The following is a 72089-nucleotide window of genomic DNA, read 5'->3' as shown; positions in this document are numbered from 1 at the left end:
TAATTTTTAATCATATACATAACGTCGCTAAAAGAATACCCTTGATTTAGAAGATTTAAAACCTTAACACAAAGATGACCACATATAACTGAGTTAAAGTCTTGTATTCGTTCGTCATTGTAAAATAAGTTTTCAGTACCAAGATATTGTGCCAGTTATTTAGGAGGAACACCACCATAAGAATCGAACACGTACTTTATGTTGTTATCTTTCCAATAGCATATCCAATGAGTACCAATGTTTTCTGATTTATCAAGGTTAACTATACCACACTCATTTACATAAGGTTTTTGTGGAAGTTCTTCACTCATAAATACACCTCTAAATCGTTTTAACTTTAATTCTTTAGCCAACCTCTCTATATCGAAGTTGGTCAATGGTTTTAGTTTTTTGACTTCCTTGATTTACCTGCCCCCTGCTTTTCTTCCATAGCCATATTGTGTCTTTTTTGTTCTTCTAGTTCTTGTTTATTCTTCTTAGCATCCAGTACAGTTTTAGTAATCGCTGCTGCACCACCTGCTAATGAGCCAACTGCTCCTAAAGCAGCTAAAATGGCTGGAATTGTAAAGAAAAGGCACCCATATGCTCTTTCTTAATCTTTTTCATTTGTGCAGTAGTTAAATTCATTCCTTTACCTTCTATAATTTTCTTAGATTTATCACTAAGTTGTTTCTTTGTTAATACATGATCGATATTTAAATCCTTTAGTTCGTTATAAGGAAAACTAAACATACAACCTTTAATAGAACACATCTTCCTGTTTATTTAAGAGAAAATCTTAGTTTGTAAAAGTACAGTTGTTGTTGCTCCACCAAAATCAATTAAGGAATCATTCTCATCTGTTATCCTTATCTCAAAATTGTCAACCTTGTCTTTGGATATAGGGAAAATAATGGGATAGTAGGCTCGTAAATAATACTATGTTTGAACTCAGCATCTGTTTTGAATGATGCTATGATCCCTGTTTCTGTATGTGTGTATTTTGTATCTTTAACAAACATGCCATCTGCTATATTACAGTGAACATTTATAGTATCAAACGGATGAAACTTTGGCAACTTACTTCCAATATGTGTTTTGTTCTTTTCTAAAACTTCAAAAACATTAAACCCGAGGACAGGGCCTATACTCCCAATTGTAACATCATTACTATGAGTTTCAATTTTAACTCTATTTCTTAAAGGATCTTCTGATAATGTTATGTTGATGGATTGAGATTTTAAATATTCATTAAGACTGTTTAAGCTGTATTGCTCCTCTGGTATAAAAACTTGTCTATCACCATATGAGAAACTGTTTTTTTTCTCTTGTTATGTTTGGAGTTAGATATGTACTGTAAAACCCAACTAGTCCTATACTTAAATAGTTGCTCCTGCTGTCTAATTCGTATTGGAGTTTCTTCTTTAAAACAGAAGTATCACTCGTTAACTTGAATACCTTAGCCATTTATTATATAATAAATGAATGAGTTTGATTTACCTAGAGATATTCCAAGAGAGAAAGTAATCAAGTTAATTGAAGATGTCATTCAAAAGTTAGAATACAGTTTAAAGAAGAAAAAGAGAAAACTACGAATTGTTAAATATGCATACCACACTTTGATCACGTTGTCGGTTATACTTTCTGCAACAACTGGGTTTATTAATATTTTTATACCTGTAACAATTTACTCGATATTAACAACGTCTCTTGCAACTGGAAGTGCTATAATAACAGGTTTGTCTTCTAAGTTGAACATAAGCAAAAGAAAGTATGAATATAAAGCCATTGTCACTTGTATTAACTCATTTAAAGAACAGTTAGAGATGATAATAACATTAAATGGTGAAATGGATAACGAATATATAAAAGGTACGTTGCTTAAAATCAGAGAACAGCTTAAAGATATAAGATCATAAAGAGTAGATTTGAAGACCTGGAAACTACAAATGGCGTCCGTAATCCGGACACCCTTCCAAATGAACAACCTCACACAACCTTCATCAATGAACCGGGTCTGTACTAGTACTATGAGCAGAAAATTAATCATCGCATTTCCGAGGGTTTTAAACAAGCATCATATGAGGTCAAATTAGCAGGTAATCAATAACACCATATCAGGCACATACGTTTACAAGAAGGCAGTCCAGACTCATTGATGAAGATTGTATCTGGATGTGTTTTTGGTAAGGGCGGTGAATTGCCGCTCTTAACTTCTGAAAAATGTTTCTTATCTTCGTCTACATGATCTTGGATGGCGTTTCTAGGTTGTGAAATACTCTAAGGCAAATAAGATCATAAAAGGTAATGATTTTCTCTATAATAAATGAGTAAGAAAGCTATTAATTGGGATGTAAAAGAGATCGTAAAAGAAACAACAGCTAAGAAAAGAAATGGAGAGCTTATACCTTATGATATTCGATGCCTTATCGTGGGTTCATCTGGGTGTGGTTAGACGTTTTTGCTATTTAACTTCTTATTACAGCCAGGTTGGTTAAACAATAATTACTTCTACATATATTCTAAAAGCATGAATCAGCCAAAATATGAGCAGTTAAAAGATCGATTTGAGAAGGCAGAACTAAAGTTCAATATGCACATAGCAACGTTCTTAAGCGGTAATGATTCTATTGTACCTATTGATGAATGTGAAAAATACTCTGTCGTTGTGTTTGACGATTACATTTTAGAGAATGAAGATACTGTTAGAAATTACTTTACAAGAGGTAGATATAGACATTTAGACTGTTTCTATCTTGCACAAACATATTCAAAAGTACCTAAACAGCTTATAAGAGATAACGTTAACTTCCTATGCATATTCAGACAAGATGACACTAATCTTAAACATGTGTATAATGAGTTTGTTGGAGGAGATATATCTTATGATAAATTTAAAGAGATATGTTCAAAATGTTGGCAAGAAGATTGTGGTTTTATAGTAATTGATATGACAAGGAAGGTAAACAATGGTAAGTATAGGAACACGATAAAACACTTCTTAAACGTTTGATGTTTTTTCACGTTTTACGTTTTAACGTTTGACGTTTATTGACGTTTATTAACGTTTATTGACGTTTATTGACGTTTGTTCGTTTTCTATACAATAAATGAATGAGAAAGTAATTGATAAGAATATTAAGTTGAAGGAGTTCTTGATAAAGGGCTTCAAATCTTGGAAGAAAGAAAGAGCAGGTATATACGATAAATTTAAAACACAAGAGCAACTTGTAATTGATGCTATTCAAAACTTAGGAAGTGAGATCAAAGAAGTAGCAGAACAAAATAAAAATCTAGTAACTGAACTTGTTGCAGTTGCACATAAAACGGCTTCAATAGATCCCTGTCTACTAAAAACACCTAAAAAGATAACTTATGATAACCGGACAAATAAAGCAGATGAGAAAAAAATTAAAGACAAGGAGTAGAAGGAGTAGAACCTTTAACAACAGCACAATCATTTGGTAAGATTGCAACGAAATATTATAGTAAAAGAAATGATAGTGTGTTTGGAATAAGAACTGTAAAAGAAGATGGGAAAATAATAAATAATGTAGGAAATTCTGAAGTTAAAGTGAATGGCGATGATTTGATAATAATGGTAAAAGTTATAAAGGAACAGAAGGCCTATGGGAATTGTTAACGATAAATACTCATAAAACCATTGAAGAATATGACGATGATGATTTTGAACAGTACAAGGAAATAATAATAGAATCAGATGCTGCCTTCCAAAAATATAATCGAGATAAAAAAGTAGCATCGAGTAGAGGTTCTAAGTACATTAATATTATCAAGCCTATTTGGGATAATTATATTAAACCATCTTTACCTCCAACACCACCAAGACAGAAAACACCAAAGTCTGGTGAAGGAATTAAACAATATATCGAGATACCTAAAGAATATGTATGGATGGATGACGTGAGAATGCTTATAGATAGCTTAATAGTTATAGATGGAGAAGAAAAGGCTGGAAATGATAACTTTTACAATGAGAAAGTAGGTATAGTGAGTATGATTAATAACAAGCTTTCACAATTTATTCCTAATGATCCAAAAGGTATAGGTTATTTGATAAAGATATTGAATACATTACCACCACGATTCTGGAATGATGAGAAGCTTGGAAAAGGATTAGTAAATGATTTGATTAATAAACTCCCATTTGAATTACATATTCGAGGATTTAGATTTTGCGGTCCGGGAACTGAGCTACAAGAAAGATTAGAAAGAGGTGATAAAGGCATTAACCCATTAGATGAGGCTTGTAAAGAACATGATATATACTACAGAGGCAATAAAGATACAGAGTCAAGACATATTGCAGATAAGGAACTAGAAACTAAAGCATGGAAAAGAGCATTTAGTAGTGATGCGCCAATTGGTGAACGATTACCTGCTTTTGGGGTTGGTACTGCTATGAATGCTAAGGTTAAGTTGGGATGGGGGTTATGAGTTTTTAATTGTTATTATGTATGATTCTTTTATGGGTATATCCCATAAAAGCGTTGTTTCAAGATTTTCTTTATAATAAATGGATAGTGTTGTGAGTTACGTGTTACAGAGTTTTAAAGCTAACACAAGAATATTTAATAATTTGAATGAAGCTAACAAAGATATTGAGTTCGATTTCGATGTGGGGGATGGCTTTCTACATCCACACAAAGCAGATTGTCATATGACTTTTGAAGTTGTTGGTGCATCAGTTGGAGGAACATTTGGTGCAAATGATACAATAAAACTTGTAGATAGCTTTTTACCATTCTTTTCTCAAATTGAGGTTAGAAAGCATGGAGTTGTTATAGATAAGATTGAACTACCAGGAATAACATCTACAGCTATTGGAACATTAAAGATTTCCAAACCAGAAGTTGAATATCTAAAACAAGCAGGATTTGAAACATATGATAAACTTGGTCTAAGAAAGGACTTTAGTGTCTGTACCCATTAATATTAATTCCAGGCTTCTTAAGTGATTATAAAGAGGTTATGTGGAAAGGTGGATTGAGAATAACATTTACAAAAGCTAACAACAATAACGATGTCTTGTACAAATGGGCTGGATCAGGAGCAGCTCCTCATGATGGAAAAATAACAATAAAAAAGTATGGAGATAAGAATGCCCATTGTTGAATACGAATCTAATTATGAAAACAAGTTAAAGTTTAATATTCTTAAAGAGCCTAAAATCATGTTTTCATTCCATACTTATCAATGTGTTCAGAAGATTGTTGTAGGTTCTTTTTTGGAGTTTGATGTTACTACACAATTTAATTCTAGACAATTTGATATGCCTGATTTTGTAGTTGTGATGTTCCAAACAGATAGAAGTGGCAAACAAACAGCAGACGCAAGTAAGTTTGATAATTGTAAGGTAAAGAATATCTATCTTAAGAATGGGAGGAATGAGGTATTTCCAAAAGAATCAAGAAACTTAGATATTGCTAACAAGGATTATTTTAAGATGTACGAAGATTATACTGCGTTTAAGAGAATAACGTGTGGCAATACCGAAATGTACTATGGCCCTAAAGAGTTTATAGATAACAGACCAATGTATGTGATTAATTGTAGTAAGAGAAAAATTGTATCGGTAAATGAGATAACAAACATAAAGATCGTTGTAGGCTTTGCAGTAGCTGTGGCTGCTGATACTATATGTTATGCGATTTTAATTGGGCGAAAGAACTTTACATTTGATCCCAAGAATGAGAAAGTAGTAAAAGAGTTTTAGATAGTTAACAAAATATCAACGGACATATAGAGATTTTAAAGGTGAGCGTTTTGCTCACCTTACGGTTCAAGAATCTAAGGGCCACCAGCGCTGGCCCTTTATCAGTTAGCCATAGGCGACCATGTAAGAGAAAAATATCGAAAACAGTATTCGACTTTAAAGGGTATCGAAGAGATACCCTTGCATCCTTGAACTGTTTTCATTAACGATTGTTTTATGGAAGTTTTCCATAAAACGAAATTGATAAAAAATGATTACATTTTTTTTGTTGAAGATAAAAATTGAAGAGTGTTCATTGATTTTCTATATAATAAATACGATGGCAAAACACGTTGATTTTTTAAACTAGCTTGGAAGTCTTGAACAAAAACAGGTTATTGGATTAAGAGAATTAGAATTAAATACAGAATATAAGATTTTGAAAATGGAAAAGATTAAAACTAAGTATGGAAAGAGCATATTAGTTGAGTGTGAGGAGTTCAAGGTTTTTCTTCCACCAAGATTTACAAAACACTTAACAGATAAAATGATTGATGAGATCGTTAAAGATGGAATAAAAATCAAATACACTGGTTTAAAAGATAACTATCCAACTGTTGAGTTCTGTATGTAAATTTCAAATGAGGATTGGTTTTGTGAAACCAAAAAATAACAAAAATGAACTAAAATAGTTTGTCAGAAGTAAAAAATGGAGTGATTAGAATGGATCCTCAAAAGAAGTTTATACTTACTAACAATTTCAGTGTAATTGTAAAAAATGTGCAAACCGAAGTTCAAGTTGTTTCTGATATTAACGGCTGTCTATTCAGCTTGAATTACGATCAGTGGACAGAGTTTAAGAAGCCATTGTTTCCTATAGAGAACGAGGTTAACAGAAGATTCCATTATCAATATCCGAACTTGTAATTTTAAGTATGTTCTAAGTGTTTTATGGTTATAAAGCCATAAAACTGAGATCTTTAAACATACACAATGCATAAGGAGAAACAGTACTTTTGAATGTCATTCGAATTTGAATGTCATTTATATCCATAGATAAATAAGAGATTTATTTGAGTTTTTAAATAGTATCCTTAAAGTTATGCAACCTACAATACATTAAAAATAAATTTATTTCTCTATTGATTGTCGTTTGAATTTTGAAAATCGGTTAATATTTGACGATGTTATAGCCAATTGAAAATTTCGGGAATTTTTTACGGGTTTATTTTTGAGTTTTCGGGAAATTGATATTCTTCAAAAAAGTCTTAGAATTTTATTGTGATTATGGTCGTATTTTTTTGTTTTCGATTTGTTGAAATTTTGTAGAGATATTGAAAAAGGGAAACATATCCTGTAGGTTATGCAGCCATCTATGCATTTTAGAAAATTGGCTATGTTATTGGTATTCACTTACCGTTTGAATTTTTGAAATCGGTTAATTATCAGCCGAGGTATTAAATATTAACGTTATTTGGGGGTGGGACTCCCAGTGTTGCCAACTCATTTTTAAGAATTATCATATTTATTAGAAATGGGGTGAATTCATCCCTATATGTTTTAAAGCGATATCTTGAAAAATTAAAATCCTGGAACGTTCCGAAAAAAATATTGAGTTGGAGACACTGTATGGTAAAAAGAGATCTAGTGAGAACAGCATGTACAATTTGTGAGTTGTGAATTTCTTTCTTTTATTTGAGGAAATCATGTTGAGGAAATCATGTTGAGTTATATGTAAGTTATTCTCTCTCTTTCTTGTTGAAGGTGGAAGAATATAATGACGTGTATCAACTAACATCATAGTTATTACGTAGTCCCATCCCGTGGGATTATGTCATAGTTATTGCGTAGTCCCATCTCGTGGGATCACGTCATAGTTATTGCGTAGTCCCATGCCGTGGGATTACGTCATAACAGCTCCATCTGGTGTCTACTGCAACTAGAAGTTCTGTTGGCATGAGGAGGCTAATGTGTATATATATATATATATATGTTGATGTGAGGAGAGGAAGGAAAGAGAGAGGTTGTATGCTCTTTGCTTCTCTGAACTGAAACTGGTTTATAAGCTGAATATATGTATGTGCGTCTGATGTAACCAGCGAATCAACATACTCAACTTTAACTTATCATCATTCAGCCATCTGTGAACCGATTTAGATCAAACAAAAACTACTTTTTCAATCAAAAACAGCACTATAAGTTATAAGTTTTAGATGTAAGTTTAGGTGTAAAATTCTTTTATGGTTATATATCATAAAAGTAGATTGAAGATGTATCCTGTATGGGGTCAATGTGGGGAAGATGTAATTTTCGATGTGTATAATTAGATTCTATGCTGGAGGATTTCATATATAAAAAAGCCTGGTTTGAGGAAGTGGCCCCAAACCGGTTTTATGAATACTACTCATTACGAAAGTGAATGAAGTAAATAGATTAATAGATGAGTTTTTGGATGTTTTGCTTCAACGTTTTATTCCGATTAAATTGAGATGTGTAATGCATGATTATTATTTTTGTGATGTTTTGAAAGGTTATAATAAATACTTTTTCCTATTACATTCTTATGAAGTAAGCTTTGCGCTACAATCTTCCTGAACGCGACAACACTGCACGACAGCGTTGCCGCACTTCCACTTACTGTATGCTGTTTGTTCATATAAGCGCGGGGAATTTAAAGATTGGGCTGCAACATGGCTCACCGCTTAACGCAGAGAACATGTTAAAGTAAAAAAAAGAATTAAAAAAAAAATAAATACTCTACCAACTAAACCCAGTGCCGGTGTGGAGCAATCACGGGCCCTCGGCTAAAGTTGGTTGTGGGCCCCCTGATCGAGAAACTTTTCAGAGTGTATCTTCGGTACTTACAACAATGATTAAAGGTTTGTTTATGAAAAAAAGCTTCTGAAGTATTTTAAATCTATCTAGGTTACGGTAAATGACAAGGTAAAACATACTTAAGCAATATAACGTAGATATAAATCATGATATAAGTTTCGGCGTCAGTTCAGCGTTGTACTATATGGTGTAATGAGGCTATGAGTGAAATAAAGAGAAATGTGTTGATATGGCAAAATTATGCGAAACCCGTACAGTTATAAGCATTTTTTTATTCTATGAGAACTAATGACAAATATTTAACGTGCATTACAACATTTATATCACCACATAACTGTAAAAAGGTATTGGTATGCACTAACAAAGTGAAGCTTATTCTAGATTTATATTAATACAAACAGGCAAATTATTGATTACTACTAATAAATGAATGCAATATCATAAAGCACATAATAGTAAAATTGAAAATGACTCAGACACACACAGGAATTACAAAGTATCAGGAACAGGTCCAAACATAAATTTTCTTTTCAAAACTTCGCTTGTCACCGCAATTTCATCAGTAACTTTATTTTTATCCAAATTTGTACACAAGTCTCTCTCAACATTCATCAACATGAAAGGAGATAGTAAGTTCTCGCTTAAAGAATATCTGAGTCTGGTTTTTACAATTTTCAATTTCAAAAAAAAAGTCGTTCACAAGTCACGTGAGTGGATGTAATGGTCATTATATATTTAAACACAGTATATAAATTACTAAATAATCCAGACTGTGACGATAGTTCATAGAGAATGGGAAATGCAGATGAAAGACATTTGAAACATTTCCTTTTAGTACCACATTGAGTTTCAGACTTTTTCTTCTTATCTTCAGATGTCACACTTTCATCTGAATCACCATCACTATCATTACTTGTAATTCTCACAAGTTTAAACACCTCGTTCTCTTCTGGTTCTTCAGACTTGTCACTAAATCTGCACTCAAATTACGATACTCGCTTGCAAACTGTTTCAGTTCTAACAACAACTCACTTCTATTCATGTTTGCTAATTGAGAAACAGTTTTCAAGCAATCATCTGGAAAATCTTCCACCTCCATTGCAACTATATCCTCGTACCTTTTTGGGTCTAACCAGGAACAATCAAGCAGTAGAGTCTTGTTGGGTACAAACCGTTCTTCTATACTTTTACTCGCATAATCGATAATGTTTAAGTATAGTACTTTGTATTTCTGGTCATGTGACAAATTTCTAGCCTCGTCAGAAACTTGCTCACAAGGCATTTTTTTCACCTTGGGAATTTTTTTTCTAGCAAATCACATTCTATATCAATTTCCCCATTCATAATATACGCTTTGATGTCTTTAACCAGGGGTTTACATTTGTCATGCAATCTTTTAAGATTTTGGTAACTTTTTTTTTAATTTCGTCTAATAATACATCTACCGACTGCCAGGCCTTTGCACAGTCTAAGGACTTGCTTTGGAGAGAGATGGACACAGGAGAAGTAACTGAAAACATGTCTAGAATGACTACAGCTGGAAGAACAAATTTTCGAATTTGCACCACTGTTAAATTTTGTTTTGCAATCGAAATTGCCTGCTGACATATCTAACAATACTGACAGAAATTAACGAATTTAGAAGATTCAACATTATCATAATGTAAATCTATTATGGATGATAGAGCTTTGTGTTTGCTCCACCACCTAGTAGCAACTATTTTTTTTTTTAATCGGTGTAGCTTTGCCCACCCAGAATGATATTTCTTTGTAAATTTCTCCCACATGATCATTCTCTTGTATGAATTGCTTAAAAAGCAAGCGGATTCTTCCACAAGCCCGAATAAATGTTCCGCTTGGAGGCACTTTACAGTAGAATCTGCGATAACTAAATTGAGAACGTGTCCCATGCAATGAGTGAATATGATTTTTGGATTTACCTTCTTCAAATGTGCCTGAAGACTATTAGTCTGGGTTTACCTACCCTTTCATATTACTGGCTCCATCAAAAGAGCATGCAATCATATTTGAAAGAGGTATATTGAATTTTTCAAGTGATGATTTTAATTGTTCAAATAGTGCTTTGCCAGAATTTTAGGAAAATACGAAAAGAAAGAAACAATAAATCTATGAAAACTGTCACAAAGGAAAGAGTGGCAACTATAAAGTCCGAAGGGAAATAGTATAACAGATAAATAGTTTTCGGTACTGTATCTAGGTAATGTTATTAGAGAAGATACCGTATGAACTGTGAACTGAAAATTAAAGTTAGATAGGAAAAAATGTCATTATATCCAACTTACTCTTTTAATATTTTGGGCGCCCCTACAAGAGTGGCACCTTAAGCTATAGCTTGTTATGTGTAAATCTGGTCTGGTTGTTTTATAACTGGTTTTCAAGCATTACATTAAACAATGTTGTTGTGTTTTAAAATTAGTTAATTCTGTTTTTGTATTCTAAACATCTGATAATTAAGTTATTTTTTAGGTCTTAAATACTTATTTTCCTATGCGTCCGGGCCCTCCCAAAGGCTCTCGGACCCTTCGGGCCCTCGGCGATTGCCGATCAGCCGACCTGCCCAGACCGGCACTGACTAAACCTTTTTTTGTTAATAGTTTCAAATATTTGGAACACTAGTCTTCCAAATTTTCGAACACTGTTTTGTACGTTTCTCTACCTACCATGGTAAAGGAGATCAGAGCGTCGTTTTAATTACACAAAAAGTATCAAGTGATGAAAATTGAACTTTTCACAACTTACAGTTAACGGATGCATCTACATATTGTACACATGAAATTATTTCACGTGATCTCTTTTCTGAGATATAGTCCTATAAACATTGATCTACCAAAAAAGTACGAAAAAATACGCACTTTTTCATTAATCTTTATTTTTTTCTCACTGCATAGTACAAAGAAAATTTTTATGTCTTAAGTATTGAAAAGACAACATTTCAGCAATTCCAACGAGGTACGACAATGCAATATAAGTTTCGACTGAACGTCACGGCAGCACCACGAAGTCAGGGGCCTATCTTTATGAAATAAATAGTATAGACGTACTTCCTCCCATTCCCGGTACAGCATCTGAAGGTTGGATCGAGTTTCTGTCTCCTCGTTCCATCAGAGGAATGGATGTCAAAAATGAAGGGTTTTGAACCTATTTTCAATGACATTAATGGTACCCGCACAATGTCCGGTGAAAGAAAAACATTGTAAAAAGACTAACCGCGAAAATAAGTGAAAAGTATCCTGATGTGAATGAACAATTAATTGGGATATCTGTAAGAACTAGGATGTTCATTCGCATAAAATACATGAATAATAGAAATAAAATTCTAAAATCAACAAATGCCCATAGAAGAAAATCTCGACTAGGCATGCCTCAGCCACAGTGAGGCCTACACCAAACAACTAAGCAGAGAAAGGTACGTAAAATTATTATTTAAAATTATTTATTTCTGTGCAAACATCTGAATTGTGTTGCTTGTGGCTACTCGCGCTTCGCTTGTCTGCTCCTTTACACGTTGTCGTTCTTTTAGCTGCTCTTGCAGTGACGTCGTGTTAACAGCCAATCAGCGTCCCTTTACCGATATGACCCAACCTTATTAATGCTAGTAACCTAGAATCACTCTACGAAAGAAATACGCAACCGCAGAAGAAGATTAGAAAAATAGTTACTTTTCTGAAAGTTCTCGTAAATCATTTCATTAACTGGCAAAAAAATAAAAGGGAAGTATAAGACCAGTGTTTAATTCTTATTATATTTGAATTCACAATGGCTGGTGAGGCGTCTGTTAAGTTGGAATTGATGTGCAAAGAAGAAATTGCTTTTGACTTACCTCAGGAAGATCCACTCGAAGGGAAAGGGTGGACATTCGAACTGATGACTGACAACAAAGAGTTAATATTGTCTACAACGGAAGGAGAGCAAACAATGGACAAGGATACAGCTATTTGTTCTTTGGATGTGAAACTAGACATTGATAGGGTGAAATCAGAATTAACAGTAGAAGATGATCCCGCATTTGAAAGTAATATAGAAACGCTACGAAAAATAGTGGTTCAGGAGACTTGTCCGTCGTACTCTAATGACTCCCAACAATTAACCACAAAAAATTTAAATTCAGTTCGGCCAGAAAGGTAATGTTCATTTTTCATATACTAATTGGCTCAGATTGACAATACGGTTACACGGGTTGGGAAAATTGTTGGTTAAAAGAAATGCTTCACAAGAAGTATTTATATATGGGAGATATCTCGAACGTAAGTTAGTAATCCACAATTTGAGAATGGCGTGGCACACATACACTAGCTGTATACAAATAATAACAAGGAATCGAAGTTTTGTCAAGAAATAAAGGAATATATTTTTTTCAAGATATAGTGATGGCCAGTGGGAATATTCCCAGTGGGAAGGAATTTAAAAATGGGAATATTCCCGGGTTTTTCCCTGGCGTATAAATTCCCGGGAAGGAATTTATTTCCATTTCTTTACTTTCTCTTCCAAATTATAAGAACCATATGACTAATTACTTTATTTTAATATATTATGATTTATTTCTAGGTTTTAAAGAATTTGGAGGTTAAAAAATTTAAAAATTATTTGACGGTACTTTATATAACTAATAATATGATTTTTTTTTAGTTCCATTTCTATTTGCACTAAAAAGTAAGGTAATTCTTTAGTATTGGGTGGTCAAAACCAGGGTCAGACTTTGCTTGGGAAGGGCAAGAGCACCACCGACGTAAGAGTTTCTCGTTTTGCACTAGTATATTAGTAGACAATCGACTAAAGCATATATATTCCACAAACTCTTTGGGGGGCAATTGCCCCCTCATGCCCTCCTTAAATGACGCCCTGGTCAAAACAAGCAAGAAAAAAAAAGGATGATTTACGGAAGAAATAAGTTGATAGTGATGTTCAAGTAGTCAAGAAAGTGTCGAACAATTTTTTTTTTTTTTTTTTTTTTTTAGGGCAGTAGGGGATTTATACAAAACGGAAAGGTAAGTGGAAGTGATATATGTGAGAAAAGAAAATGATTTGTTGGTAACGAAGATAGAAAACAACGTGCCATGCGGGGCTCTAAATTCGCGTTCATTCTCTAACGCTCGCTGTGCAATGCTGTCTGAATTTAATGTTGATAACATAATTTAACGCATGGAATCATAAAACAACCGCATCGGATTAGAATATCGCAAAAACGTAGGTGCAAAAGCTTGCCCCCAAAGCTAGAGAACAGCCAAAATTAGCAGAGTACTAATTTACAAATGATGAAAAGGAATCATTTTGAAAGTAATTTAGAATTATGTAGAAATAGAGATGAAGTACTATTAATAAATCCTGAACCACAATTAGTAATAGACGTTGGTCAGTCTCCTCCCTCTGACTCGAATTTCTGAAGAGGTACTCGGAAAAATTTTACATGTGAATTAAGGTATGGAATTTCGAGAGATAGGTAGAATGAAAGGTCGTGTATGGCAAGGTTAGGTGCTAAAATATAAAGATAAATATGTAAGTAATTTGAAAGTTTTGTGAATATAAATCTGTATGCGCAAAAGTTGATAAATTGGTGAGACATGTATCTTTTAGCATTTACCCAATCTAATTGGTTTATAACGTTTATAAATTTAATGTGTTTGTAATATCAAGAATAGAGTCAAGTTGAGCAAATCCATTTAGATATAAATTTTAACTGATTAGTGGTTTAAAAGTATTAGGACTTACTATAGAATTTTTTCACACATATTTACAATAATTGATAGAAGATATTGTAAATAAACATACATTTATGCGTACTCTCTAAAAATAATAAAGTGATAAGAAAGTAACATGGTACCGTTCAGAATATATATATATTTTAAAGAATCCTCTGTGGACAACAGTAATAATATGCTGTGATATAAAAATTAATTCAACTTTGAAATCATAATATAGTAATAGAATGCAATTTTGTTTCTGAATGTACATAAATTCCCATTTTGGGAATCTTTCCGGGAATATTCCTGAAAAATATCTTCCCGGGAATTTACCCATCACTACTCATACAAGTCTTATGTAGTTTATATCTTGATAAAAAAAAATTGATTCTTTTATTATTGATTACACATTACTCGCTAATTGTTGCACATATTTAAAATATAGGTACTCGACGATATTGTTTTATTTATATAGAGACTTTTGTAAAATAAGAAATCGCGAGAATAATATTCATCCTAAAATTTTCCAAATTAAACGTGGAATGTATTATATTGGAAAAAATTATGGACGTTTGTAATTTTACTCAGGATTTAGCTCAAATAGGTCTAGCCTCATTTCTCCGGAGGGCTTATAAAGACATTAGCAAAATACAAAATAATGAATATTTTTACCAACAATGGATGTTCATTAATTGTAGAGATCCATACACAAATCCATTTCATAGCTGCACAAATTTCTTTCAAGGAAGTCTACTTTTTAGATTCCCAGCAATCATTTCTAGGGTATGGACCTCCATTTCTCAATATAGGATCACTTTACGGGCTTAGTAGACGTACGTTATTTATGAATCGATGTACAAACAACTCAAACGAGCATGCGCTAGATGGCCAGTAAAAAGAAGATTGCTGTTCAGATTAGGGCATTACGCAGAATGTTGGTAAAGTGGGAATCTTCCCGGGGGAATTATACCCGCTAGTATCTTCCTAAATACTAGCGCGTATAGTTGGACTTTGATGCAATTGTTGAAATTGAAATGTGAAATAGTTCATAGGTGTGGCTACTTTGAACAACATACAAAAAGGTATGTTGAACATACGTTTCAATGCAATGTTTTCATTCAGTATTTAAACATTTTACACTCTACACAAAACTGCATGCATTTTATTAACATTGATATTAGGGTGGATTGATTTAAATCAGTCTGATTTAAATCACGATTTTAATCAAGATTTAAATCACTTGATTTTTTAAAATAAAAATCGTTGATTTAAATCTAAATCCGAAATAAATTAATTTAAAGTGAAAATAAATAAAATCCCGTTTTTGTTCTGTTATTTCGGTTATGGAAGATAATAATCATAATACAATGAGTCTCAAATTTCTGCAAGCACAGTATGAAAACGAGTATCATGCAAAGGATAATTAGGGAAAATCCCGTTTTGAACGGTTAACGGATGAATCCTGCTTTCTTCTCCTCGTAACATAAGGTTTTTATATCGTTGACTATTCTTATGGGGAAATCACCACGGACATTTAAGCCGAAAATTCTCTTGTGTCCACGTCTATTTCTTTGTTTCCAGATAATAGGTGCGCATATAAAGGGGTCCGATCCCCCCTCCTAAAAAAATTAAAACTAAGCGAAATTTATGTACTAAATACATAGAAGTTCCTCCGGATCATAATTCGTCAAATTTTGGATGCGATAAAATATTGAATAATACTTTTGATAAAGTGGATACTTTCAGATATCTAGGATCAATATTAACCGACCTAAACCATATTCACGAAGAACTTAAATGTCGACTAAAAGCAGGGAATTCTTGTTATTAATCAGTTCAAAATCTTCTGTCGTCGCGAGTTTTGACGAGAAATTTAAAGCTTAAAATACTGTATATAAAATGATAATAATACCTGTTGCTCTGTATGGTTGCGAAACATGGTCGCTTACGAGAGAAGAGCTTACACTGAAAGTACTTGAGAACAAGATCCTGAGACGAATATTCGGACGCAAGAGAACGTGAATGGGGAATGGCAGAAACTTCATAACGAAGAACTACATAATTTATACGGTTTACCAAACATTGTTAAGGTCATCAAGTCTAGGAGGCTTGAGTGAACAGGATATAGCCAGGATGGAAGGAAGTAGGAACGCTTTTAAAGTCCTAACTGGAAAACCAATCGGAAAAAGAATTAGGAAGACCTAGGCGCAGATGGGAGGACAGTATTAAGATGCATCTCGCAGAAATAGAAATACGAAGTAGAAAGTGGATCCAATTCGCTAAGGCTAGACGTCAATGAATAGCTTTTGTAAACGTGGCATTGAAACTCCGGTTTCCATATGACATTATTTAATTTTAGGCGAAATTTGTTTTTTATATGTATTTCGTGCCGCTAGCTAGTTCCAGTTTTTAAATATGCCCCTGCGAAATATCAGTAACTTTCGTGAAAAAAGAAAGTGTCATGTAGATGAATGTTGGTTTAGCTTTTCCTTAATGTTGAAGAAACATTGTTTGGGATTGAAATAGGTTAACTATTTGGGATTAATTCAAAATTCAACCCCAATACTTTCACTTAAATGTCACAATTAACATTTAAAACTAATTACTAATGTTTTTCCTTTAATTCGCGACTTGTATTATACGAGGAGAAAGATTTGAATTAAATCAAAAAAATCGATTTAAATCAACAAAATCAACAAAAATGATCTAAAAAATAATCATGATTTTTTACCACCTTGATTGATATTGATAATGATGGTACATAATCAGTACTTAGTTTGAATTATTGATATTTGTAAAGGAAATTATGTATTTTCTGGTACCGACTATGGAACCACATTCTAATAGTTTAAAATATGTCCCACAAAAGTGCCAACTGACGAAAAAAAATCATTTTTGTAAAATGATTTGATTTGGTCCTTTGTCTAAGAATATGATCCGAACACTTATCAGTTTAAGATTTACGGGGTTTGTAACTTTCAGGCTGAAACCCAACCAAAATTGCAAGATTTTTTTTTTTTTTTACTGGCAAGCCTGCAATTAGACTCAAACAGTGACTTTAATCGGTTCTTATAGGTTTAGTCACTTCCTGAAACTGTTTCTGCGTGAGTTACTTGGAATTGTTCGTGTTTTTGGTGTAACGTCTTAGTTCAGTGATTGGCGGTAGTTCATATTTTTCGCATTAAGTGTCTCTGTACAGTCATATGGCAGTTTGCTACTGTGACTTCACATGTTCTGTCTACTTGTATGTGTGTGCTGTTGCTGATGGAATGCGGTGAGCGGGTAATTAAATTTTCGTTTCATTGCGACGATCGAGTTAGCAAGTGCGATTGAGACACCGTAACATGAATTTAATACAAAGAATTTGAACTTGTCGTTTTTAAATAAGTTTGTATTAGATTCTTATATTAACTCATATCGCCTTTCACCACTGTGGTTCAATTGAGTTAGAGAAAACCTGTGATGGTTGTGGTCGAACACTGAAGATATTCCCGACGTATCGTAAAAGTGGGCGTTTATTGGTTACTCTTATTTGTGATAATAACAAGTTTGCTGGCTTTAATAAATCGACGTCTGTGCAGAAAGAAACATTTTCAGTAATGTGTAGTTGAGTATTGCGCATGTGATGCTGCTATCTTAGTTTTTCGGGAATCAGAAACTATGAGTTCATTATTCGTGAGTGTTCTGGTATGGCGAAACGGCGAGTGCTTTCGTTTTTTAATTGATATTATTTTTATTCTTGATTTGCTTTGCATTTGAGTATTTGGCAAAGTATTTGCTTTGCTGCTGGTTGTTCCATCATCGTTGTGAGATGTAATTTATTTTTCCTCGTCATGCTGCACTAATTTATAATTAGTGATGAATGTTTTCTTTAATTTTTTTCCTTCTTACATTAGCTTTATAGTAGTGGTTTGACTAATATTATTTTTTTCGGATCTTTTTATTGTACTTGTGTAGGGTGTGGGTGGGTTGGTAGTCCCCATATAGATATCAATATTGATAGTCACCACTCCACCTGGATTGATTAAGAATGTTTTTTAGTAACATTTTGGCCCTTGTGTTTATAGTATAATTCATAACATTGTACATTATTTTGACTCGGACAGTAACTATAACCGATTCAACTGATCCGGTTCTGGGAGCAAACTGGAGCATTTTGGGAATCATTCCTAAACTGCTTCCGACACCGGATCAGATAAATCGTTGCAGTCACTGTTTGAGTCAAAGTAAAGATTCGCCTAAAAATCTATTGCTAGTTATTCCTACGTGTATAAGCTGCAAGCCCAGTCCCCAAAAGTCTAGTGATTTCTTAAAAAAAAAAAAGAAAAAGTTTTTAAATGAAGCCCCTCTCATACTACTTTGCTGGATCTGCCACTGGTCATAATTTGTTTTCTAATAAGCAATTCAGTCCAGCATCTACCTAAATAGGAAATTTACCTAAATTTAAAACACAGGGGGCTCCAGTGGTAACAGTTTCCTATCTAAGCTGTATTTCGCACTGGTGCAAATTAACCCTTAGTACAGGCTTAAACGCCTTCTCTCAGTTTTACGTTTTTTATGATTTTAGAACGTTTCACATTTCAATTTCAGCTACTGCATCCAAGTCCCATTATACATGGTAATATTCTACGAAACTAATTTAACTTCGACGGAAATTCTTATAGATGTTAGCTGTTAAATTTTATTATCCTTTAGAGTGCCTTTACAGCCTTTATCAGCCTTTACCTCTACTAGAACAAACTTTCCCGGTAATTTGACCTGAATTTAACCGCAAACATTATAGCTGAAATACAGTTACATGTTCTATCTTACGGTGGCAGTTGAAACTTCCTCTCTACTGTTCATGGTTTTACCGACAGAGTACTGTGAATCTCTTTTCAAATTTTGTGCAAAGTAACGCCCGATGTGCAAAGTAACCCGTCTTATGGTACTTTAACGTAGTTTTTTGCAAGACATCATAGTTTTGATTAAACGGTAGGTTATGTATCATTATTTGATTTACCTTAACTGGGGAAAATGAAGTGTTTAAGATGTTATTAACTTACTCTTTCTCTTTCCCTGTCATGACGTTAGGAGGATAAGGCTCGATTCGTATACTAATTTATAAGAGCTAGTTAATATACACTTATAACTAACATTATGGAGTAGGGTATTATAGATGTGAAAGACCCCAAAATATTAGGAAGAGTAGAGATGAGAAAATTATAAAATAGGGGCGCTATCACTATCGAATCCATAGTCTTCTAGCGCAGTAGGTGTTGCTCATTGGTATTTATTTTGTTTATTTTTTATAATAATAGTTATTATTATAATTATGATAAGTAGTTAGAAATGTACCGGAAAAGATATTAAAATCGCAAGATTGTTGCTCCTTTTATTTATTATCAATTTCTTATTTCAAAATTTTTTGTATGCACATTTTTTTTCCTGAAGGTTGTGCTATTTCGCCTGGCGCATGGTAAAATACAAGTTTGTACAGTACTATAATATGTATTTTTACCTAATACTGCGGAAAAAAATCCTAATGTGTATCATTTGTTTAAGATAACTTAAAAATATAGCAATATATACATATATATATATTAATAATCATAACCTATTGAGCAATCGTGGACAATACATAATGATTCCAGTTATGTATAAAAATATTTATAATATTCTTTAAAATATTCAACACTCGAAATCGAAAATGGCATCTGGTATAATTGTATAGCTCTTACATAGGATATTATTATATCTTCCTAGATTGTAGAAAATGATCACTGGTAGCGATAACGTGATTTGAAGTGAAACACCACCACCTTAGTTCCTCAGAGCGCGTAAATGAGAAGTCAAAATTTAGAGTAGGTACAAAAAAAAAAAAGAAAAAGATAAGGATAATTTTAGTTTCTGTTATCTGCGGACATAATTGTATGTTTTATATTGTCTCATATAGCAACAAATTTTTTTCTCTCAGTTATTACCGATAAGACAGTTTCAAATTATATCTTTTGTTTTGAGAAGCGAAAAAACTGTTATTACCAATAACAAGTTTGATAATATTTCAAGAATAAGGATTGGAAATATTTTCCTAACTGGTTTCAGATTTTACATTTTACTTGCAACTATTCTACAACTAACTCTACTGAATAAATAATTTATTTCTTTTCATATTTAGAAGTTAAGTGTAACAAATTAGGAGTTTGTGCTTTCTCCAATTTAAAAAGTTGTAAGAATTTCTTTAGCTGGAAACTACAAAGAAAGTTGTATTTTTTGTATTGTATTGTATTGTTGAAAGTTGTATTTTTATTTACAGCAATTGGAGGTTTAATTATGCAGTTGTGCTTTGAAGGTTTTCCAGAAAGAACTGTCCAATAAATGTCGTTGTAAAGCATATTTACAAAGTTAGGCCCGAGAAGTATGGTTGTATATTTAAAAATTTACTACTCAGGCCATATGTGATTAATGCTTTTTAAGCCCCAGTCCGGCCAGCGGGCTGTTAAGAAGATGAGGTTCTAGTTATTATTACTTTTACTTTAATGTTACTTAATTATGCACCAAGGCAGACGGTGATGACAGCAATGAATGAAAGGTAGAGTGAGAAAAGTGGAAGGAAACAGCAGAATACCGCGAAAACCCACGTACACGTTTTTGTTCTTCAACTACAAAACCCGCTTGACGGAAGCTAAACGAACTAGCAGAGCTTTACCACTCAGACACCGTGTCTCCAATTAAAATAGAATAGTACCACTTTGCAGCTCTCCTACAATGCATATTCTATACTGATAGTAATTTATTTTGCAATTCAGAATTGAACTACAATATCATATAGAGTGGACTCTTTTTAATTCGAAGTCCAAGGGGAACGAAAAAACTTCGAATTATCCAAAATTCGAATTATCCAAGAACATTCATTTTCACATATTCTATAACAACAAACAAACCACAGTACTGTGCATCAAAAACATATTCATATGGTGTAGACTTTACCTTTAAAGGAGCTTATTATTTGTGTTAAGACATTGACTCCACATAATTCAGACTACGTGTACAATGGAAAATATATTTACGTACAACACTACAACATACATTTAATAGCCCAAACAATTAATCACCAGTAACAATTTGCATATTCTGTTCTCACTTTTAAGAAGTCGTAAACCTTATTTGCTTAAATTTGATTGTTTTTGTACGGTTAATGAATCTTGAATTTCATGTATTGCGTGGAATACGATATTAATAAAATTTGGTTGACTTTATCGATAATTCACCTCAAATTTTCAACCAATTCTGAAACAAGATGAGATTGGCACACGTTCTTTATCTTTACTTCTTCCCCAACTCACCTTTATCTTCATCATTAATAGATTTTCTATTTATCTTTTGTATTTCTCTTCCCTATCGCTGCATCTGGATAACTGAAAACACGTTAAAACTGTATTTCTCTGTTTACATCTGTCCAACATTAAAAATTTTCAACTGTATTTACTTCGAATTACCCAAAACATAGGTTCAAAAGTTCGATTTATTCACAATTTTTTTACTATTGTTTTCAATACAGTTTTCAAGGGGAATGGACTTCTGTTCGAATTATCCAAGTTCGAATTAACGAGACTCTACTGTAATTAAGAACAAGCTACTCGCAACTATTGGCAGAATAGATTTTGTCTCTTTTTTTTCTCTAACTTCTGCGGTGATGACGGGTAATTAATAAAAGTAACTGATTGTAAAATTAATTTTTAGCACTTTTACGTCGGGAATCGAACTCGGGACCACGTGCACAAATGGCACGCGCTAGCAATTCGAACAACGGCGAAGGTTTTATCCACATGCACAAACTGTCCTATGACGAGAAAATGACAAGACTAGTGGTGGGTAAATTCCCAGGAAGATATTTCTCGGGAATATTCCCGGGAAGATTCCCCAAAATGGGAATTTTCCGGGAATTTATGAACAATCACAAAAGTGCATCTGTTTCTATATATAAATTCAAAGTTAAATTCTTTTTTATATCACAGTATATTATTAAAGTTGTCCCCAGAGGAGTCTTTAAAATGCATATTCTGAACGATGTTATGTTATTTTATTAATATTTTATTATATTTAGAGAGTACGCATAAATGGATATTTATTTACAATATGTTCTACGAAAGAAAATATGTTTCAAAAATGGTATAGTAAGTCTGCATACTTTTAAACCGCTAAAAAGTTTAAGTTTACATGTAAGTGGATTTTCGAAACTTGACTCTACCACTGATATAAACATATTAAATTTTTACAAGTTATAAACAAATTAGGTTGGGTAACTGCCAGAAGACACATTTCCCACATTTTTTTTAAACATTTGGGCATAAATATGTACCTTCGCAATACTTGCAAGAAAAATTCTTATCTTTATAATTTTGCATGTAATATTGCCACACGACCTTTCTTCCTGCCCATTTCTCGAAATGTCATGCTTTAATTTACATGTAAGTGAAGTCCGAGTACCTCTTCAAAAATTCAAGCCAGAGACAGGAGACAGACCGACGTCTATTACTAACACTGTTTCAGGGTTTATTAGTAGTGCTACATCTCTATTTCTACGTAATTCTAAATTACTTATAAAATGGTTCCTTTTCATCATTTGTAATTTAGCACTTTGCTATTTTGGCTATTGTTTATATTTGGTGGACCAGCATATGCGTCTACTTTTTGCGATATTCTATTCTGATGCGGTTTTTTAATGCTTTCATATGTTAAATTACGTTACCAACATTAAATTCAGACAGCATTGCCGTGCGAGCGTAGCCAGTGAAGGCGGGTTAGAGCCCCGCATGGCACGTTGTTTTCTCTCTTCGTTACCAGCAATTCACTTTCTTTTCTCACATAAATCATTTCCTCTTACACTTACGGTTCGTGAAAATCCCTTACCCCTAAAAAAAAATTGTGTTCGGTACTTTCTTGAGTGCTTGTACATCACTATCAACTCTTTTGTTTCGTAAATTGTCCTACGTTTTGCTAGTTTTTGGCACCTATACTAAACAATTGCCCTACTTTTAGTTCAAATGGAAATGGAATTTAAGAAAATCATATTGTTAGTTATATAAAGTACAGTCAAATAATTTTAAAATTTTTAACGTCCAAATTCATTAAAATTTAGAAGTAACTCATATTATGTTAAAATAAAGTAATTAGTCATATTGTTCTTATAATTTGGAAGATAAAGTAAAGAAATGGAAATAAGTTCCTTCCCGAGATTTTATAGGCCAGGGAGAAAACCCGGTAATATTCCGGGTCTCAAATAAAAAAGTAAGAAATTGTTTTTGATTCATATCTAGGCCCATTCTTTCTGTAAGACCCTCGAAAAATTTTAGTCATTTCACTTGTCTTTTAAATGGTGTGATTTCAAATTATAACCCCTATGGTGAAAAGAAGAACGCACGCCGTAAATAGATTCAAATTCGAAACATGTTACAAGTAAAACGATTGAGTATAGTTGTATAGCTCTTGCCTAGGATATTATTATTCCTTCCTAGATTGTAGAAAATGATAACTAATTATTTCACTCATCGGGTAGCGATAACGTGATTTGAAATGAAACACCTCAAACTTAGTCACTCAGAGCGCGTAAATGAGAAGTGAAAATTTAGAGTAGGTAAAAAAATAGAAGAAAAGGATAATTTTAGTTTCTGTTACCTACGCACATAATTGTAAGTTTTATATTGTATCATATGGCAACTAATGTGTTTCCTTCAGTTTTTACGGATAAGACAATTTCAAATTATATCCTTTGTGTTGAGAAGCGGAAAAAGTATTATTACCAACCGGACGTTTGGTAATACTTCAAAAAGAAGGAATGGAAGTATTTTACTGACTTCGGATATCTTTGTTTCGGATTTTACCTTTTACTTGCAGCTTTTCTACAACAAACTTTACCGAATAAATAATTTATTTATTTTCATTTTTAGTAGTTAAGTGTAACAAATTAGGAGTTTGTGCTTTCTACAATTTAGAAATTTGTAAGAATATCTTAGGTGTAAACTACAAAGAAAGTTTCAACTCGTTCTATTTCAAGCGCTTTCCAATTCGATTTTTTTTCTCGGTGCTCTGAGCCCATCGTAGAGGTATATATTTGACATACTACTATTCCTAGTAGAAGAGGCAAGAAACTCGTGAGTTTTTTTTTTTTTTTTTTTTTAATGAAGAAGGAAGTATTAATCTCCGTACTGACAAACAATGAAAGAAATTTTGATCGTAGCATTAAATTTCTTTTAAATTTGGGGTTCAGAACGGCTCCTACTCTGCGAATGGTATCATTTGAGACCGTTTCATTTCTTTTAGGCGAGTGAAATGAATTGAGATCTTATTTGAGAATATAGACGAATGTAAGAATATCCCAGGTACAAAGTTTGAAAAATTTTCCAACCAATCTGTTTGTAACATCTTGCGAAATTTAACAGCTATTCCCAGCTATTTTGCTTCTAATTGCAGAGAATGTAATTTAAGATCAAGATTTTTTATTATTTGAGTGAAATAAATTTTGTTACTCTGCTTTTAGATTTTAGACAAGTGAGAATGGCCCTAGATACAAGTCCCGCAGGATTTTGTGTTCTTTATTTAAGAAAACCTTTGGAATAGAAGATTAAGAATAGATTTATCAATACAAAATAACTATGCAAAATATGTTTTTTGACAAAATAGAATCTTATTACCTTTAAAAATGTGCCCAACGTCGACTTCTTCTTTTTAATTTTCCTTTAAAGGGAGGTGGTCATTATGACTACTAATCGATTTCTGAGTAACGTTAGTTTCAATTTTTGTTAAGGGGCAGCAGCATTTTATCAGATAATGTTCTCGCAGTACATTTGAAAACTGTATTTTATAATGGACTTTTCGTTCTTCTATATAGAACTCCTGTAGCCTGACATCATCATTATTATATAAATTCATTTCAGAACGTTGTTAAGTCAAATTTCATTGTGGGGTAATGAGATGTACTCATAAAATGCCAGCGAAGCGTTACTTATTTATTTATAAATTAGCCCTGTACAGTCCAGTTTAGGAATATAATCGTAAATACGAAATTATTACATGCCGCCTTTCGAAGAAAATAATTTAGTAGCATAGAAAACTACACTGTCTAAGCTGAATTTCATTCTGGATAGCAGGTTTACATTAGGAAAGCACGATGATGGCTATGAATCCAAGGTTTTATGAGAGAAAGATATAAACTGCTTAAAAAAAAAACTTTTGTTCACTTTTATTATATTTCTTACGCGGGGGAATATATTCCATTATCCAATCAAAAGTGCAGGAACGTGAGAGTACGTGGAACCAAGAATGACGAAAAAGTTATGGAGCTAATGGTTTATAGTTTACTTGTGTATCAGTTTTTTGATATATTTTGTGTTCCCACGTATATATCCTTTCTTTAATTTGAACTTTTTCTCAATTTTTAAAAGTTTTTTCACACTATTTTCGATTGAATTCCACCAGGATATGAGTTTTCTACAATTTTGTCATTACTTGTGTGTATTGATAGCTTTTCCCATACTTCATACTGCCTTTTTGGACCCTTCTATATTTTTGCACTTGAAGCTATAAACGCTGAGGTATTCCATACAAAATCGGGAAGTTCACGAGTGAAACCTTAAAAATTAGTTAAATTTTACATTTCAAGTAGTATTACCAGTTGGCGAAAAAAACTTGAAGGCTGAGATTTTTTCGAAGTCTGTTTTGAAATTACAGGTTCTCAATATACTGACAATTTACCAGCAAAGTATTACATGCTTGACATTTTTTCGATTAGGACTTGCAGAGAGCTCAATGTTCATAGGATACTAGCAAGTAGCAACATAGCACTTGGAACATAGATATTATCTATTTTGTATCCAAGAGATATGAGAATCGTGAAAGTAACTTAAATGATATTTTTATTACTTGTTTATGGTAATGAACAATTTGTTAAACGATTAATTTATATTTTAGCTGAGTGTGACGTAAGAAGTCACGAAATATCGAAAGTGTATGTAAGGTGGCAATAATATCATATGACAGCACATGATTTGGGTACTACTTTCCTAGAGTCATCATTAGCACACCTACGGAACTATTTCCAAACAAGCAAACGGAGTGAAAATGAATAGTATATACCCAGTGAGGAATATCCAGAAGAATAGTAACTGTATTCGCATCAATAGTAATTGTATTAAGCGCAGAACTTAACTTTAACAAACTTGAAACCAGAAATTTAATGAAACGACATAATGATCTTACCTTCCTCCAGACACTATTATGTTTTCACCTTGATTTTTCCATGAAACCATTGCCTTCAGGAATTTCAAAAACCACAACTCTTGAGAGATAAGGTTGGTAACTACTCTTTACATCTTTTATACGGTACTGCTTCTATACACTATTCATACAGTATGCGGTACAGCTTCTACACAATATTCATCTTACGTTCTTCTTCCAAAAAAAAAAAAAAAAAAAAAAGAAAAAAACCCGCAGCGAAATGATAGCTATTTCACAATAAATTACTAGGTTTCGAAACACACCTGCTCGAATCAGAGGTACCGTAGTGAGTGATTAAAATTGGTAGAAGGCAGTTTCATAACTTTTACGTTTGCATAGAAAATTTTAATCGAATATTTCTGATTCAGGTCTACACATCCAGGATAACAATACTACCAACTTGAAATGTGGAAAATATAGCTACAGAATCAAATATTTAAACATGTACAAATTTAAGCATGGATTCCAAATTGAAAAGTTGAATATAGTATAATTCAAAGATAGAGTAGTCACATTAATTGACGGTTTTATATCTCAGGGATCAAACTTCAGAAAAGTGATCATATGGCATTTCATTATATTTGACACAAAAGTCGTTGCTTGTAGGGAGCGTAAACCCATGGCCGATAGGTTAGTATGGCGTTTGGTCTACCATGTAGTAAAATGTTTAATAATATTTGATATTTAATCTTCTAGTATAAACATTACAGAAACCATGACCTGTAACAATTTCCATCGTTTCTTTGTGTAATTTTTCTCTTTCCCCTTTCCTAATTTTAATAGTCGGAATGTATTATTCCAATTTTTCCTTTTATGGTTAATTTTCACCATGTTATGCATTTTGTTTTGATGATTGCGTTTAGCTGCATTACTAATCGGAATTTTTACAATCATTTCTTAAATATTCACTTATTTCTTTCAAATCCAATTTTTTATTACTTGTCCTAGTCAGCTAACTACTAATATTTAAGGAGGTTGGCGTTCTAAGAAATAGTAGCTCCTTTATCCAGGTGAATTGTTTCAGTGTATGTCTTATAGCTGGACACCGAACATGACACTCCAGGATATTTCTCCAATTGGAGGAAGAAAGAATGAATATTTCGGCATCACTTAGAGAAGCTCTAGATAGATAGGATAAATTACATTCACGTTGAGTTCTAAGAGATGAAAATTAATGCAAACAAAATGAACATAATAATGTGTATCATGCTGAGACAGAGAAAGATGGACAGAACAACAAAGTTTTAACTCTTAAGCATGAACAGTTTGGATTTCCCTCCTGCCCCATCTTTCTGTTTCGGTTTTTCTCTTCCCTTATGTAATAAGTTGCTTTTAGTATCAATAGCAAACATATTTTACAATGCTTAATTCATTGAAAAACAAACTGTAGGCGAATCGAACGGAGAATATTTAGAATGAGTCTCACACGCTATCCAAATAGGGGCACAATCTAAGGCGTATGTCTAAAACAGCCATATAGTTGCTGCCGGTTCCATTTCAATTTTTAATTTTATTTACGGTTTTTAGATGTCTATGGCTAAACATGTGGCTCCAGAAAAAAAATCTTGAATCTGTAGATCAAGATCAGGCAAAAGTTATTAAACACAATCTTCAGAACTTACTGTTGCGTCTACACATATGTAGGATTAATCGAGGATTTGCATTGAGAAGAGCTAAAATATCCAAGTTAGAAGCATTTCAAATTTGGTATTGGCTCACAATGTTGCGTATAACATGAACAGAAAAAGAAAGAAATTAAGAAGGACTAAGGGACGCTAGTGAAGGACAACAGATCATGAAAATAATAGCAAAAAAAAAAAAAAAAAAGAAAAAGCATGCTTGGCCACCTTATTCCGCACTGCGATTGTATCACCATGCTGATAGCGGGAAATGCAATAGGAATACCAGAAAAACGAAGAACTGGATATAGTATGTAGACAGTTACGAAGAAGAGACGTCTTCAAATTTTAAAACTGATCTTCCATCGTAGAGGAAAATTTCATAATTTCCATGTTGCCCACCTACCTATGGTTGGGAGGAACAGGAAGGAACCGACGATTTAAAAAGTGATCTCCCAAATTTGAAATAGCCCGCGTTCAAATATCGCCTGATACAAGCTATATTTTACTCTCAAAACACATTGTTTTATTAATAATTTGTTTTCTGCATTTCTTCTAAATATCTTAAATTTTATTGACCAGTGGCTAGTGGAGGCTAGTTTTTGTCAAATACCTTTACACTTTTATTTCTTTCTTTTGACTGCATGGGTTATTCCTGTGGCCGTGAAATCGTGTTAGAATCTTGCAAATATAATCGTAACGCTCATATTGATTTTCACCTTTTTCCCAAAAGTTTACACACTCCTCTCTCTCCCTGTCACTAGTTTATTCCGTTTATCCCAGCTTTGCTACGGCATATCAAGATTTCTTCCGTACCTACGTTTTATCATAAATTGAAGTTGGGGAGAACGGTAGACAAAGCGTAGATATCGTAAAAATGGAAAAGTGAGCAAATTATCAAATTAAGCTCAGATATTAAAAAAACTAAAATTATCTTGCGGTGCAAGTCACAAAACCTGTTAAACTGTATGCAAAATCCAATAATACTGAATGTAATTCATACAAATTAAAAGAACATCAAAAGGTTACATATGAACAAGTAGCTTTTACTGCATATGTTTACGGCCGTTTCTACTTCTTTATTTCCTTCTTTATCATTTTTTTCTTTTAATACAGGTGGCTCTGTGGCACAATTGAAAAATTAAGATTTCACTTACTCACAATAATCTTCGACCGGTCAACTCCTTCAGGGGCGTTGCAGTTATAATGATCTGAGACGTTCCACGTCGGATAATCCCAAGAGTCCTCTGGAGTTTTCTGCTGATAGTAATAAGCGATCGTCCAAGCAGGCACAATTATTCCGTCCTTTTCAATGATTTGGAGCCAGAGTTTGTCACACAATACTGAAATTACAAACGAATGTTAAGGTGCTAACACATTTCTACTAGTCACTTCACTGCTGATTTCTGCACAATATTAGAAAAAATATTTTACACGAAGGCGTATGAAAATATCGTACAATCACTGATTATAAACTAAAAAATTGGCTCTCGCGCATGCAAACGGCGATTTAGCTTGCGAAGCTGAATCCGTACAAGGAGAGCACTCATGAGAGTATAACGTGTGTTTACTTTACAACAATGCACCCCACTCGCCTTCGTGGGTGCCTTTCCCAGCGACGACCAGGCGTTCGTGCAAAGCACTGAAGATTCTTTTAGCAAACCAAAGCTTGTATATGGTCAGCCGGGAAAATCCTGATTTTCACTCCTATCATCGGGACCGGAATTATCGTCCTATTGTCTTTTAGTTGTAACAGTGCGTAGGTGCAGGGTGATTGTCCCGAAATTCAGATATAAGGAAACAGTTTTAACAGTCACGTTAAAACATCAGTGTCCCTGTTTGTTCAGCATATATGGCCGGAAGACCGGAACTGGGCTTACTAACACAAGTATACAAAATACCAAACGGATGATAAATGTTTCAAGATTGCTCCTCCAAATACGAGGCTTGGTTAATAAAGTTTAAACTTAACATTGTCCTATTTCTTTTAAATTCCAAAAAATGAGCCTCAGGTCGTGATAGCCGAAACGCCTTTCTGGTGTTATGCTATGTATAGTACTGAATTTTTGAACGAAACATTTTACATCTTGATTTAATTTTCCATTTTTGCACAGTAAATAGAACGGACAAACCAAAAACTTCCTAGGTTGATTCTGTGGTCAGTTGGTTAACGCGTTGCTGTCTGGAATAAATGGTCGTGGCTTCAAGTCACGGAAGTTGAAACATTTTCATTCTAAATATGTATCTATATGTTCACATATATTATTAATATTTCGTTTCTTGCACTTCACATACGTTATCTTAGACCATGTGTTCATGGATTAGGGTTGGTTAAACCAGGTTTCGTTATATATACGTACAGTTTCCTATCTTTACTTCAAAATGGATTCATATATGTTCACATTTGTTAATATTTATTTAATAAGTTAACAAGTTAATAATTATTTAACAAGTAAGGATATATTTGAAGAAAATATAGAACGATGCAAAGCACATTTTTTTGACACAGCAATGCAGTATTTTTTCGTTATTCCGAAAGTTACTGCCAGTGTGTCCCATGCAGCCAAACCTTCTACTCACTGTTAGTGCCGGTGGCATCAGTTTTCTGCACGTACACGCATTGTCAAATCAGTTTTTCTCTTCAAAAATGATCTACCGATCATTATTATGATAAAATACAGAAAGTAAGTGTTAAAACTGTAATCGTTTTATTTACACACGAATACATTTTAACACTATTTTAGAAAAGACATTCCAAAACTGGTGTCGAATCTGGCTTAATATTACGGCTAATTTTTTTTTTTTTTTTTTTTTTTTTTGACTGTGTACATGTCAAATAGGAAAGTAGTTCAAATTCACTGTTATATCCAATTTCATTACTTATTTTCTTAGAAGAAGAGTGCTAAAAATCTATCACGTTGCAGTTTCTTGTAATCGATTCAGCATTCAAATAGTATGTTCATTTTTCGGTTGAAATTCAATTCAAACTGGACGTGGTTAAAATTATCCGTCTCCGGTTTTAGCATTTATCGCTATAAAACGAAAATAGTAACAGTATGTACCAGCTGTTGTTTTGTAAGTGATTAGTAATCCTGTTATCTGATTTTCGTATAGAAAAACTGTATAAGCTATCGAGCAGCTCTTCTGCGATCGAGTCAGCGTCCCAACGATACGTTCTGTCTTCTTCCTTAACTTTCTATTCAAATTAGAAGTGCTTCAAATTAACAAGTTTTTTCAACATTTATCTTTAAAGAAGTGAAAGAGTAATGGATAACTAGTAATAGATATTTGAAATAGATCCAGCCTTCAAGGAACAGATTCCTTCTTCCATCTTGTTAATATATGGGGACAAATTGTTACAGATGTACTACCTCTTGTTTGAATATTGAATTCGCATATTTTGGAAGTCGACTGTGAAACGATATTCACTTGTTATTTGGGTATTGTATAAAGTGTTTAGTAAACCCCACCAGTTTGATACTTTTAGCCATGCATAAAAAAGTTGTAGCTATGTAACAGATATTTGGCAGAAGTTATGTGAACAGTTAATAAAAATGTGCCGCCTTCACACTTCCTTTTCACTGGCACGAATTTTAAACTTTATCATGAGTTAAAATATTATTTTAGTACTAGACAATGCTGTTATTTGTTCGTTTTCGAGCCAGTGATGCATGTTTTAACCACTACAATATTTTAGCATTCCGACACTTAGGTTTTTTTTTGACACGTTCCGCTAACACCGTATCAGTTCTTCACAAACGCAGATATTTAGGAATTTTGTAATTTCTGAACTTGTTCATTATCGTTATCTTAGTGTAAACATTATGTTCAGCCGGTATTCTATACGTTGGTCATTGTACTTACCTGCACAATTGTGTAGGTCAGGGCTGAAAGGGTTACAGATGGTTTTTAACAATCAGGAAAAAGACGTTAAATTTTGAATAACTTACTTAGCGTGATATGAACGAAAAGAAATTTTACGTGCTATATATTTAGTTTACATTTACAATAAGGAGGCATCACATTTTTACACTAATAATGAAATCGATATGTCTACGATAGGCGGGTCACGTCGCTTGCGTCATTATGGTTGTGAATTGTAAAACTTTTGTGACATTTTGGTGTGTCAAAAAGGAAAATATAATATTATAGGATACGATACTCTAAGAGTGGGCTATAATAATCCAAGTTGGCATGGTTTAGTGTAAGATGATATCCAGTTGAGAAGTTAAATTTTTAAGGTATGGCACTTCGGGTTTGGTTAATCAATGGGTGAACGAGTTTCGTATCTTCTTGAATGTATACAAAAATTTAAAGTGAAATTAGTAAAGTAAACATTTAAGTTTTACTTTTTAAACTATCACTGCTAAAATTACACATTGAAAATTACTATGAAAACTTCAAATGGAGGTCACGTTTCTTGCAATTAAGCTACTCTTTCATCCTTCATTCACAATTTCGAGAACGTATGTTCAGTATATTGTACTTTATTGTAACCAGCGAAACAAACACCTGATCACGAGGGTGCTCCCTCTGCAACAAAGTGTGCAGAAAACCAATGCTTAATTTCAACTTTGAAATTTCACACATAGTACAATAAATACAACCAGAACCAAGCATATGCTTATTGTTCTTGCTTCAGGATTTGGGCAGGAACTTGATCTTAACTCGTACCTTAATGACATGTGGACTAGTTTCAAGACGCATTTGTGAGAAGAAAACATATTTTTCCTTAAATAGTATAAATAACATGTATACTTTCTTCGAAATGCGATGGCAAAGTCGTTAAAAGATTTTCTTGAAAATTTATTTCAAATGTTAATTATTATTTTTATTTTGTAGTTTTTCCGTTGTAAGTGTTTATATATGTCCAGTATTCGTTAAAACATTAGTCATATAGTATTACGTAATTCTATTCCTCCAACTGTGCTTAAAAAAAGGTATATATGTATGATGCCGTTAAAGGTATGTAGATATACTTAGTGAAGAATGTCCGTAAGTGTTCTTCCCTGAGTATTGTATTGTAGTAACGCTTGAATGAAACAGGAAATATTAATGTGAATTTTCGAGGAAGAAGTAGTGATTCTTCGATATTTTTCCCCAAGAATTAGGTAGATATACTTCTCCATATATGTAAAAAAAGATCGTTCGGAAGTTATAAAGGCGTTGTTTGAAAGAGAAATAATGAAAATACTTTGTTTCGCAGTAAATTTTTGTAAGTCGTATACTACAAGGCTTTTGCTGTTTTTGACGTTGCTATTGTTAAAACATCTAAAGAAGTCTATAAGTTGATTTGAAGTTTATAGCTTAATGTCACAACATCCCCTTGAAAACGTAGTTTTCTACATTTTTTATGCTAGCAACATTGTGATCACTTGAGTGCATCAGGCAATGCGTGACGAAGTTCTGTACATTGCATATTCATTTTATATCATATGGTATATTTATGTATTATTAAATCTGCGGACAATTGTCCGTTTTTATCTCGTAAGTCGCAGATAACTTGCTCACTGGTATAGAGTAAAGATTTTTCATGGCAATTTTCACATCCCAAGCATAATACACTTATCAGATACTCTGCTTTTAGTGTAACATTTATAACTTTTCTCTTACTCGTAGGATGTTCATTCTAGAGACAGTAACTTAGAAAAAAAAAAGTTTTCTAAATGAGATACATCATACATGTCTGGCTAATGACATACATGTAAAATTTAATTTCAACGGATTCAGCCATTTCTGTAGTTAATACCAGATTAGGTTGGTGTCAGATTTTTTGTATTGAGATATAATATGCAGATTGTTCGTCTTTTCATTCTTGAATGTTGTAATTCTGAAAACACTGCTGCACGCGACACTTTTTTAAAAGTGAAAAAGCTATTGTGCCAACTGTCCTTTCTCTAACAGATTATAAGAGTTGACGTACGAATTTAATCCCCATTTGAATGAACGTAACGTAATAAAATGCCTCTTAAATGTGGACGCTCAACATATTCACTTATTTATTTTAAATAGTTCGGCTCCTTGTATTTTATGTGATGCATAAAATATTTCTTTAATATTTCGGTATTCAGAGTGTAGGATTTATCTTCGCACGCCCTATTTACTTTTAATGTAAAAAACAATAATGACTAGAGTGTTTCACGATGCTAATAACACTCGAGGGGCATTGTTTGCAAAAGCCGTGTAATAGCAGGATTCCAAAGCCAGTATATATTTCGATTTCTGCGAATGACATTACACCGGGTTATGATAAATTTAAATTCTATGTTTAGAGCACATACTAAAAGCACTAGTAATAATCTAAGAGTAACAAAGGTTTTAATGGTTGTCCATAATACCTTAACGTGGAATTCTGGGATCGTTATATCATGTATTTCAAATAAGTAGAAAAAAATTACAAGAAATTGAAAACACTATGCTTGTCAAAAGTATTTATTTAATAAGAATGTCTCAGATGTAACTACGTAGCTACATATCAATATACACAAAATTTTACTATCTCAAGGTATCAGACTATATAAAATCGCAATTTGAAATTGGTGTACATAAATAAATCTCATATCTTGTGCAAAATTTTAAAAGTTATTATATCGTTCGTTTGTTTCTTAGTAATCATAGTGACAGTTTCTTGTAGCTGCATTTGGAAAAAGCTCTTCCGATTTTTAAATTCTCTGACACAAAAAGTAATGATATATAAGTAATGTTAGTGACAGCGGTCTCTATTTTCACTTATAATAATGAAATGTTTATTCCACATAGCACAAAATAAGTATTTTAGTATGTGCCAGGTTAACTCTGATATCGTATATATCGTGACGGACTTAAGTTTTTGACCAAGTAATGGCGACTGCTTTGAAACAAATGCAGCTTATGAGAATTAAATCATTCATATCTGTAGTTTCCTGTGCAGAAGAATTATACTTCTGGGTCATGATCGCAGTGGTTCATGGTGAGAGGTGGGTCGTAGTGTGTCATGGTGGTGGTGGTTGGTCGCAGTGGTTCATATGCTGTTGACCCATGACCGGCTGACCCACCGATTCAACGAACAACTCTAACAGTGGCACTTTCCGGAATATCCGTACAGATTTTGTAAAAGTTTCAAAGGATATGTAAGGTTACATTTTAGGTTTGGGTATTACTAGTCTGCAGTTTCATTTTTGAATGGAATTACGATTCCCGTGACTTTTTCTACATAATTTTAGTGGGAAAACGTTAATGACCAATAGAAAATACAACTTTTTCGATTCGAATTGGTTTGGGTTAACAGCTTGAAAATTAAATCCTTTAATGTTCAACGATTATGCCTGTTAGGTTAAGGAAGACTATGATTAAAGCAAGTGAATTATGATGGACGAATGCTTGGAATGACAAAGTCAGAGTATCCCGAGATAACCCACAAGCACGATGTCCGTCTCAACCTTACTTGCCTTGGGAGCGAACCAGGCACCCCACACATCAGATTGTTTTTATGCGAGGTCTTATTTTGGATTCCCGATTGGAAAGACTTTTAAATATTAAATGTCCTCGATGTATCTGTGTTCGTGTCCATGTCGTTCAAGGTTATTGGAAACACTTGTAAAGCAAGAATAACCGAATATAATAGAGATAAGTTACGGAGATACTTTGGGTCTTTTTAAAATTTAATGTTAAATTCTCTGGACTACACTATGTCATCTTGACCAAAATCAGTGATTCATGGTTAATAGCACGTTTGCAATTCGCTACATAGAAACTCTTACATAAAAGAGCAATTCGCATCTCTTAATTAAAAGAGCGTTCTTAGGGTAGTGGCTTGAGCATTTGCTGTGTGTGTTAGGGGTCCACGGTTCGATTCTCTCCGAGGATATTCAGAAAAAATTATAATTTAGAATGTTAATATTTCTGATGTATAATAAAATGAAAAATTGTCAATTTCTCTTGTTCTTACAAGTTAGAGTTGAAATGACGTTTTTCACAGGAAAAACTAATTACATTACGTCACAATCTCGATTCCTACTGTCTGAAAACTTCGCTTGTTTCAAAAACAATTCATGAATACAAATGGGTCATCCTTCAGACCTATGAGTCACAAAATTGCCTGAATTGTTACTAACTGTTCTTCTACTCATACTAGAAACAATAATAGTGTTTTCCTTCTCCATTTTCAACACGTTCCATATCATTGTTCAAGAAAATTTATAAATAATAACTATTTCAATTGTATATTTTGATGATATTTCAATATAACGCATCCATAATCCAACGTCTTTTACCCAAATAAAGGGTGTTGCTTAGGAAGAGTATGGTGATGAAGACAAATCCTACTTAGCTTCTTTTAAGGCATCCGAAGTTTCGAATTTCATATTGTCAAGTAGCTGACACCTTTTTCCTCTCTTATAACTCTCTTGAAGTATCTCTTTTAACTCAATACCTCCTTATAGAGGGTCAAAAGAATTTATTTTCATTTTCGTAATTTCAGTATGCTTATTTGCATTGCAGCGGTAAATAATATTAAGGTATCAAATATTCGGTCATAGTAATAATAATAATAATATAGATAAGAAATTCCATACGAGGACATTTGTATTAAAGCCTGTAAAATCGCCCGTAGCGTTAGCCAAAAGTTTCAAAATAGTCGGGATTGGCGAGAAGTGCCAGGGCCATCATTACATACCCTCTCCATACGTCCCTACAACAAACCAAATGTTATAATGGAAAGTTTCGAGACAAATTTCGTGTAGAAAGTAGGAATTCTGAATTCAGAAGAGCCGTAAGAAAATTTATTTTAAGTAATGGTTATGCCGGATAAGCTACAGAAGACGTCGATGATGAGAATGAAAGAAATATTCGAAAAAGAAAGTGGAAGGAAGCGGAACACGGAGAAAACCAATACACACGGTGTTTGTTCAGCACAATACTCACTAAACGGGAGTTGGGTGAAACAGGTTAAACCATTAAATTTACAACACTTCAGTAATAATAATAATAATAATGATATTAAAAGTTTTAAAGATGTCCTGAAATTTACCAAAACTTACTTAAACGTAGGGGTTTCGGAGAAGGGGTTCCGTACCTTCCTGAGACATTTCTGCAGCTACTCAAATGTAATCGAAAGCTATCCGCTAAAATTTCCTGTAGAAAATATTGTATTGCACGATTTCAGAAAAATAACTGTAAAAAAACAACTGAATATCATTGAACACTAAGGGTTATAATAAACTAACTTGTGGAATTTGCAGATGTAACTATATAAGCTTTGCTAAAAATATATATATATATACACAGACCGTAATATAAAGTAAGAAAATATATAAAATTCAGTGTACAGAGCAATTGTTACCTAAAGAGTGGCATACACCCTATCGAGAATCGAGATAAGACGAGCAATGTTTACGATACTTTTCGTCTCGTCTCGATTCTCATCTCTAAGGCATGACGATATTGTGAGTTAGCCTTGCCCCTCTCGAATTAAATTGTTAAGCCTCATTCCGATTCTTTTCGGTTTGTTTTAGAATCGAGATGGGGAATTCCCCTTTTAATTGGCAACATTACACAAAACCAAAATACTTTTTGCCTAATATCACGTTTCTGCTTGTAATAGTATGACTTGTGCGATAATAAGTTTTTATTGTTTAAATATTTCACGATATAATTGTAATTATTACTAATACTATTCCTGAAAATTTGATAGTTCAAGTATTGAAACAAACGAGTATTCAAATATTTAAATGTAATAAAAGTCTGTCATTGCCGATCAATAGCAATCAAAATTCCTAAAGTAGAGAAAAAAAAGTTTCTCGACGTGTATTCGGTGGAAGAATCTCCAGATTACTGGTCAAGCGTCTAGACCACTGAACCACGATCATTACGCTGTTAACGATTCATCTTTAGTCTGGTTACTTTAAGTTTCTCTGCCTCAGCTTGGAGAGTTGTATGTTACTTTCTTCTTCGTTTCAAATCGACTTTCGTGTTTCACTTATGATGATATAAGTGAATAATCTTCGGTAGAGATTATATTAATAAGTTGAGTTGTTCTTAAACCATTGGTTCACATTTTATTTCCACACGAAGCTACAGATATGACATTTAGTTCTCATACCATCCATTTGTTTCAAAGCAGTCGCCATTACATGGTCAATGACTTATGACCGCTCCGATACAAATGATTGTTCAATTTGATATATTGAAAAAGCTACAGGCTCTTATTTTGAAAGTAGAAAGATATGGAGACTTCTCAGTGGTACTCAATTTCATATTTCTACAATATTTCATGTAATAAAACAAATTGAGCGTAATTTTATCATGAAATATAGCTAATGATGACTTTTTTTTTTGTTGCTACTTAATCACTATCTCCAATCACATTTCGTTGTTTGTTGAATATGTTACAGGACCGTTAATGTATATGCTTCCCACGGAGAAGAGAATACGTTTATTATATTAAAGGATGCCATTTCTCATTCAGATCAGAAATGTTATACATCGATGCAGTTTGGCAGAGGATTTCATCGATCGCGTTTGTCGAGACGTATGGTGACACAGGAAAGTGGAAAGCGTGATACGTACCAAGACACTGATGAACGCTTTAGTCAAAGCTCAAATATGTCAGACGGTAAGTTGCTGCATACAAGTGAGAATTCCCACATCTGCGGGGTATGTGGAAAGAAATTTCGTGTACGTTCAAGTTTGGCTAAACACATGTTAATCCATACAGGAGAAAAACATCACACTTGCCAAGAGTGTGGCTGTAAATTTAAAAGTCGTTCGTGTTTGGTTACACACATGTTAATCCACACAGGAGAAAAGCGTCACACATGCCAAGAGTGTAGTAAGGCATTTAAACGACGTTCGCATTTGGCTAGACACATGTTAATCCACACAGGAGAAAAGCATCACACTTGCCTCGAGTGTGGTAAGTCATTTAATCAACGTTCACATTTGGCTACACACTCGTCAATCCACACAGGAAAAAAACATCATACGTGCCAAGAGTGTCGTAGGGCATTCAATGAGCGTTCAAATTTAGTTCGACACATGTTAATCCACACAGGAGAAAGGCTTCACACATGCCAAGAGTGTAGTAAGGCATTTAAACTACGTTCGCATTTGGCTAGACACATGTTAATCCACACAGGAGAAAAGCATAACACTTGCCACGAGTGTGGTAAGTCATTTAATCAACGCTCACATTTGGCTGCACACACGTCAATCCACACAGGAGAAAAGCATCTAACATGCCAAGAGTGTTGTAAGTTATTTAATCGACGTTCATATTTGGTTAGGCACATGTTAATCCACACAGGAGAAAAAGCTCACACCTGCCAATTGTGTGGTCGGACATTTAATGATCATTCAAATTTGACTAGGCACATGTTAATCCACACAGGAGAAAAGCATCACACATGCGGAGAGTGTGGTAAGGCATTTTTTCAACGATCAGGTTTGGTTAGACATATGTTGATCCACACAGGAGAAAAGCGTTATACATGCCAAGAGTGTAGTAAGGCATTTAAACGACGTTCACATTTGGTTACACACATGCTAATCCACACAGGAGAAAAAAAGTCAGACTTGCCAAGAATGTGCTAGGACATTTAAACGAGGTTCACATTTGGTTAGTCACATGTTATTCCACACTGGAGAAAAAAGCACACTTGCCAAGAGTGTGGCAAGGCATTTTATCAACGTTCACATTTGGCTACACACACGTCAATCCACACAGAAGAAAAGCAACACATATGGCGAGATTGTGGTCGGACATTTAATCAACGTTCAAATTTGGCTACACACATGTTAATCCACGTAGGAGAATAACCCTACACATGCCGAGAGTGTGCTAGGAATTTAATCAACGTTCACTTTTGGCTACACATGTCAATTCACACAGGAGCAAAATATCACACGTGCCAGGACACTGGAATGGAACTTATTCAACGTTCTTACGTTTTTACCCATAGGAAGAAAACGTCATACGTGAAGAAATGCGGAAAAGGATAAAGTCTACGCTCAAACTTAGAAGACATTTCAATAACAAAGTAAAAAACCACAGAGATGCACAGAGTGTAGATTTCATTTACTCAAGGTTCACACTTAGCAAAACACATGTTAATTCACACAGGACAATAACCACACGTACGGAGAGTGTAGAAAAACACTTACAGGCAATTTACATTTGGCAAATGGCAATATTAAAACATTTCAATAACCAAACATGCAAATGCTGTTGAATAAAATATAGTTTGGAATCAGCTTCGGCAAGACATGTAACTAAACATAGGATATAGAAAGATTTGACGCACTCAGAAGGTGTTGAGTTCTGAAAAAACTGATAAGTTCACGATAAATATCCTACAAAAAATGTTTAAAATAATATTAAAGGAAACAATAAGTCCTTTAAATGACATACCTGCCCTTTGTAACGTAATGTGTTTTGGAAGACATGTTTTAAGTTCGTAATTTTGGCAGATATTACGGCAAATTGGTGCCGCATCTACTCTACGAGCTGTGCTTCTGCCTTGCTGTCGCAGGGATTGTAGCATAGTGAAAAATGGCGGACGCCGAGGAAGATTCCAATGACGATTCCTGAAGTAAATGTTTATCTAAAAATAGTTACTCCAAATATATCCCTTCTTGAGTCTTCATATATATAATGGAGATAGGGGTAACAAGTTTAAGCGATATCGATAATCAGGGTGCATCTTCCTCATCAGCTACAAGTGTAGGTGCAGCGGAGAAATATGTTCCATGTCTATTCTAACACGAGGACTTTCTAGACTATTGCGTTTTTGCTGCATCTTACTGGCCGATACCTGGTTGCGCAGGCCCGTTTTTACCACATATATTTCCCAAGACATTTTTTCATGCTGATTGACGGAAAATATGGCAAATTGAAGAAAAGAAGCGATCAAAGAATCAAGTCCGCCTCTCTTCCACATGGGTTAAAATGATCAGACGAACTTCACGCAAAAATCGTATTAAGGTTGTATGTGTCAAATGAAGACTCACTAATAATAGTGAACATGATTTCACTCCAGGTGTTAACGTCTTCGATTTTAAAGCGACCTTAATGGCATTCTTATCTAAAGTGTTAATGCCTTTAACGGAATTCGTGGTGTATGTTCGGAATGAGTTTGTGTACCAAAACTTCGCTACAAAGTATTTTCTACTCTTATTCGCTCACTGTCGTTTCTGAAGCGGGGGATGATGATGTAAACTGAATATGCATGTGGATTGTTAAAAATAAAGTTCTATGTTTCGTATTCCTTACATATTTTTTATTGTGTACTCAGAAGTTACTGACTTGCCAACTTTTTATCGGTTTTATAAGTAAAGTTGATAAATCAGGTTTTAAATTTTATTCAAAAACATTCTGCTTACCTTGTCCGTATCTGGTATTGTAAGAAAACGTCACACCTGTCGAAGCGAAACAGCATACAACATTTTAGTCCATTTATTAATATAACTGTATTTCAACACATTTCTATAAGGTTTAAACCGCGATCCTGTAAAATAAGCAATAACGAATTACCAGCTTCTGATTCTAGTGCCTCATTTTATTCGCGTTCAAGCTTGGCAAGAAAAATTTTAATATACGTAAATGGAAAACCACACATACGACGAGTTTAGGAAAGTATTTGGTGTATGTTCAAGTTTGGCAGGACGTTTTAATACACAGATGAAAATCTCACGCACATGAATAGACGAAGTTGAAAAGAAGATTTATATGGAGCTCACATTTTCCAATGCATATGTTAAAACACGCAGGAGAAAACATTAAGAACTAAATCGTTCTAAATATGTAGAAACGACTTCATTACAGTTTATATTTCGCAACATACATATTAACACACATGGGAAGGAACTGCTCGTGTCAAAAGTATGAAGATTGGTATAGTCGAATTTCAATTTTGGGGAAACATGTTTATCTCATACACGTAAGAAATGGCTATGCATAATTGTGAAAACCGTTTACATGAAGTCCATATTTTGTTGTGGATAAGATGTAGCAAGTTATGTGAATCGATTTACTGAAAAATAAAGTTTGTATATAAAATGGTATAGTTAAGTTACACACGTGATAAATATGCAAATGGGAAGCATCTTAGTTGTGAAAAGTATGCGATAAAATTCCTTAAATATCACGTTTTTTAACCTTCACCCGCTAACGTACTGCCAATTCACGTTTCCACTCGCGACGACGTCAATTCGGCCGCCATCGATTAATCACATATTTCAGCATTGTGCATGATGCAAAGTGTATATTTTGGAGCATTTAGGTTTAGTAAATTTAAACAAATCATTGTTGACCAAAAGTATACTTTTACTTTAAATTAAATTACAACACTGTATGAGTGAACTCACTGAACAAAACACAAAAGAACAAAATCTAACCTAAGCAACATCCATGTCACTGAGCTAGCTGTGGTAATGTTGATATTTATTGCAGGGAGCAGTAATCATTGAGTGGTTTTTGCACATATTTTTCCACAATATGTAGATGCCAGGCGAGTTCAAAATTAATCAACCTCCATGTCACTGCCCTCTTTCTGAGATTGCTGGCGAGTATTGGAAGTAGTAGTAATTCTTGACTGTCTTCTGAACACGTTTTTTCCACAATCATTACATTCAAGGCGAATTCTGTTTTGTCTTGACCAGGAGATGTAGCAGATATCTCTTCGGATATGTTAGACTCTTTCATCATCGGTATTTTGCTTTCTATAATGTGCCAAGAAGAGCAGCAATTTTTTTTTTTTTCAAAGTTGAGATTTCAGAACAGGCTTTCAGGTTTTCATTTATTCGTTTTAATGCTAACTCCGATGTGGTCTCCTTCTACTATTTTTGATGTTAGGTATGTTAAAAATTATACAGAAACTGAAACATAATGAAAGTGTTACTTATATTTTATGTAAATGCGAACCAAAAAAAAAATCACGTTTTGGCTACCTCTGATGGCAGATGGGCCATCCACCTCCAATACCAACTTTGGCATTGTACTGAACCGGAAGTAACGTCTTTGATAATTTTCTCGTAGAAGATTGATATGTTTCAGGGTAGTGAGATATTGTTTTAGGATGAAACATAACTTTCTAATCCAGATTTATAAATGAGAGAGAAACGGGCTGTTTTCCAAGAACAGGGAAAACACGTTTCCCAGACGCATCTATGAAAAGTGAGCGAAAACGGAAAAGAAATAATAGATGACGTCGAACGCAGAAAGGTTTTGCTTATGTTGTCCTGGTCAGAGGCTCTCAGGCCGGAGAGAAAATAAAAGTGCAGAAGTGATAGATAAATGAGACAAAATGGACGAACAAACGGATTGAACAGGGAAGTACGTTGATTATGCAGTTTAAAATTTATTACAAAATAACTCATTAAATTTTTTTGATTTTTCCTCAAATTCTGCGCCTTATGCATCATTGTACATTACTAGAGGTATGCTAGAAGCTTTAGACCTAAAACCAAAATTGTTTAGTGCCGTTGATGCTGGTGTGTGATTTTTTTTAAAAAAAATAGTTTAGGTATTCGCTGCATCTCAATAGCTTTTCTCCTATATCAGAAATTCATTAAAGAATGTGTGTTCATTTGGAAATGCACGCCACAATTCCCAAAGCTTTTTCTTATTTCGGAATGTGTGGCAGCTCTGTTCGCCGTGCCTTCTTGGAAATTTCATTGTTTTTATATTTTTGAACAGTACAAAGTATTTATTATTGTTGCATTAAAAACATCGGACAAATAACCCACTGTCTCGTCTATTGTTCCATCTAGTAAAAGTGTCCACTGTAACACCTGTAGTATTTTACAAATTTCACCCAAAGGGGCCTTCCTTCAGTCAGGCACAAACTTTCATTTTGAGTTGGATTGCTGGCTTCTGGGTGTGGGAGTAACATATGGAACGGGGAACTCGCGGTCTGGGAGAAGCAACTCTTTATATGAGATGACACATTCTGTTGGAAAAATAGAGATGACATAGATATTTTTACGCGCGTTATGAATATTGTACTACCCCAAATCGAGTCCTTGAATAGAATTGTCGACAAAGGGTCTGATGTTATCCCTTGTTTGCTGTCGATCCATATCTAAGCCCAAGTTATAGTCACCGAAACGAGCAATTTTGTCACCTTGTAATGGCAACTGGAAGTGATTCGTGGCATGTTTCATGTAAATTGTGAGGACTGTTTCTATATGGTCTGCAGAAACACCCGACGAAGTTTGTGTTTTTGCACATACTTACCTTAGTTCAAGTAATTTCACACTCACGTACGAGATGATTCTGTGCTCTGCTGCCTCTTTTATTTTAAATCTACGAAAACTCCGCCCCTATTATCCTTTCGGTCGTTTATCTAGGTAGACAATTGGTTGAGAAACGGCATTCCACTGTTCATTACCGATTCTTTCAATCACGTTTCACTCACCACTAAACAGACATATGCCGACAACAAACTAATATTCATAGCACAGTCCGTAAAATTGCTTTTAATGCTTTGTGTATTTTTGGTAGTATACTTTAAATGTGGTTTTATGTTCCCTCCACTTTTGATAAGCATTCTTCTGTACATCACCACATTAAACAGAGAATATGGAGCAGTTCTCTAGCGTGGGATCACGTTGTCCAAGTCACACTCACTCTTTTCTTGCCATCTGTGTTGAACATTGTAAATTATATTAATTGAGTGTTATGTAGCAATAAGAGATAACGGTATTTCACTGAATTTCCAGCTGGAGATACTGTCAAACGAAGACCCTAGCCGTAAGCTTACTACTGGGTTCACAATGGAAATGATAAGCACAGAGTAACCACAAATATTTTTTCCCGAAACAGGAGCACGAACTTTTCTGTAGTTTGATGCCATCTTTTTGAACTTTATCACAGACTATCCTAAGTACTTTCAAAGTTTTCGTAGTGCCAAAGTTAACATACAGATTTACGGTGTGGAGCCGCATCATCCAAAATATATCAGAAACTTTTGATCCTCTAACCATAAGTTTTCCACATAGGTTTCCTTGTCCGATTACCTAGTCTCACTCTGGAGCTATACCAACACAAAACTTTCCCCATATTACAGTTACATATCGAAAAACTAAATCTCACCTGTATCAACAAACGCTTCAAAACTCAGCATCCTTTATTCATGCAGTATCTAGTATCTCACTTTAGACCCCACACGAAATCGCTATCAGCATAACCCTTATCCCTAATGTTTTCACTCTGTCAGTACAGTTTGCCCGCGTGAGATTCATCGTTCTTAACCCTACAGTGGTAATTTGAAAAAAAATTCATGAATAGTAACATTTTGCCTCCTGGACCCAAAAACAGTTTTACCTGATAAGATGTGAACTAGGATTTAATTTTCTATTATATTTACAATATTAAATACAAACTCCAGACGGTGGACACAATTTAAGTGAAACTAAACATTCATTTTATTGAAGCAATATTTTCCTTGTTATAATAAGCTCGATAACTATGTGACTATTTTTTTGCCTAAATGCGGGCACTCAAAATAAAATATTTTAAATAGAAAAAAGTAAACCAGTATTTCTCCTAATAGCGGTGAATTACACATAGGGAAATAGGGAAATTTACGTTTCAATTTTGCAGCATTCTCCACATATTCTTTTTTTTTTTTTTTTTTTTTTTTTGCGTGACAGGTAAATCCACTTACAGCACTTTTAGCAAAAGTATCTGAACTTACTGTGTTTACACATGTAACATCGTCCTCGTTTTCCTAGTTGAGGAGGTACAGGAGCATCATCTTCTAGAATCAATCCAGAAAAACTTGCCTTTGATTTTCGAAGCTCTGTGGGATTTCATTTATTCAGTGCTCTCTCTTTCAATCACACTTTTCCCAGTTCCTTTAGGTATTTTCGCCCTTAGGATTTATTCGCTCTTTTCGCTGAGTGTATAACATTACCATTGACCGCTTCTACATTTAAGAAGTGATAAAATAACGCCATTGGGCATCGTCTAGTGTTTCAATCTTCGTCATATTCAGTACGTATCGGGTCTACTGTGTCCACCCCAACTTTAGTTTCATTGCAAAGTGTGACGATCTTTGACTTCCTCTAATCTCCGGTACTCTCATTTAATTTGTTGTGATTATGCATACTTGAGATCATCACTACACACTGATTTTTCTTAGGTACGTAGGAGACAATGGTGCACTTCTAATGAAAACCAAACACACTCCTGTATTCTTTTCTTTTTGGCATTCACAAATGCGGGGGACAACTCTTCCTTGTTTTTACGATTCGTCCCTATAGTTGTTAACTTTTGTCCCATTCCATTGATTTAACCAGATTGCAGCTTTTAAACCGATTATTCTCAAAGCTCACGTTGCGAGGTGAACCATAAATCGGTTAACACAATCTCTTCACTACTTCCTCAGGTTTGTTATCTATCTGGAACGGACCTTCTGGTTGTGTCCCCACATACACTTCCATATTTGTTGTGTAGTATAAGTAGTGTTCCCCCAACAAGACTAAAAATTTTATTTCCATATTTTGCAGGTCTTTTGGGCATATACATAGGAAATCTACATCTTCCCCGGAAACAGACAAGTGCCTCATCCAAAATTGCTAACATACCAATTAAGAAAACTGTTATTGCAGTTCTTCACAAATAATTAAAAAAATCACTAATTGGGGCTAATCTGGGGCTGAAGGTTATATCTGATCATTTTATTCATTAGCATCTTCCACTCTTTCATCCATCATATCGTGCACAATAATCACTTTCTACCCAGCTTGGCTTCCCCAGTTCCCATAATCACATAGAGATGACCCTACACAGAATACACATTCATTTGTCAGATTAAAATCCCCATGAGTTATCTGGTGCTTCCCACCTCCCCTCATTCTCCATCCTCGCTATCACTTTACAAAATTTTTCATTTTCTCTATTTGTATCGTATTTATATTGAATCAATCTGTTTATATTAAGTTGTGTGCTATATATGTTTACTTCTTTCATAATGCTAAGGATCAAAGTTCCTTACGCCCAATTTTTTTGATTTTCTTTTTGATTTTTTGTTAGATGCTATATCGTATAATTGTAAAATTTCGATAGAATACAGACCACCACTTACACTTTGCACGTAAATTCCTTTTCAACACACATTAGAGAGGGCGTAACCTTCTCATAAGTTACTAGCCATTTTGACTGGCCGGTAAAATGTAGTGCATTTGCAAACTTTCTCAGCTGGATTTAATGTAGTGAGGCCTATTTGCCAAGTCTAGGCTGTGTTTATTGCACTCGTGTTGGCGCACGGTGATGCTGACACATTAACAGGCGACAGGTTGCTTGAAATTGAGAGCTTCCACGAGCGGAAGCTAGCTGGAGTATACAAGTAGTATAATTTTTGATCATCAGTATGACCATTTTCATTCTTATACTGATCTCATAGTTTTGGATACTGCTTCATTTCAGTTATTTTATCCCATATGATAATTGACGATGGACAGTGTTTTACGCATCCTTTGAAGACAAACGAGAAGCGGAGAAATCGACGAGTCAGAGCATACACTGAACCAATTTCTCAGAGTTCTCATTCTCCAATCAGTGGCAACCACCAAGCATCATCAACGAGTTCACCACAATTTAGGAAGCATACAAATGCACATAGCATCTCGAGCTCTGACTCTCACTCCTACCGGCTTATCGTTATCTGCACCATGTCCACAGCTTCCTACTGCAAAACTACAATCCAAAGTACTTGATTTCGAAGCGTTTACTTCTGTAACTTCTTCAGTATCGGGAACGCAAGATATTTCGCAAAAAATACAAAATCAAAATACAAATCTATTTTTCTTTCTGCTGAGAACTTCAATTATTTCTGTTTATGCAGGTGTTCTTCAGTCGTATCTTATCGTGTCTCACGATGGAACAAAGCACTTCAATGCAACGCTTATCCTCTAGCCAGAAGGCTCCGTCGCAGCAACCTTTTTTTTCCTTAAAATAGTTTCCAACTTATAGTTTTCGTCACCATGACTGTTCCACATATACTTTTTTATAATAACATTGATTAAGATTGCGAATATTTTTGGATACGAAGTTGATATTGTGTGTGTCGTGTTCTCATGCACTCATATTACGTCATCCTTCCTGCCGTGAAAATAAGTGTTCATGTCCTGCAGGAGTCGTAGGTGAAATGACTCATACACACAATTACCATCCAGGGGCGTCATTTCGGATTTCGCTTGGGGGGGCAAGGGCACCACCGACGTAAGACTTTCATCTTTTGTACTAGTTTATTAGTAGACAATCGACTAAAGTATATGTATTACTCAAACTCTTAGGAGAGGCAATTGCCCCCCCTGCCCCCCCTTAAATGACGCCCCTGTTACCATCGTTCGCTCCTTTTCACTAAACTGTTTTATGTATAACAGTAGTGCATAAAAAGCCAGTAACAATGGGAAAAATTTATCAGTTTGGACTGCTACACTTTTTTTTAACTATTATTTCCAAGCTTCATTCTCACGGGGAAAAATCAAATGTTGCCAGTGTTCTCTATTATAACATAGACCTATTGGCACTGTGTATGAATGCAGAAAACTGAAACATTTTTTTTATTATTTGATATAGAGCATTGTCAACCCTAAGTGTAGAAAACGGGTTGTTCCCAAGAGTCAGTAGAAGGAAGGAGTTAGCAATAAGAGTTCATCGTAAGAGGAGTTAGATAAAGTTCGTAGTAGAGAGAGGCAGTGCAAGACATCGTATGTAGTGGGAGTATGAAGAACTTTGTGGTGCTACATTAATATATAGAATGTGAAGCAAAAGACCAAACAAATACCTTCTGGATATGTAGCGTCCTTTAGGAGTCAAGATACTTCATTCATCAGTATTTCCCCTTGTCATTACTACATAGTGAAAGTCTCGATTCAGTGCGAAGAGTCAATTTATAGTGCAAGTGATATTTAAACAAGGGCTACGTTTCTAGTGTTCGTAAATAGTGTGCGCATATCTACATTTGCAATGCTGTGTTAAGAATTTATTCTTCATTTCGTTTATTCGATTGCCTCAGTGCAATTCCTTCTGTTTGAGAATTTAGCTCTATAAAGTGAGAATTTTGTGTGTTGTTATAAATATATTATTCCGTTCCATACCCACATATATTCATATTCAATAAATAGGAATTGACCTAAGTAAATATTATCGTCTTCATTCATGTGTGTGTGAATTCCTGCGAGCAGACGGCTTGCCAGTTGCCTATATGTATGTGTGTGCATACGCAAAAGTAAGTATTATATAACCTGAGTCTCAAAAGCACCAACGTGGCTCATGTCAAATCACTTGTCATATTTCCATGTTATCAATCTTCGCCCAAACAGAGTACGAGCCTGGACCAGAATTGTTATCAGCTGTTTTCTTAGGGAGTTCTTCGGGAGTCAGCACCCAAGGGAAACGGTAGGTAGCGATTTTAATGACGCCCGAACTAGCGAAACGATCCAAGACCGTCAGTGATTTGTGCATGGAGACAGTAGTTATATATGAATAAGTACTATTAATATTGGAATAGGAAATTTTATTAATTATATTTTCTTTTTACAGGTTGCCCCAATATAAATAATAATAGTAAAACTTAGCATTTTCCTACCCATATAATGTTCTGTAATATATGTACTTTATTTGAATTCTATTTACATTTATTATCTGCGACTAGTAATTGTATTTTCATTATGGCTCACCAACAAGTTGACATACTTAAGATGCGTGAACAAACGCAAGTTGAAAATAGAGCATATTTTTAGAAAACTGAAGAAAAATTAGATAGGCAAGAAGAAAAATTAGATAGACAAAACAGGCACATATTGAGAACAAGGAAAACTTTGCAGAAATAAGAGAACATTTAGATAGAAAGGTAGAAAATCTTGCAAAGTTACAGGTACATTAGAAGCAGTCGAAATTAAATGCGATGAGGGAACTACAAAAATAGGCGATACAATACAAGCGTCAGAAACTAAAGTAGATTAAAATATTGAGAGAGCTCAGAGGGGAATTGAACGTAATACAGTAGCTATTCAGAAGAATTGAAATAACATAAAACTCATGGTCCGCGATGTACAGTCAATAGGAATGAAAGTAACTAAAAACTCTAATCATTTAAGGGAAAGATTAGAATTGACACAAGGACAGGTAGAGTCTAATCACACCATTTGTAACGCCAATAAAGAACGTTGTCTCGTAGCGCACAGAGAAATCGAAAGTCACTTAGACGAAATACACGACGAAGTCGTAGTTTTAAAAGAGCAGGTTCGAAAAAATGAAGGGTCACTTAAGATGTGCTATGAAGAGATTAGACAGTTAGATTATCACGTCAAACTTAAAAATTAACAGGCTTTCGAGAACAACGCCGAAATTAAAGTAGCACAGCGTGAAATAGGAGAAATTATTCACGACTTGGCGTTAGTATACCAAAAAGAAGAAAGAACCGAAAACAAATCACGGGAATTGGAACCTAATACCGATAGTGACATTCATGTTAGAACTGGATACCAACCTAACAGTGATTCAGCTTACACCGAACATAGTTAAGTTAGCAGTAGCAACGAAACTCATGTTAAGCGCATTACTAATAGAAATTTTAGACGTAATAATAGGGAAACTAGACATAGAAACGTAGGAACAGGTAAATTGAAAGACCACCTTACACCGAAAATTATCGCATATTTACCCAAGTTTAAAGGTGATCCTCCTACTGAGTCAGTACACACATACCTGCGCAAGTTAGCATTAGCCGCGGAAGTTGCAAAATTGTCAGAAAAAGCTTTAGTACAAGCCATACCTCATGTATTGGAGGGTGTAGCCTTAACACTAGAAGGACCAAGCCGTCATTTTGACTGCATCACGTAAAACAATTTTCTATATCTCATAAATTTCTTTGACTTACGCAACCATACTTTAGGACTTTTATTATTTTAAAGAGAGGTTTGACATAGCATATAAACATTGTGTGTCTATTTTAAATAAGTACATATTTTTCTTATATATCCCTAGAAGGACCAGACCGTCAATTTGACTGCCTCATTTTAAAAATCTATATTTTGTTGTTGATGTGGACTGTTTTATAGATGGTACGCTATATGGCAGTGTCTCTGTTGGAAATAATGCATTTTGAAACATTTTACATTAATTTTTTTCAACGAGTTTGCTATTTGATATGTTTTATTTCTGCTTTTCAAAGCTGTACGGATATATATATATATATGGCACTTCTTTGAATGATTTTCTTCTTCAATTATGTTCGTATCTTGTTGATAACATTGTTCTCTGTAGAGATAAATGATTCCTTGAAGGTACATATGTATAATTACAAAATTAACATGAGACCTGATAAAATGTGTCTTTTCTAAGATTTGAGTGAAAATGAATTTCACTTGGAAGAACAACATGGAGACTGCTTCGATGAAGACAACAGTAGTAGCGAGAATGCAGTGTCTCAAGCTACTTATTCGGATAAGAGGAAGAAAACAGATACAGAAGTTTATAGAAGTAATCGATCAATTATTTTTAGAGCAGCTCACGGGACACGTTGGAGTAAAGTGGACGGACAGAACAAAGCTGGGCGTACTGCCTCACACGACATCCTTCGCGAGAAACCTGTTTGTCATAGTATGCGTTACATCATATTAAAGATGGTGAATTTGGTAGTATTTTTCGCTTGTTCATAGACGAAACAGTGTTGAGAAACATTCTGAAATGCACCGTTGTTGAAGCTCAGACAGAGTCAAGCTTCTCTTTGGCAACTGTCAATTGCAGAACTCGTTTCATTTCTAGCAATATTGATATTTCGTGTAGCTTCAGATATACCCGTAAAGGAACTATAGAACGTGAGCTGTGGACCGGTGTTTTCAGAAAGATTATGGAAAGAAAGGTATTTCTTGAAATAATGAAGTATCTTTGATTTGACGAAAAATGTCCTAGCTCTTCAAGGCCAAAAGCAAACTTCATCTGTGTAGAACTTATTCATTGAGAATTGTATCAGGCACTATAAAACCCACGACAGTGTTTGTGTAGATGAACAGTTGTTCTCTACTAAGATGAGATGCAAATTCATGTAATGTATGTCTAACAAGCCTGAAAAATTTGGATTCAAATTTGGTTGCTTGCAGTTGTAAAGTCACGGTATGAACAAAAGGTCTTTCCCTACAAGGGAAACTGCTAAGAATAACGTCGGGACTCACATTTAGGAGAATATATTGTTCTGAAAATGATGGATCTTTTTCTCAACACAGGACTGAATGTTACTTGTGATAACTTTTCTTACAGGTTAAAGATGAGCCGAATCTTTGAAAAAGAAACAGATTACCTTGATTGGTAGTCTGCGTCCAAGTAGAGGAGAAATTCTCAATATGTGCTTGAAACAGGAAGAAAAGGATATGTTCACTACAAACGTTTATGGATAGTAATCAGGAAATCTACTCACAGTACACAACTGTAACGGCGAGAAAAGTGTTTCTGTCTTGCGTTCAATGCATACAAGTTGAAAGAAAAATGCATTGAAAATGTAAATTCACTTCCGTGTAAAAAATAAAAAAGAAAAGTTCGATATAAAACTAATTATTTTGGTTCATTATACACAGGGTCTGTGCTAAAGAAAAGTAGCTCAGCCAATGTCTACAGGACAAGTACGGTGATCACGTGACTAGTATGAAAAGGATTTCATACGTAGGAATATAAGTATTATTCCTTTATTTTAACTTTTCATGTCACTGTCCTGTGGGCGAACTTCCGATATTAATATGATATTTAATATATTGACGGGGTTTAGTGGATCACCCTGTATTATATCGTGAAAAAAATTACGCAAAACATAAGCTAGTCGATTAAATAGATTAAATTCAAGCTAAAATATGAGAAATATGAAGAAAAATTATATACATCTTGGAATTAAATACCCGTCTACATGATGGCTCGGTACTTCTAGGGGGATAAAAGTTTTGGTCGTTCTACTGTTTAGCTGACATTACACAAGTAATGAGGAATTTAGAACTTTAGAAGAGGTTAAAAAAGCGTTAGTTGAATCTTTCGCTGGAGGCGCGATGATACAGCACAGGCTGTAAGCTTGTAAAGCAACTCGATTAAATCCCAAGACCCATGACTCAGTACATGCTTTTGCTTTAGATCAGTTTAATAAGCTTAGAGAATTGACACCGCAATTACCCGAGAATTTGATATTAACAGACATTATACACATGTTACCTCAGAGATTTCGTACAGAACTTTATTTGCATTCTTGTACTAATATTAGGGAATTTTTGGCGTCTATCCAGAAATTAGAAACATTGTATTTTCAACAAACTAGAGAGGAAAAATATCCACAAGGTAACAATTCGAACAACAGGCAGAATCAAACTTCTCAAAACTATCAGAGATCTTTTAGTTATAATAACAATAATCAGAATAGGTATTACAATCAGAAAGTTAATAATAACAAGGCTCAAAGAAACGGTAATTGGAACAGGAGAAATGCAAATGATCGTGACAACAACGATCGACAACCACGTTCCCGTAATCAGAATACTAACCACGAGCAAAATCGGAATCGTAATCCTCTCACTCATGATAAACGTCGGAAGCAATATAACGGTAATTCTAAGGATAAAATGAATGATCACCGAAAAAATAAAAACAATAGACAATTTTGTGATCGTGTTAATGACAAAAATCACCGGGACAACGAACGAAATTATGAAATGTCTAATTATCGTCACGAACGAGATTCCGACTTTCAGGAAAACTAGATTTAATGTTCACTTTTTCTTTTTAGGTTACTTAGGTATAATTTAGTGTATATTTAGAATTTTTAAACTTTATATTAATACTTATCGATCCTACGAGAGACGAATATATAGGTTTGCATTCCATGGACAGGACAAAACTTTGGAATCCGACGCCTGAAACTCGCAAACTCTGGTTAACTTTGGCACAAAGGCAACTCCCAGGACACATTTTACAAGATTTAAATTCAGTAACACCTGACACTCCGAATAATCTTACTTCTCTTACTCCTAGTGGGAAATTTCATTTATCCAAACTCAATGAGGAAACAGAAGAGGAAAGTCTGAATGGGAATCCGAAAGATGATTCCCAGGTAAAGCAAGTTCAAACCAATAATTTGACATCTACCCGTTTGTTATCTTTATATTTAGGAGATCCTTTGTTGAAATACTATTTCAACACTTCTTACTGGCAACCTATTTTGAAAAAAAAAAAGCCAGATTCAGCACACTTTTTATTAAACTTCTTGACTTTTAATATGATTAAATGTGTTGGCAGAATATGGTACAAATGTGTCTAATATGGTACAATGATATTTTATATCGAGATCTGTCAAACAGTGTAGACTATTAAGTCTTAAGATGTTTTACATTACGATTTTACGTAGTTTTTTCCTTGTCATAGGAAACACAAAGATATGTATTCAAAGCGTGGGGCCGTATCCTTCGGTTGCGGTAGTTACCGTAGCTAAACATTTCTCTTGGAATCTATCCAATCTATTTGGGTTTATTATTAACATTTCTTTTTGCTTCTTTAGCATCTTGATACGACCGATTCTTCGGGAAGGAATTTTAGGGTATATTAATAAGGGATGATTAAATTTATTTTCCAAGCTACATTCTAGGTAGACATGGCGTGGTGAACCATGAAATACTTGGACACCCCAGTAATTAACCCATCATTCGGTAATTATTGGAAATTTTCTCCTTCTTTATGCACACATTGAGATTCCGTTGTAACCTGTGTATTCATATCCTGTATTTGAGACATATACTTCTGTGTATATTGAATATTAAAATTTAATGATGTTTCATTGTATTACTATTATAATGTATTTTATGGATGAATCTTTTAACATTTGTGAATTTATGATACGTATTAATGCCATTTGTATATATTAACAGATTTCCGCGAAGAATCTGAAGTATTTCCGTATAACTGATATTTTGATTTTGTGAAATATTTGTGTATTGATATTTTGTCTCATGTATTTTAAAACTATGTTAGTATGTATCGTGATATATTTCGAATATTTCTTTTATTGCATTTCAGTAATCGTAACTTTTGTCTATTTAGTGAAACAAGAACGCATACAATTTTAAGAACTAATCACTCGTACCATGCAAACTAATTTCCGTTAATTTTTGTCGATGTCAAAATTTAAAATCTATTTAGGTGAAATAATATTCACGTTATTATTCTTGTTGTTAACCATTTATTTGAATTTACAGCTAAGGAGTTAAAATGCTTATTCGAGAAATATTATTAAAGTCTTTATATTATTTCAATGTTTCGACCTATAGCGTCCTATTTTCATCGATAGTGAATATTTCAGGAATGTTTACATCTTGTGTCTTTATCTTGACATCGTGTGTGTTACCAGTGCTTTCTCTATAATCCTTCATACCCAGTGAAGCAAGAACAGTGTTGCCAATTCCGTATTTTGGAAAAGAAGCCACAAAACTCCAAACTTGTTTTCCCATATGTGTTTACCCAGGATTCTCAACGCATTACTTCGCTAACTCGCAATGTGTTGGTCCCTTGCGGCTCGCCAAGTTGTGACCGTCTGCCCGGCCACAAAACTGTTTTTGGACGACCAGTGTAATTCTTTTTAACTTTTATTCATGCAACGAAATTATTATTTTACTCATAGAAACGAACAGCTATTTTTCTTTCTGGTAACAACTTCAATTCTTTCTGTTTATGCACGTTTTTTTTTTCAGTCGTATCTTATCGTTTCTCACAATTGAACAAAGAACTTGTTGTTTTTCAATGCAACGCTTTTCGTCTAGCCAGAATGCTTCGTCGCAGCAAACTTATTTTTCTTTCCTTAAAATAGTTTGAAACTTATACTCTTCGTCACCATGACTGTTCCACATATACTTTTTTATAATAACATTTATTAAGATTGCGAATATTTTTGGATACGAAGTTGATATTGTGTGTGAATGATATTGTGTTTGTCGTGTTCTCACGCAGTCATAGTATGTCATCCTTCCTGCCGTGAGAACAAGTGTTCATGTCCTGCAGGAGTCGTAGGTGAAATGACTCATACACACAATTACCATCGTTCGCTCCTTTTCACTAAACTGCTTTATGTATAACAGAAGTGCATAAAAAGCCAATAACCATGGGAAGAATTTATCAGTTTAGACTGCCACGCTTTTTTTAACTATTATTTCCAAGCTTCATTCTCACGGGAAAAAATCAAATGTTGCCAGTGTTCTCTATTATAACATCGACCCATTGGCACTGTGTATGAATGCAGAAAACTGTAACATTTTCTTTATTATTTGATATAGTGCATTGTCAACGCTAAGTGTAGAAAACGGGTTGTTCCCAAGAGTCAGTAGAAGGAAGGAGTTAGCAATAAGAGTTCATCGTAAGAGGAGTTAGATAAAGTTCGTAGTAGAGAGAAGCAGTGCAAGACATCGTATGAAGTGAGAGTATGAAGAACTTTGTGGTGCTACATTAATATATAGAATGTGAAGCATAAGGACAAACAAATACCTTCTGGATATGTAGCGTCCTTTAGGAGTCAAGATACTTCATTCGTCAGTATTTCCCCTTGTCATTACTACATAGTGAAAGTCTCGATTCAGTGCGAAGAGTCAATTTATAGTGCAAGTGATATTTAAACAAGGGCTACGTTTCTAGTGTTCGTAAATAATGTGCGCATATCTACATTTGCCATGCAGTGTTAAGAATTTATTCTTCATTTCGTTTATTCGATTGCCTCAGTGCAATTCCTTCTGTTTGAGCATTTAGCTCTGTAAAGTGAGAATTTTGTGTGTTGTTATATATATATATAATTCCGCTCCATACCCGCATATATTCATATTCAATAAACAGGAATTGACCTAAGTAAATATTATCGTCTTCATTCATGTGTGTGTGTGAATTCCTGCGAGCAGACGGCTTGCCAGTTGCGTATATGTATGCGTGTGCATACGCAAAATTAAGTATTATATAACCTGAGTCTCAAAAGCACCAACCTGGCTCATGTCAAATCACTTGTCATATTTCCATGTTATCAATCTTCGCCCGAACAGAGTACGAGAATGGACCAGAATTGTTATAAGCTGTTTTCTTAGAGAGTTCTTCGGGAGTCAGCACCCAAGGGAAACGGTAGGTAGCAGGTCACTGCAGTTAAAGGAAGAAAACATTCTGTCCAATAGGAGTTCCAAGACCGCAAACAATAAGAGTGCAGACATGCCAAAACCTTACAAAAGTAAACAAAATTTTCCAGTTCATCACTAAGGTCTGGCGCTGATATTAATTATGCAGCAACTTGGCACAGTGGTGACGGAACCGGTTTTGTCTTATCCATCTGTAGACTAGAACTGTGATGGGCAAACTACGGCCCACGGGCCAGAGACCACCGGCCGAAGCATTCTGTCAGGTCCACAATATGATTCCTGATCTATAGTATTTAACTTCACTTCTGAAAATCCGAAAATCCCACTTTAATCAATATTGTGAAAAACTTGTAGAAATGCACGAATTTCATTTACCACTTCCACTTTATAGCCTTTTAATCATAGGGCTTAGGACTACAATAAGTTTTTTTTTTTAAGAAAATGTATAGGCCACCTAATTGTTCTTTTTGTTTGAATATTGGCCCGCCAAAGTGTTATTTTTTGGCCCCTTCCTAAATAAGTTTTCTCATCACTGGAATAACACCCAAGCCGTGTGCAAAACAGTTTCGAGGTTTACCCTCCTCCAGGGGTCTGCAGGATCGTTGCTACCACCTGCTTGCTTGAAAATATTATTAGCACTGTAGTTTATTTAATAGTGTGCATGCTTGTGATAGAAGAACACAAATTTATCGAATTAAAAAATTGGCGATTTTAAAAAAAAGTTCGATCATTATATAATAGTTAAGAAGCAGTTCTTATCAACAGTGAACCATAATGGCAGTCAAGTTTTGCTTCTCATCGTTCTCTCTAATTAGACCCGATACAAAGAATGTATTGATTTTATTATATTTAAGTCTGATATACGAGGGGTATTCAAATGGAAAGGTGAAAGATTACACTGTGGGTATAATCGAAGTCTGTTCAACAGTAATTAATTACCAGACGCCTGAGCACAACTATCCCACTGTATTATGCACCGAAAGATTCCCTGTTCCCAGAAATCCGGTGGGTGTGATAGCAGCCAGTCTTCCACTGTTCCTTTCAGTTCTCGTCCGAGTTCAAGCGCTTGCCTTTAAGATGTCTTTTTTAGCAAGCCAAACAGATGGAAGTCGCAGTGAGATATGTCCAAACTGTAGGGCTGATGCTCAAGCTGCTCCCACTTCAACTTATTCAGTACACTTCGTGTGACCTGCGAGACGTGTGGACAAGCGTAATCGTGACGCAGAATCACTCCACCTTATCACTGACATGTTGGACACACAGTCTCTCCCGTATACAGTCTCCATCCTGCGATGAATATCTACCGATTAAACCCTTTCTCCAGTTAGAAATCAGATAATACCTCGCTGCTCCTTAATCGTCGAATCTTTCATTGTGAACGCTATTATTTCTTCACACACACTGCCGCGTCTGTTCGACTTGGACGGAACACATAATTGCCCGATTCTCTCCTGCATTATGTGAAAGACAGCCACGCATGGGCACAACCAGACGGGGCACTACATTCTCTCCTTAGATGTCGCAGTATTTTATTTCAAAGCCATATATTCCTATTTCAACATACGACGTTTGATTTCTACGACGTTTCGTGCCTTCTCATTTGAAAGTTGCTTGTATATATGACCTCGGGGTACGGCATACAATATTAATAAATTCACATAACACCGCCATTGTATGTTGTAACAGTGATGTTCAAAAAATGAAAAAAAAGTTTAATCCCGATATAAAAAGGAACATTGTCTTCGTAGTTCATTGAGTCATGGTAGATGTCAGGTTTGCTTGTACTTATAATTAATGCTCTATCTTGTGCTGCCATCTATGGACAGTAACATTAAATATTGCAGCATAGAACTCGATACAGTGTGAAAGGTAATTGCATAGTATCAAATTTTTGCTGGGACAGTGTTGCGGTGATTTACGTATAATGGAGGAAACTATATTCCTTTGGGTTTGTAAATGATCGAAAGAGAACCTGCAGTTTACAGTATGTAGAAATTCATTTCTAAAGTAGTATTTATTTTATTTTTTTCTCTAGTATTTTGTTACTTTAAATTTCATATTATTATTTCAGCATAAGGTTAATTACTGGTTGCCTATCAATCATAGTAGAGTAAAGATTTGGTAATGTTAAATTGTTCTTTCGGAACAACCTCCTCAAAATCTAGAATTAAAACTTATATAGTTATAAATTCACCACGTCCAACATATACACGGTAAAATTGATCCAGCAAGAATTTCACTAATCCCTTTCGATATTCTTGTATATAATGCTAGTTGTTTCATATTTATTTGTTGTAGAATTCAGTTTGTTTGTTACAATAAATTGTTAATTATCGAAAGGAGAATTTATCTTTGTAAGCCGGTTCCTGCAACTATATTACAGCTGGGCATATTAAACCTAACCAATAAGCTGTTGGTAACTCACAGTACCGTTACACAGCATAAATATAAGTTACCTTTCGCACTGTTTGCCTTGCCATTACTTAAAGGCTGGTTATAATATGGTTGCAAATAAGGTTAAAAGGAACCGTAAAAATAATGAACGTCTATATTAAAAGGGAGTTATGGAAAATGAAAGTGAAGCATTACGTAGAATCTAATGGGAAGTGTCTATTAATGTTAAAGTTTGTAAGGTTCAACTGCGTAATTAAGACGTAGATGCCAAGGCGTGAACGTGACCTTTCTATACTTGGTTATTTAATTAGAAATTATCTATCTCATCGAAAATGGAAAATAATGATTTGGTTGATTTTTCCGAGGTAGACGAGTTTTGGTCACGCTTAAGTAACGGGCCACGGGAGGCCACCAGCTCCGGCTCCCGGGAGGTTCGTCATGATGACGTGTCACGTGAGTTGGATGGTGGTGTCATTCGAGAATTTGATAATTCACGCTCGATTGAGTCCACTACCCAGCACCCGGCTCAAGGTCATCCGTCCAATAAAATGTAATTTCACTCGGCTCTTTTCAGAAAAAAAATATTTAACTCATTGAGATTACAAGTTAAAGAATTGCCTGAAGTAAATGGAAATAATGGTTTTCTTTTATGTGAATTTCTTCTTCGTTTAGATATTATGATACATAGAAAGATAGCGCCCGTTGATGTAATTTTGATAGCTTCATTAGAAAGGTGTAATGGTAGAGTATATGAAGAAATGCAACGGCTACTTTCAACCACTACAGATTAGGACTATATCGTAGAAAGGGTTTTTGAGAAATTTGTAACACCTCTTGTTAGTCTGGAGTTTTATAAGAATAAGTTTTTTTCGCTTAATGACAGAGAATGAATCATTAGTCGGGTTCATTATTGAAAAGAATGCTGTATTGCGTATCTTAGGTAAAGAGATGGAAGATCTCAAGTTTTGTCGATTAGTAATGAATTTGATAGACCTGATATTAGAAATACCATGTTGTTAACTAAGTTACCGTTGACATGGGCGGAGCTCATGGATTTTGCGGAATGTTACGAACTTAATTATCAATATGATAGTGAATATTACTAGATGCTAGGTAAACAAAACTTGTGTAATAAGATATTAATGGGGAGAAATAAGTATCAGAATGTGCAACGCGCTTGTACGTATTGTGGATTGTCATCCCATATATGGCGTTTTGTTCCCTTTAATTAAAATAAAAGGGACTCTCATAATACGTACTGTGGACCACGTGATGAGGAGAGTACATGTTTGCTCCAGATGCTGATTTCTATTTGTCACGATATTTTTTTCGCTATTATTGATACTGGATCGAGTTTGAACATCGTTGGGAGAAAAGTTTTAGATATAATACGTACTAAGTGTAAGCCATCTTCTAATACTGTGAATCATAGAGTAGTGGTAATGAACAATGAATCGGTTCACATATGTGAAATGATTCAGTTAATGTTTTTCGTTCATGGAACCCGGTTCGTGGCTTGGTTTGGTGTGATTGAACATCCCGTGCTTAAAATATTATTAGGCTTAAACTTTCTGCGTGAAAATCATGCGCATTTGGACATTCCTAATAAAACTTTATTTTTCCAAAAACTAAAACAACTGCTTTATTTAAGTGATTGGAACAGTAGCTCACCTGTTCCCAGTGATCTGTTGCCTTTGAACTCTCACTGCAGGTCTCCTTGTGTGGAATCCGCACCGTTAGGCGCCAGTGGTGTGCGGCAAGTGCAGGGGCCAAGGCCTGTATATGGATCGAAATATGGTGATGGTGGATAGCCTAATCATTTCGAGGCTAATCAACCTGACTACGGCAAAGACACTGTGAGGAGAAGAAATGGAGCGAGAAGACCACAGCGAGGGCGATCTTGTCAGTGGCGGTTCCAGAGGGAAGTCGTCCAGTCTACCTTAAAGCAACCTAATGAAGCCAGGGGTTTCCAAAACAGCATACATAATGTACCACGAACTACGATGAGTACTACATCTCAGCAGAAGAAACGGTCCAGAGGAAAATCCTTAGGGACCAACAACATCCAAAAAGAGGGAAACGTGATATTTCAATCTTCTTCATCCCAAACATCTACCTTCCATGGTGAATGTGATTGTGGTGGCTCTTCACAGTCCAGACCAGCCATTCCAGTGGTGTCACAAGAAGTTGGCCAGCAGTCTACTGTGTGTTCCAGTAGATCCCTAGAGGCGTGTTATAGCAGCCGTCATACCACACCCCAGCGTCCAGCAAAGGTCTATGAAACGGGTCCAGGTGGTTTCCTGTCGTAAATCCTGTTCGGCATGAGTTTGAACGGAGAAATCAGGAACGACCAAATATTGATCAAGGTTCGTTGCATACGTTGATATATTTTCTCCTTCCTTAATATCTTATGTAAATACTCTTTTACAGGATTATAAAGATGTAATTAATGAAGAACTTGTGGAGATACGTGGATATCAACATAAAGTACAGCTTATTGATAATAGTCCTTGTATAACTCAACCGTATCAAATACCAAAGCATAAGCTTCGAGAATTAGACTCATTTATCGATTCTTTGATAGAACGCAATATTGTAACTGAGGTTGAGAGTTCTCCCTTTATATCACCATGCTTTTTGGTTACGAATAATGACGGTTCTAAGAGATTAGTTATAAATGACGGTCAAATCAACAAACGTGTGATTGTAACAGGGTTTCCAGCTCCACATATAGATTCGATTATTGCAAATATTGGGAAACATCGTATCTTTTCCTGTTTAGATGCAAAACATGCATTCTATCAAAAAGCCCTTCATCCAGTCTCTAGAATTTATACTACCATTGCTACTCCTACTCGTCTACTAATGTTCAAACGTATCCCGATGGGTTTCTTAAATTCCGGGTTTGTGTTAGCAAGTTTAATGCATAAAATGTTAAGAGATTTAGAGGGAGAATATTTAGACATTTTTGCAGATGATATAATAATTCATACTGACACTATAGAGAAGCATAATGAAATTCTAGAGAAGGTATTACAACGTTTACGAGAATATGGAGTTACTGTTTCGAAACGTAAGATTAAATTATGTAGAAAGAAAATCAAAATCTTAGGGTATGGATTTTCAAATGGGAATAAGTGTATAGATGAGGATAGAGTAAAGGTAATTCGAAATTTACCACGTCCAAAGAATAGAAGAGCATTAAATAAATTATTGGGATTTCTAGGATATTATCTTCGATGTGTAAAGAATTATGCTGAGGTCCTTGGTCCATTGTATAAATTAAAGAATGATAAAATTCCCTTTGTGTGGGGTAAAGAAGAGGTCAGTTACTAGAAAAAATCAAAGAAGACATTCTAAACCATATAGTTTTGAAAGTCCCGGATTTTTCAAGTCCCTTTGTGATTCATGTTGATTCCAGTTTCAGATGTTATAGCGCCATCTTGTCACAGTATAATGCTATTGGGTTTTTGAGACCAGTATATTTCTTCAGTAAGGTCATTCCTGAATCTGACTGGTCCAAGAATATCTTCGCCTTGGAAATGACAAGCTTAGTTTTAGCGTTAGAGAAATTTGATATGTATTTACATAATAAGTTCACTGTTTATTGTGATAACTCGAGTTTAATCTGGATACTGAAGAACCACAAGAGACAGAAAAAATATGGAACTTTAATTGAGAAAATAAGTAAATGTAACTTTAATATTATTTTTGTTCGATCTAGGAGTAATTTTTTAGCAGACTTTGTCAGCAGAATGTATAGTTACGTTGATTTTGAACCACTAGATGGCGAGATTGAGGAAATTGAAAAGGTTAATAATCAAAGAATTCATTTGTCATTTGTTAATTTTTGGAAATTACCTTTGTTTAATTCTCTTTTAGGTGATTTGCAGAGGCAAGACCCTAAATTGGGACCAATTATTGCCGAGTAAGAACAAAATAAGAAAGTTGAATCATATTTATTGAAAGAAAATGTATTGTTAAAACGTACGTATGGGAAAGTATATGGTGGATTGAGAGCAGTAATAACGGAATCCTTACAATATTCGGTGATCAAATTCTTCCACGATGAGATAGTTGGAGGTGACACGCTGGTCGAGCCCGCACTTATAGCAAGCTAGCTTCCCGACTTACGTAGAACGATATCTACCGTCAGGTGTCCGAATATATTCTCAGCTGCGAAACATGTCAACGTATAAAATATAGAAATCGTCCTTTGTACGGCAAATATTACGCTGAGAAGGATTCTTTTGCAAATAGCTGCTATCACGTAGACATAGCTAGTCCATGGTTACCTAGTAATGGATTCAAATACATATTATAGTAACAGATGCCTCTAGTCGGTTCGTAATTATTGAACCATTGAGAACTGTAACTCCTCAAATAATATGTAAGAAGCTTGATTAGATCTTTTATATGTACGGATATTGTCATAAGCTTTTGCATGACAATGCTTCTTACTTCGCCTCAGATTACTTCAAGCATTATTTATTCAGTCTCGGTATTCAGAACATTTCTACAGTCCCTTACTCACCGTCGAGCAACCGTACGGAACGTCAAAATCGTAATATAAATCTGGTTTTGAAAGCGAAGTGGGCCGAACATTAAAGTAAAGATCAGACGAAGTGGGCCGAACATATTTACAAGGTTCAATATACTTTGAATGCCAGCGAGAATGCTGAGACTAGGAAGACACCAGCAGAGATTTTCCTTGGTCGTCATTTATTAAATTATTGGATATTCGTTGGATTGTAGACCTAGGAATATTAGACAGTTCTCAAAATAAGGAACAAGTAACTTCCACGATAGTGAATAATATACAAAAGGCGTGGAAGAGAAAGGAAATGGTTTACAATAAAAAAACATGTTCCTATTACTTTACCTGTAGGTGAACAGGTATTAGTTAAGAAGGTATTGAAGGCATCTATTCAAAAGAAAGTTATGCGAAGTGTGTCAAAGATATTTGATGGTCTTTACCAGATCCTTTCCTACCCGACACCAAATACCATGTGGTTCATGTTTATGAAGGATAATAATGTAAAGATTAAGCGACGTGTTTCATTTATTAAGAAATATTATCCTCGAAGAGCTGTGTCATAACGTACTTTCATTTGTTTGAAAATTATAACTTCATGAAGTAATGTAGTATGAGTTAGTATTGACTTTCATTTCATAAAGAAAATTGTACAGAACTAATTAATGGTAAATTTTGTAGTTAGTGTTCGACTCATGTTTCTTATATTTGTATACTGTGTGTTTGTATTCCTGCAGGATGTCCTAAATGTCCCAAATGTCTTAAATGTCCGAAATGTCCGGAGTATCTGTTTCTCTCGTCGTTTGTCACAACGTCCGTAAAAGGATTGGAAATGGTACCTGTCATTTGTATGGGGAATCCATGACTTCTATGCGAGCTGAGCCAAGAAATCATCCATGCTACCAATCAGCAACTTCTCTGCTACAGTATTTAAGGTTGTAAATCGAAACTCGAGCCAATGGTGTGTTCTGAATCTTGTGGGCCCGAACTTTGTCAAGATCAAGTAAGATAGTTGGAACTACATCGTGGTGAGTTCGAAACAATTTATTGTGCATGTGTGATTCTACCGAAACTAATTCAATTATAAAAGTTTATTTTTTTAACATTTAATATCCTGTTTATAAATTTTGACCCGAGCAGGGCGATATGTAACAGTGATGTTTAAAAAATGAGAAAAAAGTTTCATCTCGATATAAAGAGGAACATTGTCTTCGTAGTTCATTGAGTCATGATAGATGTCAGGTTTGCTTGTACTTATAATTAATGCTCTATGTTGTGCTGCCATCTATGAACAGTAACATTAAATATTGCAGCATAGAACTCGATACAGTGTGAAAGGTAATTGCATGGTGTAAAGAAGTCAAATTTTTGATGGGACAGTGTTGCGGTGATTTACGTATAATTAGGGAAATTATATAATCCTTTGGGTTTGTAAATGATCGATAGAGAATCAGCAGTTTGCCGTATGTAGAAATTCATTTCTATAGTAGTATTTATTTTACCTTTTTTTTCTTTAGTGTTTTGTTACTTTAAATTTCATATTATTATTTCAGCATAAGGTTAATTACTGATTGCCTATCAATCATAGTAGAGTAATAATTTGGTAATGTTAAATTGTTCTTTCGGAATAACCTCCTCAAAATCTAGAATTAAAACTTATATCGTAATAAATTCACCACGTGGAACGTATACACGGTAAAATTGATCCAGCAAGAATTTCACTAATCCCTTTCGATATTTTTGTATATAATGTTAGTTGTTTCATATTTATTTGTTGTAGAATTCAGTTTGTTTGTTATAATAAATTGTTAATTATCGAAAGGAGAATTTATCTTTGTAAGCCGGTTGCTGCAACTATATTACAGCTGGGCATATTAAACCTACCAATAAGCTGTTGGTACCTCACAGTACCGTTACAATGTCCTTCGTGACAGATTATGCTTATGGGTTCAAATCAGTTATGCTAACTTCAAACGTTATAAAATCCCATCTCGTGGTGTAGAAATTCCCATTTTCCTCTTGAATTTCCCACATTATGCTAATTATAAATTTACGAAACTTGCAAAGTAAGAAAAACAGAAGTACTAAATGTTATTTTCTGCCATATATAATTAATTATCCGAAAATATCTGTTTTCACGTTTATCAAATTGCTTTTAAAGAATGATTTACCTTGAAACAAGTAATTTAGTATGTTGACAGAAACAAATATATTTTGTTTTCAACACTTATTATTTTTGCCACTCCTTTGTGTCATCATCTTCTACCGGATGTAACTACAAAAATAATATGAAAATAACAAGAAAAGAAAATAGAAAAAAATAAAAAAAATCATTTCCCAGTATACTTTTTAATACCGGAGCACAATTTACGGATTTTGGCGGCCGACAGCAGTTTTTTTGAAAGACATTTCCCTCTAGCATGTGTTTTCTTGTAGCATAAAATTATAATTAACCTGATTTCAGATTGAAGTTTTACTAGGCTATTTTTGGTCCATAAAATAATTGTTGGCGTCGATAAGGTGTAAAAATCCCACATAAACATACGCTGTCAATTTCGACGAAAACTTCCCTTATCCCTTTTCTAAAAGCAAATGTTAATAATCCTACAGTATGTATTTATCCCACGAGTTGGTATCATTGGTTCAAGTTTTAGTGGTGGTACTTGCCTCAAATACAAACCCGAGCAATATGTTTTGGTTATTACATTAGTGTGCCCCTTGTCATATAGCCTAGGTGATAAAAAGGGAGATTTAATTACAACAAATCGATCAATGAGCGTCGTATGCTATTAGTAATCTTCATACATGTATAACCAAAAATAATTTGCGACTGGAACGGTAGTGCTAATGAAATGTCATTATAAAAACCCCTCCGTCTTGCCGTAAATTTTCGTGGCTTGTAATGTTAGAACTAGTGTTGTAAAGGCCTGAAATAAAAACCGGAAATTTTGGTTAAGAATCATTTTTTTAGTTTTTTCCCGAGCTTGGAAAAAAACGGAAAAATTGGGGAAAATTGAAATATTTGAATATTTTACTACAGTATGCTTTCAAAATGAAAACTATTTTATATTTACTAGTTTACGGTTAAGATCATTGAGTAGTTATGTTTCTCGTATTAGAATAAGGAAATTTTGTAGCAACAAATATATTTGTACCACTCCTTTAAGTTAGCACCGTGATAGAATGGAATTATGACTACGAAAGATTCTAAAATATAATCCTGGTTAGATTAATTAATATGGAAGCATTTAAATTATTTAAGTAATATTATAAAGTTACCGTTTTATGGCAAGGAAGTGTTAAAATAACAGGGTCAGAATCATTTTAGTTAATACAAGTATGTTAAGATCAAATATATATTTTATGGAGATAAGTATCTTCCTTGTGCTATGTATAATTTCCGGAAATTTTGAACCCATTAGAAAAAATCTTTTGTTTGGAAATATTGGCAAAACCCGGAAAATATAATTTAAAAACTATTTATTCGCCTGATACTAATCTTATTTGCTGTAACGTGTCTGCAGCATGTATACAATGTATTTCGCTAGCGGGAAAAAGACTTAAGCAACAGTTTTTAATTTTACTTTTTAGTTTTCTGGTTTCTGATAAAAATCCCTCTTTATTATTTGTAATTATATTTTTCGAACAACTCAAAAACGGAGATGATCTTATTTACATATACACACATACATCGCACAAATGCGTAAATTTAAGAAGCAATAAATATATTACATGTGAAATTTCCGTTCATTATTATTAAAGACTGGAAGAATGTCCGTTGTTCGCACGTTGAAAATACGTTTGCTTTTGGGGTATAAAGGGCACCAAAACTTTCACTAATGAACTTAGGGACCCCAAAAGCTATGAATTTGTTACTAGTATCGGCCATTTTCAATTACTTTTACATGTCAACGTCCCCTTTATTAGTAATAATGGGGGTTTAATATGGATTTAAATGGCATCGGAAGTGTCACTGTTCATTTCAGCCACCCCGAAAACTATGGGTCCGACACTAATATAAGCCACTCTGGATCATATTTATGCATCCACATCTTCTCCCTCCCCAAAGTTGCGGCGCTGAATTTGGATTTAAACAGCATCTGGAGTGTTAATGTTCATCTCAGGATCCCAAAAGCGATGGATTCGACATTAATATCGGTCATTTTCGATCATATTTATATATCTCCCCGCTCCCAAGTTGTTGGATGAATTTGGATATAAACAGTATCTTAAATGTCACTGCTCATCTGAGCGACACCAAAAACTATGGATTTGACACTAATATCGGTCATTTTCATCCATTTTTATATGTCTTCCTAGCCAAGTTGCGGGCCTGAATTCGGATTTAAACGGCGTCGGAAATGTTACTGTTCATCACAGCAATCTCAAAAACTATGGATTCGACACTAATATCGATCATTTTAGATCATTTGTATATCTCCCCTCTCCCCCGCCCCAGGTCATGGCGCTGAATGTGGATTTAAACGGTATTAGAAGTGTCACTGTTCATCTCAGCGACCCCGAAAACAGGATTGGACATTAATATCAGTCATTTTCGATCACTTTTTATATATAACCCCCTTTGTCCTCACTAAAGTTTCGGCGTTTAATTTTGATTTTAACTGCAACAAAAATGTTACTGTTGACCTCATCGACCCTAAAAACTATAGATTCACACTAATATCAATCATTTTGCATCATATATATATATATATATATATATATATATATATATATATATATATATATATATATATATATATATATATATATATGAAATCGGTTGAATTGAATTTAAACTTCATCGGAAGTGTCCCTGTTCATCTCAGCAACTCCGAAAACTATGGGTTTGACACTAAGATCGGTACTATCAATATATATCCGCGCTGCCTTCCTCCAAGTTGTACTTTCAAAGTGAAATAGTAAAATCCATCCCAGGCCCGAACCTCATCTACGTTGAAAATTTTTATCGAGATCAGTCTGGTGGTTCAAGAGTTGTTAAGTTACAAATATAGTCAATTTCATTTTTATGTATTTAGATAATTTCTCGCACTAGAAAACAGGTATTTGTTTACATACAAAATGTTGTACATAAAGTTTATATTAGCATCTGTATTTGAATAGTAAATAATATTAAATATGTGTTTTAGTGAATGAGTATTAGTAAAATTTGCCTACTGCTCTTTCTTTTAAGAAGTAATTTGGTTAAAATCAACAAAATTTCACCAGATCAAAGAGCACATTAAGAAATCAGTTTCGTTCGAGAGCCCTATTTGTTGCAACAAAAACGCTTCATGATGGTATATGTGCATGGAACTGTAAAAGTTCTGTAACTAATGCACAACCAGGAATAAACGACTAAAAAGGTATTTAAAGAAAATGAGTCCAGACTATTAATTTTCAAGAATAATTACAACAGTTTTATTTCCAAATGCTTCTTTTTTAAATATTCACAATATTGAAATTTCACAATTTACATTTTTACGCGTTCGAAAAAAAAACGGTTCCATTACTTGTAAAACTAACCTAATACAAAGATTTTTGTTATTTTCCCAATTTTTCCGGAAAGAAAGCGAAAAAAAGGTTTTCTACCAGTCGCTTCAAAATTTCCGGAAATTTTACAACACTTGTTAGAACGTTTATCATTATACTAACACCAAAATTAACCTCTTCTTTTCTTAAAAAAGAAAATCTCTTCTACATGAAAACTTATGTCAACTGTCTATTTTTAATATGAAGTTTTCCTTTTAATGAGCATCCTCCCGGTTTCTCCGCAATTTACCTATTACACTTCTAGGTTCTGCTCTATGACTTCATCCTCACTATAATTATCGGTTATACCTAGGTATCTTCCAGTTCTTTGCAATTCCTTCTCTTTTCCATCTCTCTATATGTCCATTTCATTACTTTTCTTTCCTCAGCTTTCGATTCGATTGTAAAACCATCTTAGACGGTTATTTTTTACTTTTTACTTTTGAACGACGAAGGAGAGAAAGTATGGCGATCGTGAAAAAAAAATCGAGAACTCAACGGATTTACATCTTTCATGAACCCCACATATCGAAAACGTGGTTTTTCGGTATAGATTCGTCCGTCCGTTCGCTAAGTTTTCTTCAAATTAGAGTAGCTTACTGAAGAGTAAAAATCGAAAAACACGATTTTCTCAAAAATGGCTCCAACATTTTTTTATGTCCCATAAATCAATATTTAATTAAGAACCCTATATTGTGGTATAAGACATTTCTCTGGGAAAAATCTGCGAGGGGGATTTTATTCTTGGGGTTGAGCTTTTTATCGAAGCTTTTCTTAAAAACGGCTCAGGCTATTTTATTCGTATTGCATAAATAAGTATTTTATGAATAACCTGGCAATATGGCATATGTCACTTGACGCGAGGAAATATACGAGGAACAGTTTGTGAATTGGGGTGAATTGTTTATCGACGATTTTCACAAAAATGTCTCAGGCGATTTTGTTGATAATTCATAAATATTTCTTTAACAGGCCTATATTGTGGTAAAAATCATTTCCCTGGGAAAAGCCTATTACGGGTAGTTTATTCTTGTGTTTTCTCGGCTACTTTTGGTTTCATAAAACAACTCAAGCGATTTCATAAATAAGTATTTTATTACTAATTTAATAACATGCAATAACTCATTGTTCCTGTAAAAAAACACATACCATTCTAGGTTGTGTTTTTTCCTGACAATTTTCTCAAACGACTCACATTATTTTGCTCGTTTTGTAAATAAATGTTTCATTAATTAGTTAAAAATATGGCTAAACTCGCATGATTAAAAATAATCCACAATACGTAGTTTACTCTTGGGGTGAAATTTCTAACGATTTTCTCAAAAATGGCTCAGATGATTTTCTTAATATTGCAAAAACAATTATTTTGTTAATTGTTCTAATATACAGTAAGATATACGTCTAATAAAAATATCTGAAGGTGTGGAACATTTTTTGGGAGGAAGGGTGAAGTTTATTCAGTTGAGTTTTCCAAGACGAATTATTTTATTCCTATTTCCCAAACACAAGTTTCAATACGAACTGTGGCGTAACAGTTTAGGAAATTGGAGCGACAAAGTCTAATGCGGTGGCCCGTACCTTTTATAAGAAATCAAGGCTATAACTTCTCCCTACTCCTTGTTTATCAAAGCAGAATTCTGTCCTTATTAGTTACACAAGACGATAATTTTATCATTTTCATTACCGTTTATGTTGTTCTCTTATGTTTACTTAATATGCATTAAGCATTATTTTTATAATCAAGCATCAAATTAAGCAAATCATGTTGTAATTTTCAGCCGCGGTCGTGAGATTTATAATCAATAAAATCCTACTGGTTGTTTTCATTGCATCTAAATCAGTGACATAGCCAAGATATATATATTTAGGGATTTCGACTTTATACTGAAAATAAAAAAAAATATCGAACCTACATTACAGTGTGAGTTACAATCCTCGCCTTACTAATGTATTTCCAGAGTCCTGACCTGTTTGGTGGTGAAAGTCGCCGGGAATCTATCTTGAAGCAGCTTTAACAATGAGTAATATATACGATATATACGGTATACTCGTATATCCTTCAGATTAAACAGAAAAACACTGTAAGCGTTTAACACTGGACACCTTACAGTGTGGAGCGGAAACGGTTGGTGCGATTGTATTAAATCCGAGATTTTAGATTGAAAATCTTCAATTTCCAACAACTTTCCTTTTTCTGTTGTATCTTTATCAGTACAAAGTTTCGGTCTTTTGATGCACCCAGTATACTAGACGAGTGATCTGCAACCGGCGTACCGCGGCGCCAGAGTGCGTTAACAAGGTGAGAAATGTGATGCAAAATTTTACACTTCGTAAGAAATTATTTTTTGAGTTATTATTATTATTATTATTATTATTATTATTATTATTAGACTATTATTATTCCAGTTACT

At 34.3% G+C, this 72089-nt stretch overlaps 1 protein-coding gene across 2 annotated transcripts; it reads left to right on the top strand.

Moving 5' to 3' along the window:
* Positions 1–12098: 12098 nt before the first annotated feature.
* On the top strand, positions 12099–65967 carry LOC145690913 (uncharacterized). Of its 2 annotated transcripts, XM_081766344.1 has the most exons (3): positions 12099–12672; positions 38474–38694; positions 64884–65967. In XM_081766344.1, the coding sequence occupies exons 1-3, from the start codon at positions 12308–12310 to the stop codon at positions 65009–65011; spliced, it is 714 nt and encodes a 237-aa protein (XP_081622470.1). In that variant the 5' UTR covers positions 12099–12307; the 3' UTR covers positions 65012–65967. The 2 variants fall into 2 exon arrangements, with proteins under 2 accessions (XP_081622470.1, XP_081622469.1); XM_081766343.1 differs by lacking the exon at positions 64884–65967 and having other exon boundaries at positions 12101–12672; positions 38474–42121.
* The last annotated feature ends 6122 nt before the right edge of the window (positions 65968–72089 follow it).

The sequence above is a fragment of the Thermobia domestica genome, chromosome 7 (genome assembly GCF_964235325.1).
Source record: "Thermobia domestica chromosome 7, izTheDome1.hap1.1, whole genome shotgun sequence".
NCBI lineage: Eukaryota > Metazoa > Arthropoda > Insecta > Zygentoma > Lepismatidae > Thermobia > Thermobia domestica.
This window is presented reverse-complemented; position numbering and strand designations above follow the sequence as displayed.

What these genes read in the sequence shown, in the direction of transcription:
- LOC145690913 (XM_081766343.1), top strand. Translation starts at nt 12,308, where the DNA reads ATGGCTGGTGAGGCGTCTGTTAAGTTGGAATTGATGTGCAAAGAAGAA. An exon ending in AATTCAGTTCGGCCAGAAAG is followed by an intron (nt 12,673 to 38,473) that starts GTAATGTTCATT and finishes AATATGTTACAG; the next exon opens with GACCGTTAATGTATATGCTT.